This window comes from Camelus dromedarius, chromosome 1 (assembly GCF_036321535.1).
Source record: "Camelus dromedarius isolate mCamDro1 chromosome 1, mCamDro1.pat, whole genome shotgun sequence".
NCBI lineage: Eukaryota > Metazoa > Chordata > Mammalia > Artiodactyla > Camelidae > Camelus > Camelus dromedarius.
This window is the reverse complement of record NC_087436.1, coordinates 49,485,564-49,557,652: the sequence shown is the minus strand read 5'-3', so window position 1 is coordinate 49,557,652 and position 72,089 is coordinate 49,485,564. Positions and strand designations below refer to the sequence as shown.

General features: G+C 38.7%; 1 long non-coding RNA gene across 1 annotated transcript; it reads left to right on the top strand.

The window, feature by feature from the left end:
- Positions 1–27,302: 27,302 nt before the first annotated feature.
- On the top strand, positions 27,303–51,573 carry LOC105089571 (uncharacterized). Its single transcript, XR_837191.3, has 3 exons — positions 27,303–27,485; positions 43,442–43,580; positions 50,540–51,573. It is a non-coding gene; the product is annotated as an uncharacterized LOC105089571 (long non-coding RNA).
- The last annotated feature ends 20,516 nt before the right edge of the window (positions 51,574–72,089 follow it).

The following is a 72,089-nucleotide window of genomic DNA, read 5'->3' as shown; positions in this document are numbered from 1 at the left end:
AATTCAACCCCTTCTCTCTCCCTCCTCCCTCTATGAACACTTCCAAACCCTTCAGCTAGCTTTTATACTGCCAATGCAAAACAACTTTTCTGACTGCATTTTAAATTATTTTAACCAGCTTGAGTGATAGACACCCTCCTCGGTGCAGAAAATGCAAAATTTCAATCTAAAAACTTCAGAATTCAGAACATCAACATCTTCTGCAAAATGATCTCAAAGTCCCAAACGTAATGAGCAATATCTGTAATAACGTCAGGGCAAATATCCAGTAAAACAATCACATGGCATTAACCAAGCAACTCTTTTAGATTATCTGCTTTCTAAGAATTTATTAAATGGAAAATTTTTAATAATTTTTGTTCTCAGAGTATGAGGTTTGCTTTTAAAAAGGCGGCTTCAAGGAAGGGTTTCATTTCTATATTGGTGACTTAAAACACTAGGATGTTTAGGAAGACATCATATAGAGTCTGCCTTGAATTAAAGCAATTCAGGCAATAGAGCTCATACAGGAACTATAATTCATGGGAAATATTTTTTTAAATATGTGATCAATGAAACATTGAAACCTGCATTTGCTATCACATTAACTTTAAGTCTTTAGAACTGTTCACTCAGCACCTACATTGATTATTTTGAGCCATTAGCTAAGCTCACGTTCCATATTCTATCCAAATTAGGCAGAATAGCACAAATTGAAAGAAAGAATATTTTAATTATATTTTAAGATTAAAATGCCAAGAAAGTTCTTCCCATTTCCCAGTTTTGCTAAGTAATAAATGCCACTGGTTAACATTTCAAAATTCTATATAAAATGACTTTTGCTTTCTTGGAAACACCAACCGAGTACCTCTGAAACCTTCTTGACGAGTTCTCTAAAAGCAATTAGTGACTTTTTTCTTCATTGGAATGAGAGGTTTTACAGCAAGTTTTCAAGGCTCCTGCTCCCACCCTCTTTCTAATGCTTTAAATCCAAATGGCAAGTAGCCAGATGGCACAGAGTGTTCAGTGCAGAAAACAGGAGTCTCTTAACATCTCGAAACCAGCTCTACCACTTCTGCTTCTGGCACCAAGGAATAAAAAGGAAGAGAAAGAGGAAATGGGAGGAAATCTCTGTGACCTTGGGTTAGGAAAAGATTTCTTAGGTATTACATCAAAAGCAAGATCCACAAAATAACAAATTGATAAATTGGACTTCATTGAAATTAAAAACATGTTCTTTTAAAAACAGTACTAAGAGAGTGAAAAGGAAAGTCACAGACTAGGAAAAAATATTTGTGTATTATACGTATGATAAAGAACTTGTTTAAAGAATGCATAAAGATCTTTCAAAACTCAGGAAAAAAATCTTAGTAAGAGGGGAAAAAATTTCAATAGACACTTGCACAAAGAAGTCATGCAGACTGCAAATAAACAGATGAAAAGATATTCAACATCATTTATCAATAAAGGGATGCAAATTAAAGCCAAAATGAGATACCACTGCACATCCATCAGAATGAATAAAATTTAAAAACTTGTATCAAATGTCTATAACACTGTAGGACAACTGGAAACCTCATGCACTGCTGAGGAAAACGTGAAATGGTACAACCAGTTTGGAAAACAATGTGACAGTTTCTTAAATTAACATGCACCTACCACATGATTCAGCCATTCCACTCCCAGATTTTTACCTAAGAGAAATGAAAGTATCTGTCTGTGAGTGTTCAGACAGCTGTGTTTGTAATTACCAAAAAATCGGAAACAATCCAAATACCATCAACGTATGAATGGATCAACAAACGGTTCTTTACCCATTATGAGAGAATATTACTCTGCAATATAAAAGAATGAACTATTGACACATGACAACGTAGATGAATCTCAAAGTAAGTGTAATGAGAGAAAGAAATTAAACAGAAACAAAAAAAGCACATAATATATGATTCTATTTATATGAAATTCTAGAGAATGCAAAGTAATCTGTAGTAACAAAAAGCAGATCAGTGGTTGCCCAGGGAAGAGGGAAAGGGGTGGGATGGAGCAGGAGGAAGAAATTACAAAGGAACACAAGAGAGCTCTTGGAGAGAAAGACAAATATCATACATTATCACTTACATGTGGAATTTAAAAATAATGACACAGATGAACTTATTTACAAAACAGAAACAGACTCACAGACATAGAAAACTTATGGTTGCCAAAGGGGAAGAGAGGAAGAGGGACAAATTAAGAGTTTGGGATTAGCAGATACAAACTACTATATATAAAATAGATAACCAACAAGGTCATACTGTATAGCACAGGGGACTATATTTAATAGCTTGTAATAACCTATAATGAAAAAGAACATATACGTATGTATAATTGAATCACTATTCTGTACATCAGAAACTAATACAACATTGTAAATCAACTAAACTTCAATTTTAAAAAAATGCTCTTGGAGGTGATAAGTTAACTATCTTAATTGCAGTGAGATTTTTGTGCATGTAAACATATATACAAATTTATCAATTGTATGCTTTATATACATGCAGTTCAATTTATGTAATTTATACCTCAATAAAGCTGTATGTTAAAAAAACAAAAGGAAAGAAAAGAAAGAAAAACATTCTCCAGAGACAATGTTTGGATATCACATAGTTGGGAGTAAACCAAGTTGTCTGCTCTTGGCGAACACTGAACTTCCCTCCCCCATTCATGGCATCTGCAAATTTAACAACTATCAAATAAAGTGTGCAGTCTTCATGGATAATATACTTATACACACAAAAGGCATCCAAACAATTAGCCACTTTCCCAGAATAACTATCAATGTCTGATGAGTACAAAGCAGACAGATTTGATCTACAATGTTTCCCTCCTCCGTGATGGTGGGCGGGTAAAACATGTTTATACATTGGGACATGCTCATTTCCCAGGCTTCACTGAAGGGCTAGATGCACGTCTTTTCTTTTTACCCCAGACTTTTGCACCACTGGGGATCTGTTGCCTTGCAGCCTGCGGGCTCTGTCCCTGGAGCAGATGGAGCAATTCTTTCCTCCTTCTAGTTAGATTTGATACTCACTGATAAACATTTCCTCCTTGCTGAGTATTCTTGTTCACATGTGTTCACTTGGCATTGTACCTGCTCATAAGATGTTCTAGCAACACAGGTGCCAAGTCATAATGGTTCTGCTCTGGGAGCCTAGAGTCTTCGGGGTACTATTTAATTCTGTCCTTTGAACCTTCCTGATGATGATGTGATAAAGCTTTAGACATTTTTTTTGCAATATATTGCTGACATTCTCAGATTCATTCAGCTTAAGATACTTTTATAAAAAGATAGCATTTTGACATCCTTGGTGTGTAGTGAAGACTAGCTCTTTCTCACTTCTGTTTCTTCCCTAAGGAAGATGCCAATGGCTTTATTAAAAAGGAAGGGGCTGTTTGCCAGTTGGAACGGCCTCATATGCCCTGTGAAGCTGCCCAACGTAGCTGGTGGGCCAAAGAACCCAGTCGCCATCCTGGAATCTGGTTCCCGCCAGAGCTCACATGAACTGAGACTCAGCAGAAAAAAGCCAACAAGTCTATGGTATATGTAGCTATTTTCTTGGCACAAGTGCAATTCAGTTTATACCAGCTAGTGTTGCCTGTTTGCCTGTGTGGAGTATTTACCTCATATACAAATAAGAAGTTCCTATGACCCTTGGTAGACATCGTAATAGTTTGGACTGAAAACTGACCCAGAGCAGAATTCTGCCAGTTCTACTGTGATTAACTCATTGCACTGGCAAAGAAAAGGCAGCTCTGGCTGAGCCTTTAGGTTTAGGCTGAGAAGCAGCCTACCAAGCGCTCTACTACTATGATCCAGTCAATGTACAGTGAACCCAGAGGTTTTTGGATACCTTTAAACCACTTCCAACATACATGGAATGGGAAGACAGCATCGGTACAAGCACTGACTCTTCCCAGTATGTCATCTGTGGAGTTTTGGATTCTTCTTTTGTGGTCTAGAGTCCCTTGAAAGGTGGAAAATACATCACTAACCCAGGTTTCCAGCATCCTTTGGGTTTTCAGCATAGACACATAATCCAAGGAACGTAATGCCAACGATGAGCAACCCCCCCCCCCATGATTCCTACCATCCAAGGGATTTGGACAGAACTGACATCTTCAGAAATGCTGTGAGTAAAGTGCTACTCAATGAATGGGCTTTGTCTTCCTGTATTTCTTCCCGTTCCAGTGCTGACAGTATGAGTTTGTTAAAAATCTCTCTTCAGCCTGAGGGTAAAAGGACTCTTAGAAACTTCCCAGACCAACTGAACATGTCTCCAACTTAAACTTTAGACACACATCTACATCTTAACAATTTCAAAAGCTGCCCAGTTAGCATTTACTTAAATTACTGCTGATATTGAAAATAAATTGAAATGTTACATTATTTGGTTACTCTTTGTCTCCTGTAATTTTTTAAATTAAATATTTGCCACAGTAAAAGTTGCCAAGTATCTTAATTATTCAGTGCATGTGCTGAAAAGGCTTCAATTACTATGTGAATACTCTTTGAGGTGCAGGATTAAAATTTCACTTATTCCATTTATTAAGGAATAGGGAATGTTTTCTTGCTGACAGGGAAAGGAAAGCAATATTTGAAAGTGAAAACCAAGCAAAATTGTATGCATTTCAGAGTACATTTCTCCAAGCAGCTCACACTGAGTAGCGAAGTCACATAGTTAGAGTCACTTTCCTTCTTATTCATGCATTTCCTGATATACAAAAACATCTGTTTAGTTAGTCAGAAAGTACACATTGTCACAGTCCAAGCCATTGTGACTGTTCATAACAGGAAGTGGGGACTGATATGGATTATCAGTTGGAGTGTGGGACACAGGTGCTTCTGCAATTTGGTTATTAAATATTTTTAACATCATTCCAAGTTATAAGCTGCAATTGGGAGTAAGTTAGTAGTAATTTTATTTTTATTTTTTTTACCACAGTTTTGTATTGTGTACAGCTAATTTAGTGAATGCACTGGCCCAGGCTAAAATGCATGAAGGGAGGAAAGAGCAGGAATCTTCCCTTGAAAACAGGGAAGCAGAACTTGATGAGGACATAAGCTGTTTCTCTGCTGTCTCAGTCCATGCAGGCTGCTATAACAAAATACCATAGTCTGGGTAACTTATAAACCATAAATTTATTTCTCACCGTTCTGGAGGCTGAGAAGTCTAAGGTTAAGGTGCCAGTGGATCTGGTATTTGGTGAGATGTCTGCCCCACTTCCTGGCTCACAGATGGCCATCTTTTTCACTGTGCCCTCACATGGTGGAAGAGGGGAGGGAGTTCTCTGGGGTCTCTTTTACAAGAGCACTAATCCCATTCATGAGAGCTCCACCTTCATTACCTAGGAACCTCCCAATGGCACCACCTCCTAATACCATTACATTTTGACATTTGAACTTTGAAGAGACACAAACTTTCAGACCATAACACCTGTGGTCATAACTTTACCTCTTGTTTCTTAATTTTTAGCTTCTGTCATCTTTTGAGACCTATAGGCCCTCACTGCGTGCCTGCATTACAATATGAAAGAGTCACAATCTAGGGGGAAGGATATATATAGCTCAGTGGCAGAGTACATGCTTAGCATGCATGGGGTCTGGGGTTCAATCCCCATTACCTCCATTAAAATAAGTAAATACATTTTTTTTAAAAGAGTCACAATCTAGGCTGGTAATAACAACAACCATGAATTGAACACCTGTTACGGGCCAAATACCGTGACAGCATTTTCCCATAAGTAAGTCCATACAACCCATAGTCCTCACAACAATCCTGCAAGATGAGTGTTATTACCTCCATTCTACGTGCAAGGAACCTAAGATTCAGAGAGGGTAAATTATTGACCAACAGACATACAGCATTAGGCAGCAGAGCTTCAAACACAGGATTGTCTGCTTCCAAAGTCAATTTTTCTCCTACTGTGTTTTATATCGTTTCTTCTAGCAAAATTATAAAGACTGTCAAGCGTTCCCTGAGAGTCAGTGTGTCTCCTCCATTCCTGCCACTTCTTACTTTAATAAAACAAGCAGCCTTTTCCCACCATTGACTTTAAATCCCAGTTATTTTAATATGGTTATGTTTGCTAGTACAATAATAATTACAACAACAACCCCCACATACGACTAATCAAGATGTGTTTTCGTTTCTTACGAGAGAAATAGCTCTGGAATTGAGAACAACATAGACTGGGAGGGCCCACATATAACTGGAAAAGGAGATTTAGATGAAGATAAAGGTGACAATTTCAAAAATTATTAACACTAGGAAGGAAACATTTCTCAGGTCATCCAAGAGTTAGCCTACTTAAAAGTGATAAGATAGATTCCTTAGTAAGTCAGACAAAAGAAACTCTGGATTTTGGACAGGAAGTGATGTACAGAGGTTTAGATACCCACGGAAGTCAGTAAAGACTTGTAGCTGGATTCTGCATCTAACTTCTCCACCTATTGTTTCAGATTAATTTATAGCTAATATCATAAGGTCATTTTTGTCATACCCCAAAGTGTTATTTTTCAAATCTGAGTAATGTATTCTTCCCTTTTAAAAAGGGAAACAATAATCGTGGAGGCTCGTTTTTCATATTACTTAAATGTAAATTTCTTATGCTTGAAAAAAATAAAATTAATAACACAATAAATCTACGCAGTAGATACAGTCAAAGCTATGGATATAATCAAATGAAGTTATAAAGTTAATTTAATATGATAAATGATGCCACTTTACTGAAACCAAAGGATTGGCATTATAAATGGTAGACGATACACCCTCAGATCTGGTTCACATGTTAACTATTTACGTATGTTGAATTCAGTAATATTAATGCAGATAAATGCCTTTTTAACTTAAATACGCAACATATAATGGAATTACTAGTGTTAAGTTTTTTTTAATACTTCAAGATAATCAGAACTTACATTTAATCAAAGCTACAACAATCTATTTTCACATGCCAATGTAAATAACTCTATAAAAATGACTACAGATCTTCCTCAACTTACAGTGGGGTTATATCCCAATAAACCCATTGGAAGCTGAAAATGTCTTAAGTCAAAAATGCATTAAATAGACCTGACCTACAAAACATCATAGCTTAGCCTAATCTACCTCAAACATGCAAAAACACATCAGCCTACAGTTAGGCAAAATCATCTAACACAAAGCCTATTTCACAGTGAAGTGTGAATAGTGTTGAAATTTATTGAATTCTGTACTGAAAATGAAAACCAAAATGGTTGTGTGGGGACAGGATGGTTGCAGGTGTGTCAGCTGATACTCTCCTGGCCGCGCGGCTGACTCGGAGCTGCGGCTCAGTGCCCTGCCCAGCATCACAAGAGAGGATCCTACCGAGTCTCACCTGCTAGCTCAGGAAAAGATCAAAATTCAAAATTTGAAGGACAGCTTCTACTAAATGTATATCACTTTCACACCATCATAAAGTCAAAAAATCGTTAAGTCGAACTGCTTTAAGTTGTGGACAGTCTGCAATTTAACTGAAGATAAAACGAGTATTACGGAATATGAATTATGATTAGTCTGGCAATAAAGATAAAAATACCAGTGGCTTGAATTTTTATAGATTTCCTAATATTTTCAGCATTAAAGAAGTCTAGGAATAGGCAGCCCACGACTAAGGTAGGAAAGCCATGATGTCATTCCAAATCCAGGCTCCTGTATTTCTGCTCCTCAATCGTGTCTTCCATTTTTAAGGTCAGCCTATTGTCCATGGAGCTCAAGCTGGAATTCCAATCATCACAACCTCACTGAAGGCAAAAGAGAGAGCAAATGCAAAGGGGAAAAAAAAAAAAAAAGATTCCTCCCCACTGAGTCAGTCCCTTTTAAACAGTCTTGCCATAACTTCAACACAGTATGTATTTCCACTTAACGTTTCACTCACCTAAGCTTAATCATATGGCCATACCGAGTAGCAAAGGAAGAAGAGAAATAAAGATTTGTTCGTTTTGGTTTCCAGGCAGCAGTGCGCCTGGGTGTGTTACTAGGGTAAAAGAAGAATATGGATATTGGAGTAGGCAACCTTAATCTTTGCTGCATGTTGTATCTATAAAGTCTGCATTTAAAAAATCTAATGCAGTTCTTAACATAATCAGGAACACTTACATTCACTGCCAATAAACTACTGCTATTTGGTATACACAAAGATGACATCCTCTGGGTCTATGTGAAATAGTAGGGGGGGAAAAAGTATATATATATATATATGTCTCTGCTGCCAGTTCATGACACAGAGCTCCTAAAACCCTTCTAATTTCCTAAGTGATAAGAGCACTAAGGGTATCTTTTGTTCTAGTATTTGGTTTGTTATCCTGGTTCCTGACACAGAGCTCCTAAATCCCTTGGTATTTCCTGGGTTATAGGAATGTCTTTCATTGTAATGAGGCTACTCTTGGTGGACTTGTGGACAACTTCAGGATGGGGATTGGTCACCAGAAAGAATAAACCATAATTAGAAGCTGGAAACTTTCAGCCTTTGGGAAGGGGGAGGGGCTGGAGATTGAGTTAATGATTGATCATGCCTACATGATGAAGTCTCCATAAAAATTGCTTAAGTATGGGGTTTGGTGAGCTTCTGGGTTGGGGAATACATCACATGCTAGGGTGGCACACCCCAGCTCCATGGGGACAGGAGCTCCTGTGATCATGATTCTCTCAGACCTCACCCTATGTGTCTTTCATCTGTCTGCTTATCTGTCACCTTTACTTAATAAGCTGGAAAACATAAGTAAGGGCTTCCCTGAGTTCTGTGAGCCATTCTAGCAAATTATAGGACCTAAAGAGGGGGTCATGGGAACCCCAATTCATAGTCATTTGGTCAGAAACACCAAGGACAACCTGGGACTTGCCATTGGTGTCTGAAGTTGGAGAAGTCTTGTGGGACTGAGCCCTTAACATGTGGGGTTGATGCTAACTTGAGGAAGAGAGGGAAGGGGCTGAATCGAATTGTATGTCACCGAGCTGGTATCACAGAATTACTTGGTGTGGGGACATCACACATCTGGTTTCAGAAGTGTTGTGTTTGTGAATAAAGGAGATACACAGAAGTATTTTTCCTACAAGGTTGTATGTCTATTTACAATACAAAAACGGTAAGATCTCTATGGTGCAGGTGATTTGTGTTCTATTTGCTTAAACTCTTCCAGGCAAAGTGATGACTTGCTTCTACCATCATTTTTCTCTTCTAAAACTCCATCAAAATCTCTGTTCATACAACACAATGACAGTTTTCAATGTCTAATATAGCCTCCAGCAACCTAAGGAATCAAAATTTTCTCTTTTTTATAGAGGAAGAATCTGAGGTTTAGAGAAATTAGACAGCTTGCCTGAGGTCGTGTAACTAACCCCAGGGCTGGACCCGACTGCAGGTGCTGTGCCTCCTCCGGTCTCCTCACGACAATCCAGTTATCTGAGCAAAGCTCCCTTGGCAGAGAATCCCTTCTTCATACCTAGGGATCTACTTAACACCTTGCATGGCTATGAAAACTTAGTGACTTTAAAGAATGAACCTTTTTCTCGGCACTGCAATTTCAAGGCATCCCATGGTACCAGGTAGAGTGAGCGCCACTCTTAACACTTACAGTGATGGAGGGTCACATTGTTGATGGTGAATATATAACGAGTTTTAGAAATTATTATAGAAAAATGTCTTATCACTGTGGTTAAGAACATTAATTCTAGATCCACACCACGTGGTTTTGAATCATAGTTCCAAACTTACTGGCTATGTAATCTTCACCAGGTTAACCAACCTGTGCCCCATTTACCTCATCTGCAAAATGTAGGTAATAATAGTAACTATACTGCAAGGTTGCTGGAGGATAAATGAGTTAATACATAACACTTGAAATAGTTCCTGACACAGAAATCTATAGTGCTGCTATCATTAGTAGTAGCTGTATTATTAGTACTAATATTATTATTATAGTCATTCTACAGAGGCAGCAAAAGGAAACAATTTTCCGTAAGTGGGAATACTCTAATGTGAGGGTCACAAAGAATAAGTAATTTAGAGAATCATAGAAAATGGAAATGTACCTGAGAATCATGTAGACCCTAAATCAAATAAGGTCTCAGATCCATCAGTTATTTTGGATAGAGACTTGTCTTAGCTGGCAACAGAGAAAATGAAATTGGTCTTTTTTTAAATTCAGCTATGGTTCAGTTTAGCAAAATAATTGATTTTTTTTTTTTACTCAAACTTCCAGGTTCCAGATTTCATGAGAAATCACAACTGCCTGCAAGAGGAAAAGAAGGGAATAAACTTTCAGTTTGTGTGGGGGAAGGCAGAGGAGCCCCCACACATTTGGGAAAGGAAGGAACTATTAATGCAGAGGCACATGGGCAAGAAAAATAAACAGAGGGACTTGACCATCGTTAGCCCCAAGTGGGATTTTCTTGAGCATCTTCCTACTTCTGACTGGCCTTCTGTTATCCTCTTGTATGTGCTCTTCCCTGTACCTCCCGATTCACTTGAAATTTCTTTTTTCAATCTGATGTCATATGTGCCAATCTTATAATAGTCCATAAAGAAATAATAAGTTCAACAAATGAGTTTAGAATGTATCCCCCTTCTCTGCATGATAAGCAGTAAAGGATAGTTCCAGTCTTCACTGAATAAAACAAAGTACAATAATCATGCAAAAATAATTACTGAAAGAAATAATATACTTTTGAGTCGTAGTATAAAAAAGTGTCTTCTTTCCTGTTTTCACACAGATACATGCAGGCATAAGACTTCCTGGGAGGGGATCTTAGAGTTCACCTCCTCCCCTTTTCCAAAGGGAGAAAAAAAAAAAACAATTAAAAAGAATCTTTGGAACCAAAAGCAAGAAACTGCAGAGAAACAAAAGCAGTTATGCATGAGGATCCCTAGCATGGTTTGACTTACTTGGTAAAACTTTAAGACTGGCATGTATGCATGACTGACACCTGCAAAACTTACTTTAAAACTTGTTCTTTATGTAGTTAAACTGATAATTCCTATTAAGTTCATAGGAAGCTGCAACTCCTTTTCTTCCTCAAACCCAGCACATCAAACATGCCAACAGGTGGATGTGAGTCCTTGTGCAAGGTAACTGGCAGGGTTCAACAAAGGATTCTGCCTTTTGCCGTGAAGTGTATGCATTACTAAAAGGAGTCATGAGCTATCAGGCAGGATAACACCAGATGTAAAGCCTGGAAAGAGAAAGAATGGTGGGGACAAAGCAACGTGATATAATTGCTGCAGGTCCCAAACCCTTGGGCCCTCCAAGCCTGCACAACAGACTCTCTGCACCCTCCCTGACTGAGAAGCCCTGACCTCCTCTGGACCTTGGCACACACATGGATGCCAGGGACCGCATTTGGTGTAGTTAATGCAATTATCCAAACTCCACCTCACCGTCTCTCTCGTTTCTGTCTGACCATTTTCTAGCACAGCAGCACCCCCACTAGAGGGCAGGAAAGGGCACAAAGAACCAATAGAACTCCATTAACCAAGTTCATAAAGTTCTGACAGTGAAGGATAAAAATTAAGAACTTCTTTTGTCTACAGGGCCTGTGGTCCTAATTAACATACATAATGGAGAACGAACCCCACTTGAGTCCCAGAGTCACTTAAAAAAATTCAAAATTCTAATTTTGTGACTGACTCAAGCTTCTCCCAGCAGTTATTTTATTTGGTAAATTTGCTCTTTTTCCTGGACTCATCATAATACCCTTGAGTATGCTCTCCTATATATGAATGCAAGACCACTCACATTGTGTGACAAACTGAAATTTTTTGTTTTGTTTTTTGGGGGTGGTGGGGGTAATTTGATTTATTTATTTATTTATTTATTTTAATGAAGGTACTAGGGATTGAACCGAGGACCTCTTGCATGCCAAGCATGCAATCTACCACTGAGCTATACCCTCCCCCTCCTTATTGAATTCACTATATCTCTCATCCATTCAAGGAAAAAGGGGACAGTATTTTAAAAAATTTTTTGAATACTTTTTCATAAACAAGTCCTAAGATTTAAAAGAGTGAACAAAGTTTTGCTGCAAATAATATACTGACCTCAGCTCAGCACAGTATGTAGCCTATGACTGACTATCCAGGTATGACAGGAATAAAAACAAAAAAGCTAAAATTGCAGTTTTTATTTTTTGGCTCTCAAAGCTCTTGTTCTACTGCTCTCCACTCCTCACAATGATACTATTCAAATTATAAAACTGCATATTTTAGAACTTACTCCAAGTTAATCTAAGTATGAAATATTTGTGCAGCTTTGATAGGTTGAAAACAAATGGTGTCCTTAATTCCGGGGTTGCATTTTTTTTATATTTATACTATGTGAGCTCTTAGGGAATATAAATTCACTGCCCTTTCTCTGTAATATGCAAGTGCTGTTTCTATTCTGGGGATTTCTCATGAGTTAACAGCCATATTGTCACATATGGTTGCCTTTCCACCTAGTAGTACTGAGGGTTAAGTTCCTACTGATTTCTGTGACTGGGGTTTGGGATTTGAGTTTTTGTGGGTTTTTGGTTTTTTTTAAGGTCAAGTGTATTTTATCTGAGAGGTCAAGGTGTGGCAGTGCAGCTGTGGTCAGGGCATCCCCAGCAGGAAAAAGGTATGTAACAACACGCTGCGTCCACAGAACCAAGCCCGAAGAGAAACTACAATTAGCTTTTGCTGCTTTTCTGCAGAATCTGTATTTGCATTTTAAATTACATTTTGGTGTACTCATTTTCATCTTACTTTTGGCTTTTAAAGCTGGAACAGAGTCTCCTGACAAAAACACTGCCTAAGATTGGCATTTATTAGGGGGGGAAAAAAAACACATCCACACGATATTTTTTTTTTCTAAAATATTCCTTTGAGATTAGTTACTTCAGAAAGTCATGTTGACAGGCAGATGGAGAGAAAGATGCAAGATGGTTTCCGAGATTCTAGGAATCTCAAAGCTTGAATTTCCATTTCAATATTTCAATTCCTTGCTAGTCAGTGAGTTTCTCTAGCTCACTATATTAAAATGTGTACGATAGTAATATACATTATACCTGCTCTCCTGATACATGCTGACAATTACATAGTTTATCACACCAACAATTTTATTGAAATCAAATCAAACTTCTTGTCTCTTAAATACTTGCAGAGATGTCCTTTCCACAAATTTGTGAAGCTGTGTTCCCTTTCCCCTTGGTTAGCCTAAATACTACTGATTAGAAATACCTTTCTCCTTAAGCGATCACTGGGTGTCAAATGTAAAACAAAACAGACACTCACATGAATTGGATCGTGGGCTCATTCTCACTTCCTTGAAGGGAGCCAATGCCTCCGCATTAAATGATTAACACATTTGATATTCTTGTAGACTCTGTGGTCAATGACTTTACAGACAGGTAAACCAAAAAGAGTATCTTACTTTTGATTTTATTACTAAGGGACAGATACTGAAAAACTGAAGACTGAGCCAGGTGCCAAGCAGAGCAGGGTGTGGGGGAGATAGAGAAATAGTACAACCAAACTGTCAGTTTTCTAAAGGAGACATTAACAGGGAAATGTGCAGTGCAGTCGACTCAAGTGAACTTCAAGGTACTGATATTGTGGGGTATTTCTAATTCTCTGCAGTTCTAGAGAATTCTGATTTCCTATGTCTTATCGTTTGATGTCTGAGTACATCCTAGTCTCTTTTTCTAGCATTCAGTGGTTTCTTGCAGTAGTTTCTTGTGGTGCAATAATAACAAAACCCTTTAGGTTTGAAGCACGTTTACATGCATTCATTAAGAAATATGTATTGAATATCAAAGGCATTAGGGGCGCATTTGTGAAAAACACAGATAAAACCCTTGGTCTCACAAGTTTATATGTGAGTTAGCTAAAGAATTAGTAAGTAGGAAATCAACAAATGAACAAAATCATTCCAGACAGCTCCAAGCGTTACGACAAAGAAGGAACTGTGATAAACTAGGATGCTGTCGGAGAGATGTGGCAAATTGAAAGTGAGTGATCTGAAGACCTAACTGCACTCTGACACTTGAGCTCCATGACAAGGAGATAATGATGAAAAGGTCGGGGGTCAGAGTTTGAGCAGAGGGTACAGCAAGTGCCAAGGTGCCAGCATAGAAAAAGCCTGACATTCAGAGAAACTGGTGAGGCTGCGGGACAGTAAGGAAGAGGAAAATGGCAGGAGATAAACTCAGAAAGAAAGGCAGGAACCACCTTTTTTGAACTTTGAAGCTACTGGGCTATTTCTGTGAAATTGTCCCCAAAATGTAGTGGGTTAAAACAAAGATCACATTTTGCTCACAATTTGGAGACCAGGAAGACGGGAAAGTTTCTTCCTGGCAATTTGTCTCTGATACGTGCGGTACTCGCTGGGGCAGCTGAAACTGGAGACCCTCTCTTCGCAGGGGATTTCTTCATTCAACATCTGGTGCCTCAGTACTCCCTTGCCTCTCTCTATGACATCTCACATTCTCGGCCTCTGCAAAGGGCTTGTTATTCTCACAAGTTGGCATCACGGCTCTCTCATGGCAGGCAGACTTCGTACATGAAGACTGGCTTCTTCCAGAGCCAGCCCTGACTCATGCATCAGCATTCCTGATGACCACTCTTGAAGTCTCAGAACATGACTTCTACCATTTTCTGTTGCTCAAACAAAGCTGTGAGGCCAGCCTAGATTCAAAGGGAGGAGCATCAAGGAATTCGTGCCATCCTGAGTCTGCCACAGAGGCCATGGTAAGTCTTCTGCAGTTAATGCTGAGTAGAACGGGAAGCTACTGGAGGCTTTAAATACGGAAATGACACGATTTTATTTTTAGTTTGAAAAGATCATTTTGGCTGCCAGACAGAGAATGCATTGAATGGGGGTGGGGGGACAAGAGAGAAAGCAGAGAGATTAGTTAGAAGCCATCACAGTTGTCTGGATGGTCTATGATGGAATGGTAGCAATGGAGCAGGAAAGGGGTGAGAAATATGGAGGCCACTGTGAGGGACCTGCAGTTGGATAGGTCTGAGGGAGAAGAAAAGAATCAGGAAGGCTGAAGAGTTTATTGGGGAACCAGCTTGACAGTGGTACTATTTACTAAGGAGGAAAGGGGTAAAATGATGTCCATGTCTCATATGATTGTCCAGTAGATCTCTGGGGGAGCTGCATGGATGCCTGTTTTCCCCAATCTTTTGTCAGATGAGAACAATGGGCTTCCTAGAGAAAAGGAAAGAAAAAGGAGGAGGGAAGGAAGAGAGGGAAGGAGAGAAGGAAATAAAGGGACTTTCCTGAAACAATTACCAGCATAATGAGAATGGGTCTAGAATTAGCTATGGTATCTAGTCAACACAGCTTCCCATTCTACAACATAGTTAACTGTCAATCATTAGTACAACAAGGAGAGTTTTAAATTATTATTTATTCTCATTTTAAACCTACTCGAAGGCTATTTCTTTCTGGGTAGAAGAGAAACAGTGAAGAGGAACACAAGCAGAAGTCTTGTTCTTAGCAATTACAAAATTTAAAGTAAGAGGGCAATCTTTTTGAGGCTCACTACACTTAGGTTGAATTGATTTTGATTTTATGTCTGTTAAATATCACCTGCTACATATAATTTTTTAAGTTGAATTGAGAATCAAAGTGAATAGAGAAAAACTGTGACCCAGTGGGAAGGTTCTGGAGGTTCTTCTCCTTATTTCTGCCTTTGACACTAAACAACTATATGAAAATTTCTTAAAGTCTGTGCTTCAATTTCCTTGTCACCAAAGTATTATTATTTTTAATAGCCTTGTCATGGACATATAACGAGGAAAATGTTGGGGAAAAAGTTTTTATGTACTTAAAAAATACTTTATTATTATTACTGTGAATTCTTCCCAAAACAAAATTAATTTAAAATTTTAATTCTCTATTACTCAATTTTTAAATATCTAATATATTGTGACTCTTTGTAAGTAGAGTCCTTTTACTGCCCCTTCTCTAAGCCACGTTAATCAGCGTGCAGTACATAACAGAATTTTGCCAAATCAGTCATCATGTATGAAAACCCACGACGTGGTTAAGAAAAGAGGCGTTCTGTGAGCATTTTAGTCACTAAGACTGTCAAGGACCTTCATTACAACAGCATAACTATTAGTCAAATTTTGATAGCCGCTGATAATTACTTTTCTCTCCCAACCCCTTGCTTTTTATTGACTTGTTTGCCACACTCAGTGCCTCCTATTTGGTGAGAGCCTGGGGCACTGTGCTAATACACAGACACACACAAAGCCCAAGATGTGTTTTCACTCTTAGCAATGTTCCTTTACCCACATGCGAATGTTGATTGGGCTTGTTTCCGTTCTGAGGGAGAACAAGAGTACAGGAGTGCTATCTGAATAATCATTTGGTGATGCGGTCTGAATTTCATATTCCTTAGCAGAAACAAGTCAGAAACATCAAAAGTGTTTGGATTTTTTTTTCTTTTTTTTTTTTTTTCCAATAGTCTCCTGTTGGATCTCAAAATTGTGCTGTATATAGATGACGATGGAAGTAGCTCTAAATATGAAAAGGCCAGATCGTTTCTCTCCTACTTGTTCTGGGAAACTGATCTAACTGATTTGGAAATGCTTAGGTAATGGCAGGTTTAGAGAACTCTGCTGAATGTCTAAATAAGGTTTCTGATTATTCAAAGATTTAATGAATGTTTCTGAGAAACTGCAGCCAAAAGACCTTTGGATTTCAGTGTGAGCAAAATTCAGTCAGACATTCCACTAGTGTCATCCTTCTTAAAATTCAAATTAAATAACCAACGTTCCAAAGCATAAAATTCCAAATACATTCTTTCCCTTCAAAACACTTCTCTCTCCTTCAGATGTCACTAATTCTGTTACAGGCATGAGCATTCTCATCTCCCTCTGCATTTGAAACCTCAGGTCCTCCCCCTTGCCCTGTAAGTCAGCCCTCACACGGACAATTCCACTGGTCTCCCAACCTCCCTGGGCCTATGATCATTTCTTTCATGCCCACTAAATCATCCCACAAGGTCTCTTTGCATGTTACAATTCTGAAATAAAACTTGGTTGTTACATTATGCTAAATACCTTTTCAGTGTTCACCTGTTGACAACAAAATAAACACAGTACAGAGTCAACCTGGGTCTCCAGGTTGGGACCATCTGTTATGTGGGGTCCTGGGCAATTTTTTTATTTTTCAGCAGAGCCTCTGTCTATATAAACAATTTGATTAAAAATGTCCTAGGAATCCATAGGCCCATGTGAAGTATAGTGATTTATGGATGAAGATTTAAAATCATAGGTAGAGAAGAGGGACTTACGTACTTGTTTATTATCCACTCAGGGCAGGTAAAGACTCTTCGGAGCATCCCAGCTGTCTCTTCCTGTTCCGGTCCTGGTAACCATCTTGTCAGTGTCTTTTGGTGGGGACACCACCTCATTTGTGCTAACAGGATTAATTCTCCATTTCTTAATTTTACTCCTGACATTCCAGAGATTGTTGCGAGTTCATGATCTATTTTGAGTTCAGAGATAATGTTTTTTGTATTTTTCTGAGAAAAAGGGGTAGCAGCACTATTAAGACTCATGATGCCAAGGCTCCCTGGGATCTGTCTGTACTGACAGCATACGGGTCTTCTTGCTCCTGTGGTTTCCTCATACTCATACAACGCTGGTCACACCACTAACAGGGGCAGTCATCCAGCTGCCCATGAACACTGGTTTCCAATGACTGTCTCAGAGGCTGTTCCTGTGCTTCAGGATGGTGGCCACAGTGCACCAAACCTGCAGGAAAATATTAATGACAACTCATTTTCTGGGCATGTTAAACTTACTGTTTGGAATTTTATCACATTAATGTAGAATAACACATCTTTCACCCGTTTTTTAAATTGCTCAGGTTCTGTTACTGCATTCCTAGAGGATGCTCTGCTTCAGTGCTGACCACACACACCACTACCACCGAGGAAAACGGGAGAGGGGCCTGTGGACAAAGGGAAAAACCTGTCTCTTTCATGGAAGGAATATCCATCCCTGGCCTAGCACGGCTTATGACCAGCCGGAGAGAGCATGGTGTCACCTCATCAACTGGAGGCAAGGATATGAATCAGAAAAGCTTAACAGCCATGCTGGATACGCACATTCTGATAAAGGCAATGTTAGATCTCCTCCCTGCAATTAGGATGAATTAATCCCCATATGAAATCCCCAAACAAAATACTTTGTTAAAGGCCTGTGGATCATTTAAATAAACAAAATATAAAGGATAAGATGGAATTTGATCTTTCACATTTTTAACATTTTTTTAATGTAGTACAGTCAGTTTGCAATTTCTGGTGTACAGTATGATGTGATCTTTCACTCTTGATTTTATATTTTCACCAAAAACTACCTCACCCTCTGTTATTTTTCCAAAGAGACGCTGCTACTAACATGGTAGTAATGAATTATAGTGAAACTATTTTTATTCATCTATCTGGAGTATGTACAATCTGACTTCTGTAGACTCATTTTCTTCCCACAACTAAACAGACTTCCACTTAAATGAAAACCCAGCAGTGATCTGGTTTCACCTTCCAGAATGAGTGAGTCATTAATGATTATGAAGGCAGCTGCTGAAGTTCTGGGTCAAGCTGACCTGTTTAACTGTCTGTAAATCTATTATGATAATCTTATCTTCCAGGGACTGCATGTAGTATGGTTACGGAAGGTGTCTGGAGAGATGTCAGATGGAGCCTGAGTTTCAAGGAAGCTGGTTGTTTTCCCTCAGTTCTTAACACCCATCCTGAACTATGTGAAGAGGAATACTGTATATTTAAATGCATCTGTTGTACAACTGCTGAGTTCAGAGTACTCGAGCGAGGGCTGGGTAATCACGCAGATGGTGTGATTCATGACCAAAACCACTTGCTGTTAGATGCCACATTCACAGAGAACATGTAAATACTTGGCGCCGCCGTGAGAGTTTTCGGAGGTGTTATATTCATTTAGAGAGTTACAGCTTTGGTGGTGACAGCTTCTCATTTTGGGCTAACAGGATTAATTCTTCCCTTATTTTTACCCTTGACATTCCAAAAATTGCCATAGTTTCCTGATCTAACTTGAGTTGGGAAGGAGTTGTGTTCTCTTATTTTCCTTATTTCCCCCTTATTTAGAGAGGATTAGTGTACCAACAAGAATGCGCTGCAGAGGCACTGGGTGATCAGGAGAACACTGGCCTTAAGTATCACAGTGGAGTTTTCAGGCCAGTATTTGTCTTCCTTCCCACATTTCAATAAATACCACTAGCAGACAATGGTATTGTTTTTTTATTTTCTTTTACCCCCAACTTACTATAAACAGCATCACGTTTTTAAATGTCTATTTTCCATAAACTTTAACTTGCCCATCCACTTATTTTTAAGCACATTATTGATTGAGGGCTTGCTGAGTGTAAAATGTAACTGTTCTCCACGTTCTTCTCTAAGATCTGTGCCTCCTTTTCAAAGTAAGAAAGTTGGGGAGGGGATACAGATGAGAAGGTCTAGAAAAGACAAGTGGTGAGGCACATCCAAGGAATGGGGAGAAGAAGAAAAGGACAACAGTAAGTGCATCGTTGTCTGGGAGGACTGACTGCCAGTCAGGGTAAGGTGATGGGATGGAGCTCACGTTCAGGACACTCTTCACAGAAAGCATGCATCTGAGCATGCAGTTAAGTGGCCGTGGCCCTCCTACAGATACAAGGATGGCTGTTTAAAGGAGTAACACAGGGCTGTGACACCAGTGGAAGATTACAATGACAGAGTAGCAGGAGTCCACAGTCCAGACAAGCACATATACAATAAACATAATCCACCATCAACATGAAAATAACCAAAGAGTAGTAGAAACACTAGTGTAATGGAAACATAAAAGAGAAAGTTAACAGTTCAATGAATTGGTTGCTTCAGGTTTGGTGGTGGTAACAGCATTGACGCTGGGTCTTCCAGAACGAGGAGAGGTGTGATGCCAAAAAGGAAAGAACGGCAAGAGAGGAGAGCACGAAGTATCAAATATCCTTCCTCCTCATTCTGTAGCATGTAGAATAGGGGCCGCTATATAATAGCTACTCAATTTTTATTAAATGAGAGAGAGACACATTTGCTATTCAACTAACGGTGACTTAAAACAATAAAAACACCTAGGTAACTCTTACAAGGAGGCTTGAGGCAGGCAGCCCAACACCTGTGCAGTAGCTCAGCGGTATCCTCAAGGCTCAGACCCCTCTTCCCTGCCCCTGTATCCCACACTCAGCATGGCAGTCTGCTCCTTCAAAGCCCCAAAATGGCTGTCACAACTCATCTTGGTGTTCCCACTGCAGCAGGAAAACCTAAGGGACATGTGGCACTAACTTGGTCTGTCTCTTTGATCAGAAAAGCAAAAGGTTTCCCAAAAGCCCCTTCCCACCTTGTCCAGCAGGCGTCCATACTTCTAACTGACCAGAACTGGGTCACGTGGCTGGGAAATTAGAGAGTACTCTTAAGGTTGACTGTAATCAATTATGAGTCATTGCTTAGAGTTGAACCTGTGGTGGTGCCAAACAGACTTGGGGTTCTGTTAGCAAAGAAGGAAAGGCCAAAGGATATCAGTCGAACCATAGTCCTAAGAACTGTGGACCAGTTGGTGAAACCCACTTAATTTCACAGTCGTACATCAAGTACTTCCCCTCCCACAGGGAAGGCTCACGCTCTACCTCTCGCCTAATCACTGAAACGCATGCTGGTCTCTCTGCTCCTGGACCCTTGACTTCATCTGTGCACTTCACAGGCAGGAACTCGAAGTACCACACAGCTCTGCCTCCCAGCACACTATTAGTAACTACTGTTCCCTGTGGTTCTTTTGGGGTTTCTTTTATCCTCTGGAGCAAGGAGTCCATGAGCCAAAGATGGCCTGCTGCTGATTTTGGTAAAGTTTCATTAGGATACAGACATGCTTGTTTATCTACGGGTCATCTACAGCTCATTTCCACTTGTTGGGACAGAAAGCATGTGACCTTTACTGCCAAAAATATTTTATTATCTGGCCCTTAATAGAGAAAAGTTTTCTCAACCCCTGGTCTACACGTCTGTAAATTTCTCAACAGTAAAGTTACACCCTGCCTTTCTCTTATATCTACATGAGCACAATGCCGGAGAGACAGGGCCGTCTTCTACAAACACCTTCTGACTGCTGGAAATGAAACTCAAAGGATTGATAGTTAAGAAATTCTGGCATAGTGACACATAGTTGATGCTTCATTAATTTTTAGAGTCAATCCAGGAACTAAGTAAATCACTTCTTTTGTCCTTTTTAGTAAATGACTATTTAAAGCAAAATGCCTTAATACCTATACCTAAAGTGTGGGGTCTGGATCCAGACCACCTATAGTAAAATGCTGTGTGTCCTAGCCAATAAACTTAATGTCTCTGTGTCTCAGTTTCCTCCTGCATAAGACAGAAATAACAGGATTTAATGACCTGTAAAGTGCTCAGAACAACTCCTGACACATAGTAAGCACTCAAAAACTATTAGCTATTAGTAATGCTGTGTGAGAGAGTCCTTCTAAACATAAGGTATTACTTTTTCCTTCTTTGTGGAGTATCTTTGAACCCATTCTGTAAAAAGACACGACTGCATCAGGAGCAATTTCCTCCTCTTCCTGGTGACACTAACCCAAGTCTGAACCAAAAGGAGATCTGAGGTAGATGGTGCAGAGACATCCGAGGAAGTCATTGCCGGTAGCACGGTCAGAGCATCAACCAGCACACACTGAGTGGGGAACCAAAAAGTGATTGAACTCTGCTCCTGCTGGTGAGAGGCGTCAGCACCACGGACGTGAGGTGAATGGCAGAAGAGCGCTTTCATTGAACTGTCAGCTAATGAAGTGGTGAGAAATTAGCAGGCTCTGTGATTTACACGCTAATTCTCCCTAATGCCACCTGGGGGCTGCCCGCAGGCAGAGGCGCAGGGGGGATGAAAATGGTGTCGTGCGGCCAGCAGCCCGCCTGCACTGCTATTCTCTCTTTGCCAAGCAACACAGCCGCCCTGCTTGCTCCCACTCACTATGCAGCAAGCACTTGGCAGACTTCCCTCAGAGCATGGGCAAGCCTCAGCTCTAAGTGCAAGAGGAAGACAATGCAAGGAATTTTAAAAGGCTTCCACCTTTTTGCACTTTCTGGAGGCGCTCTCTCTAAAAATTGACTCAGCGGGTGACCCTCTGTCTTTTCTGAATCCCTGCCACCTCCCTCTCACCCAAGAACAAGTCATTGGAAATGGTCACTGTAATCAGTGCTCTCTGTGAAACGAAACTCAGAAATAAGCTTGGTGAGACAGAGCATCCAGGAGCTGTTATCACTGCATTCATCATCATCATTTAAAAGAGCTATTTTGGTAAATCTTCGGCCTGTATCTCTCTAACTGAAATGCGGCTCTGCCCGACAGCCTGCTCCCTGGACTCTGCTTTTATGAAAGTAACAGTTCTTCCCACAAAAACACATGCCGGGGAAATCAGGAAAGGACCGTCTTCGTCTGCTGGCATCTTTCAGGCAAAAGGCCAAGTCAGCGCTGAGGAAAGAGTGTATGATTGTGTATAGAACTGCCTCCCATATTATAATCATATATTTCCTTGGACATCCTCTGAACTGTCGAATGCAGAACACTGAATTTCAGCTCCCCCTGGTAAGCAAGGGCTGCTTTGAAGACCATTAGGAAGGGGAAGAATGTTACAGTCTTCTCCATTTCTCTAGGGTCACAGTATAATTGTGTAGGGGGAGGAACGGGGCCCTGGAGACGACGTGACAGTCACTTCTCATTACCTCCCACTTGGTTCATTGCGTCTGTAGACAGCGATTGCCCATGTGTGGATACTTCCATTACACAGAAAGATGCAATGTGCTGTAGACCTCGAACGGCTTTCAAAGGGGGAGAAAGCTGTTTATTCCAGGCCCAAACCGAGCCTGTTTCCAGGGACCAGGCCAGAGGAATGGAAAACAACACAAGGAATAGTTTAGTGGTGATCAATACAGGAGAGCCAGGCTCCACATGTGCTCATATCCAGTGATATTTACACATGTGCATCCCACTATACATGGCATCACACAAAAGATTAATCCACCAAATTTGACTTTAACAAGCTGACCCACTCATTCAGGTGTACTGTATACAGGCTGTTCTGTGTACCCTCCCTGCAGCTACCCTTTTCATCCTTTGCCTGTTTGCTCTTTCCATCTCCCCTTCTCTCACATTCACACACACACAAGACCATGTGTAAGAGTGAGTCCTGAGAACCATGAAATCCAGATACACTATTTTACGCGTTTTCTCAAGGGTGTAAAAAGCCCCAACTAGGTTACAAACTAAAGAAAGTTAACAAGAGAGAAAACAGAATTATTGAGAATTATAGATTGTTTGAACCAAAAATGAATCTTAGATATTATCCATAACAGAAATGCCCGGACTTTTTCTTTAAAGAAAAACCTCTCCCCTAAGAGTTCATAAGAGATGCCGTGATGGTGTAAAGCTGGATGCTACATACCATATTCTACTACGGGTAATTCACAACAATGTCAGCTTATTAAAGGTTCTGAGAATTCCTGTTGCCAAAAAGAGTCTATTTAACTTAGCTTTACCCTAATTTATTAATTCGAGGAGCACTTTTTTAAAACTGAAATGCTATCAACATCCTGTGGAACAATTATACTATAGGAGGGGAAATCCTGTTCTACTTAGTTCCATCATTTTCTATAGATTTCTGTATACTAGTAATTTTCAAAATTTAGCATGCATTGGAATCACTGGAGGATGTAATCCTTAGCGATTATTCAGTAAACTGGGTAAGTTCAGGAACCCGAACACGAGTACCAAGCAATTGTAATTCAGAGGGCCTCATGCCACACTTTGGGAAGTACCAATTCACACATGTGCTTTCTGTCAGGATTTACTAGGATCAAACTACACATTGTTAATTAAACAAAAGCTTGAAAGTTAATAGGTTTGGCTGTGAAAGCTGTAAGAGTTTTCTGAATATGAAAATGAATGTTAGCCTCTAAATTTACCATGACGGATGGGACATTCGCCACTACACTGGACTTTTACAAATGCTGTGCCGTTTTCACTCTTGACTCATCCACTAGTTTGCCTCACTATCCAGTTGTATTAATTTATCCATTCAGCAGTTGTTTACAAAGCATCCTCTGCATTTTGGCACTGGGTGAAACACTAGGGATATCTGTGAACCAGACAAAAATCCTTGCCCTTGTTGGCTAACATCCTAGCAAGAGGGAGACAGAGGACACAACATCAATGTGACAAATAAGTAAATGACATAGTAAATCAGAGTTAGCAGGTGGTGTTATGAAAGAACTAGAGCTGGTTAAGGGGGATCAGAAGTGTGGGTGGGCCAGGGGCTGGGGAAAGGGCTGCAGTTTTTAAAAGGGCAGTGGGAATGACAATGAAAAGTGACATTTGGGCAGAGCCTTGAAGTAAAGGAGGCTTTTACGTATGTACTCAAGAGTGAGAGTCCAGGCCTAAGGAACCACCAGTGCAAAGTGAGCTGTGCAAAGTGAGCTGTCTCCATGGAGAAGGAGAAACAGAAGGGTGTGGAGAGGAGACAATGGGGAAGGGAGAGCGGGAAGTACTTCCGAGGGGCAGCAAGGACTAGATCGCCTAGGTCCTAGGTCCGGACGGGGACTTGTCTTGAGGAAAATGAGAAGCCACTGCACAATGCATTTTGAGCAGAGAAATGAGATTATCTGACTTCCATTTTTAAAGGCTCTGAATGTGTTTGACAGCATTTATTCACCACCGATTGGGTTTCCACTAATGTGCTGCACTCTGGATGCCCAGCATGCAAAGAGGAACTGCCAGTCCTCATCCTCAGAATCCTCAGTTTCTGGACTTCTGATAGAGCTTGTTACGGGTCATCACTTTGTGTATGTTTAAAATCTATTGTCCCTGCCCCTTGCACTACCAGGCCCCTGCCCAGTGTTTACCTGGTGATCTCAGCACCCACGTGGCACCTGCTGTGGGGCTGGAGCGGGGAGACCGCGGTCAGATTGGGCAGGAGGTTCAGGTGCCCGTCCTGCCCGGAACATACTGTGTGGCCTTTGGCAACACATGAATCCCCCTTTTCTTGGCTTTCCCATCTGTTTATACAATTTTCTGCAGAAGTATATTTGTGAGGCTTGATGGGATAACCAGCTCTGAGAGCTTTAGGGTGTAATGAAAAACTGACAATTTTAATTTTCCCTCAAATTATCATACTCTGAAATAAATAGAGTCGAGTAGCTTCTCTCGCTATTTGTTCTGGCAGCCCTGCCTCCGCTGAAGACAGTCTACAAGTTGGCAGGGCAGAGCGAGGAGAAACTTCTCTTAGTTCCTGGAGAGAAAACCTGCTAGTTTCAACAACTGAAATTCTGCGAGAGGGTTTTCTGGGGCAGAGCCAGTTGCAGCAACAGTCTCTTTTAGAGTATTAACTTGCTTGCCTCCTGCTAACTTCTTTCTGCTGAGGAAGGATGCAAAAAGTCACATTTAATTTCAGCCTCAAACATAATTGTCCATGATCAGATGTGGCTTGCTCGCCTCACTTGTCAGTCATCACTAGATAAAGAGATGAAACCTCCATTTGGAGAAAATGGAAAACAAATGACAGACTTCAAAGAAAGTCATTGGGTAAACCAGAGGGATGATTATCATGGCTGTGTTTGCCTTCAGGATACATGGACAGCCTTTAGAACAGCCACACCATTTTTACCAAATGTTTATGATGTAACCTCACCCAGATCAGGGAAATTCAGGGATTTGGCAGGCAACCGGGAACAGAGAAATGCAATACAATGCCATTTCAGACTGAAGTCTGCCTGGGAGCTAAGCTACTCCAGATGTTTCCCTTTTGTCCTCATTTAATGGTTCCTCTAAATACAATGCCTTACTATCAGCTACAGCAGCAAAATTTACAACATACTAATTAATGGCAAGATGCTTAGGTAAGCAATTCTGAGTATGTAATTATGTTTTTAGAACTTCTATTTTTTTTCCTCTTACCTTTCTCTGTCAGATTTCACTAGTGGAGTAAGGGAGTACTAGGAACACATATAATCTGAGGTGGCTGCAGCAATATAAATTTTACTTAAACAGTAAGGGACACGCTATACTACTTACCCTCAACCATATGAAAATACTGTTATACCGGTTATGAGCTCAAAACAATGACAAATTGTACCAGGACTGAGGATTACAACTCACAGAGAATAACTATGTTTGTAAAGCTGCCTCTCACCATAATTGACCAACTTATTTTTAAAAAATAAAAAGCAAAATTAGTCCTTTTCCTCATTCAGAGATTCCTGAACTTCAGATTACCAGCAAAACACGTTGCTGCACCTGCTCTGCCAATCCCCAGCCCTGGATCGGTCCGACCGTGAACTTTCTCCACTCCTGTTTCCAGGCAGCTGGGCGTGGAAGGAAAAATCCCATAACTCTGTTTATTGGCCCTGCAACAAACCCATGTTCTCCAGCATCGGCTGGGTCCCTAGTGCTACTGGCAGCCCTTTTATTTGTCCCCAAGTCAGCTCTGTTTCAGATTTCCCCTACAGCTGTTCTAACATATCAACATGCTCAAAGAATGCCTCCTGCTAACTAGATGCCCTTGTTCATGAATCACAGACAAAATAGAAGTCTTCTCTTTCCCCTCCACCTGCGGCCGGCCTGACACCCACGGGGGCACCCATCTTCTCCCTCCCTCCCTCCTAAATCAGACAAGAGTTCTCTCTCCTAATCCCCGAAGTTAACACTACTATAGGGTATTGGACACTATCTCCTCAGGCATCTTCTGGGACCTCATTACATTAGTCATTCCCCCTCACATTTTGGTGTCTTCAATCCATCACTCCCTGTTCTCTGGCTTCTACCCTTCAGCCTACAAATTTGCTCAACTTTTTCTTTATTACTATGCATGCACTTATATGCATGCACATGCACGCACACACCCACACACAATTCTTTCATCATTTCAGCCTCTCACTCATGCTGCAAATTGTCTTGTATAGCAATTATCTGTTTACATGACAGTTTTCAACTGGTCCAGTGGTTTTTAATTGTTGCTGTGTCAGATCCCTTCGAGAATCTGATTAAAGCAATGGGCCTTTTCCCTGGCCACACACACACACACACTCACACCTTCTATGTACAATTCCAGCTTGTTCACTGACCCCCAGAGGAGACATTGCTGCTGCTCCTCAGTACTTCCAGTTCTCCTCCTCTGCCAGGCACACTGGAGAATTACCCTTTCTTGCTGACTCAAGATTAGTGTCTCTGGCCAATGAAATGAGAGTGGAAGTGATGTGTGTGGAAGCTTTAAGAGCCTGTACTTGATGTGCAGTGCTTTCTCTTTTCACTTTGCCACCGTAACCACTGCCTTCCAGATAGTGACTGCTCCGTCAGCTTGAGTCTTGGGGTGAGGAGGATGCAGACCAGAGGACCTCGCCAGCCTGCAATGGACGTACAGAGTGAGTGAGAAATCAATCTAGTTGTTTAGAGCAGCTGAGGTTGGGGATGGTCAGTTACTGCAGCATAACCTAGGCTGTCCTATTTGATAACAGGGAACTCTCCATTAGACACAAAATAGCCTTAAGTCAGAAAGATCCATTCCAGGGGAGTTTAAGCTTTGCTCCTTCCTGTTCCTAATCAATAAGCTCCTCTCATCTCCTAATGCTAGACTTTCATTTCTGTCCACCTAGAAGGCTCTTTCCCTGGTTCTTCCCACGACTTCTCATCCTTCAGACATCAGTGTATGTGCTACCTCCTCAGGGAGGTCCTCATTTGGCCTATTTCCTCTCCCTCCTGCTCTCAGTTACTATCATTCACATCACCCGTGTGTGTCTTTCATGGAGCGCATCACAGCACATAACGATCTGATTTATTTTCTGTCCCTCAAGTTCTGAATTCACAGTATCTGTATTCTTGCTATCAACAGCAATTCATAAATAACTAATGTCATGCTACTTTAACCCTATGTGAACTTAAGAAAAGGGAATACATTCCAAAATGGACTGCTTTCATTTGTTTAATATGATAAAAATAGAACCATGAATGTTCTACACAAGTCACACATTACACTTTTCTAAACTATGTTAATAGAAGAAAAAGCTCTAACTAAAAATGTTGAGTAGACATCCAAATGTTTGGCTGTGCATCAAGAACAAACCACTGAACCTTGGTATTCACCCAGTCCCCCTTAAGAGGTCAGCTTGACATTTTGGGTTCATTTCAGATAGTTATGGCCAACAGCACTAACAACCTTTGGTCCCAACCCAGTTAAACAGTAGTACTTGTGATTCACTGACATACTTTTTGTTGTATTTGTTTTTCTCTTTTGCTCTGTATATGTGTGACAAATGGTCTTATTTCACAATGACAGTAAGAATTAGTCCTTAAAATCCGGAAAGTACTGAGTGGCTAGCCCTTTGTTATGCATCCAGGGATATAGGTGTAATACCTTGCCACAAAGTAAGTAATTAAGGGGGGAGGGTATTGTTCAAGGGGTAGAGTGCATGGCTTAGCATACCCAAGGTCCTGGGTTCAATCCCCATTACTTCCTCCAAACATAAATAAGTAAACCTAATTATTCCCCCCTAAAAATTTTAAAAATTAAAAAAAAAAGTGAGTAATTAATTCATACTTGTTCAATGAAGGAATGTATAAAATTAGTACTATAAAATCACCAAATAGTTACTTCGTTTGCCTTTACTCTGTATAACTAATACCACAAAAGACAACTTATTCTAATTTTGAAAACCAAAGTTTTAGCCTTATTATTTTACCTGCATACAAAATATATTTGTTCAAAAACTTCAGAAATGCTTAGCTTAAAATCAGTAATTTTCCTACTCTCACTGTTTTTATAAGATGTGTTAAACAGCCCTGACATTTGACAAGAGATTCAGAAGTTGTGATGCTATCTTTCCAGCATATAATAGATTCTGAAAAATAGCCACTAGAAATGGAGACCTCTTCAGGTACTCAATTTCATAAACAGAAAGTTTGGGGATCTTCTGAATTAACTGTCAGAATAGGATACATTTTAGTCTGGATGAGAACAACCAAACAAAATGTTTTAATATTGCTAAAGAAGTACGCTTGGTTTGGAAACAAAAAATAAGCTTAATTTAGTTTTGTTTTTTTCATAAACTCCCATTTTGGGGTGGCAGAAGAGTCAGTGGCTTCTTTAGATCTCCTATGTGGCAGTGTGTATTGCAAAATAGTATCTCTTAAAACATGGAGCATATCTTGCTAACCTCTTACATAACATATGTCATTGGTGTGGAACAGCTACATTTTTCTACTTATATTTCACCAAAATCCACATGTGCAATTTAAAAACAACACACATTTTTCAGGATGGGGCTGGGTGTTTCTTCTCTCTTCTTAAATGTTTTCTCTCAATTAAGAAATGTTTAAATGGAGATTAGCTATCATCTGCCACCCTCTTTTAAGAGAATGTGGGTAATCAGATGGGACATGTCTTTAAAATGGGACATGCATCAAAAGTGTGTGTGCATGCATCTGCACACATACAAAGAGATATATTTTTAATTGTTTTGCATACAAGACAGGCCATTTCTCAATTCCTCATCACTACCACACAGCCTTCAAAAAAATTACAAATGCTTCTTTTCTGTTCTGCTGGGGCATTTCAACCAAAAACATAAGTTGCACAGAAATAGTTGCTATAGAAATGCAAAGGGGGTAAATAATATTCAATTATGCTATCAAAAACTGCAACTGAAGTAGGGCAGTACCAAGGTTTATATTTAATAATGCTGACTGTATTTTTTCTTGCCTTTATCTATACTCCAAATTGAATGTGCATTTGCTGAGTCCCAAACTGGAAGGCTCTTTACTGCTAAAAATAAAACATCTTAATGAAAATATTTTAGCAGGCATTCCAGATTAGGAAATCAGTACATGCCAAGAAAGGTTCCTTTGTACAAAAATAGTAAAATTTGATGAATAATGGATTCAAGTGATGCCAATTACTTTCCTTCATTTCATACAAAATTTCTTTATATGAAATGAAAGAAAGTGAGATTTCCTACACAAGATTTGCAGACACCTTGGCTCTCAAGAATAAAGGCTTCTTCAGGTTTCTACACATTTCTCATTTATTTTGCTAAGGAGCTTATTTTGAATAGTGCTCTATGACAGCATTTAGAGTTTTCCATTAAGTTTATTAAAGAAAAAAATATTAACTATCTCCTAAAAAATATTTGGCTCTATTTAGGAATTATACTTTAAACACCAAATTACTAACAAGGCATCTGGTAAAGGTGAAGGTGGCTGTTAAGCTCTTGTAGACTTTGATCTTGCTAATTAAGTTTTATAAGACTTCAGAGAGAAAAAAAGCTCTGTCAGTCAATTTACTTAGATATTGTAATTTTAGGAAGAAGTTATTTTAGCAATTTGATATACCCTGTGTTCTAAAACCAAAATAACCCTAATTTTTAAGAACATGACACTGATAACAGTCATTCACATTATAAAATTTAACTTCTGGTTGACAATATAATCAATATAACCAGCTTAAGAGAAAGAAGGGAGAAGGAGGTGAGGGGAGAAATTCTCTCTCAGAAAGTATCATAAAAAAATTAGTAATTTCTCTACATCTTTCTCTCTGAAAAATACATATTGGTCCTTATGGTTTCTATGAACTCATTTTTTTCTGCTCTGGCAACACTTTAATCAAAATTATATCTGAATTAGCATCTTAGTAATGCGCACTTTTCCGATTCAGTTTGGAGTGGAGGAGTGTGGGTTGAGGTACTGGATAGGCAAGAGAACAAATCCAAGCTCCAATATTTACTGCAGACCTTGGTCAAGATCCAACACCTTCAGTCTGTATTTTCATGCATAAGATCATAAGACACTTAGCCTAAAATGGTCTGAATTTTATATCAATGCTCCATTGAAATTATCTTCATGAAGATCACCAAAACAATCTTAATTTTAAAATGTAATAAATATTTAGCTCTTATCTTATTTGACCTCTTTGCACTCTTTGACCCTTAACAATTTCATAACTCTTCAGAGAAACTAAAGAAGGCAGTGCGATCTACCCTTTCTTGCCATTTTTCTTCCTTCCTCATGGTTCACTCTCACTCTCGTTTTGCAGACGATTCTCTCTACTGTTAAATGACCTCTGTGCTCTTCTCCCACTGAATTATCCTCATGACAAATTCTACCCACCACTGCTGCTTCCCACTCGCCTCATCTCCAGACCTCTGTCCCAAGCTCTTAGCCCCCAGATCGCTTACTGCCTATCCGACAACTTCACTGCATTGTTCTGTGAGTATCATCCAAACCCCCACCCACCTCAACCCAAGATAGAAAGCTAGAATTCATCCCAGACCCTTTTCTCTCCCTTGTTATGCTCTCACATCCCCTCAGTCTACAAAAGCTTACTGATTCTTCTTTAAACTATATTATTTCTTCTTATTCACCCTGCCACTACCTTGGTGCAATGCTTTATGTTAGATCAGTGGCATAGCCTCTGCATTATTCATAGTAGTCTAAATGTTGTAATAAAGAACAGTTGTAAGAAGTAATTTTTTTCTTGCTCATGTCACAATCCCGTGCAAATTTTGGGGTGAGATCTACTCCATGCAGGTACCCAGGCTTTTTCCATCAAGTAGCCACACTCCCTCCCTGTGGCTCAGAGTCCTGGCAGAACTTATGAAGTCCCCTACCCTGGAGGGAGGCTGAGTTGATTAAACTTTAATTCTGCTCTCTGAGAATCATCTCCTTGACCCTTTCCTTGTTGGCCCTTAGCTCTTAGGAGTTCTTACTGTCTTGTCTATTTCTTCCCTTTGGATGCAGCTTGAAATGAGTGTTACCAAAAGTTTGAAAGCCAAAAAAGTGATTTACAGCTCAAACAATTTTTCAGTCTGATATTTTGCATTTTTTGACAATACAAATTCTTTAAAATCTTGGTAGGCTTCCATGGTGTTTGCTTCCATCTGTAATTCTCAGGTCTTTCTCTCCTCTTCCCTCTCCCCCCTCTCTCCTTAACTGCAGCTACTCTGATTACAGTTTCTTATTGGAAGGCCACACCCTTGGTCTGATCTTTGCCATAGAACTAAATCATGTTTCCAGCTGAGAAGTTTTACTGGCCCTTTGTGGCTCCATTTGGGATAAGGAAGCAATTGGCTTTCCAACCGTTTTTCACTCCAAGTTTTCAGATTCCCTCTACCATTTCCTATTCAGCTTGAAAACTGGCCAGTTCCTTCTGCGCTCCTATCTTTCTTGACACACCTTAACAAAGGAAGCCACTAACAGCTACCACACTAACACTCTGGTCCTTTAAAACTCATCCCCTCCAGCAGCAGTTTTCCAGAGTGGTCTGCACAACCCTGGACATCCCAAAGACTCTTTCAGTGAGTCTACAAGGTCAAAAACACTTTCATAATACTACTGAGAGGTTGTTTTCCTTTTTCACTGTGTTGATGCTCACACTGATGCTACAAAAGCAATGATGAGGAAAGCTATTGATGCTCTGGCACAAATATGTCATCAAACTGTTATCGATGTGTTGTTTGTATTGTATCATTGTTTAAGCATTGTATCATATCTTTTCCTATGTACTTACAGTTAATTTTTTAAACAGCTAGTTTCACTTAAAAATGCCTTTGATGAAAGAGTAAAAAGTATTCACTTTATTAAATCTCAATCCTGGAGAACAAGTCTTGAATATTCTGTGAGGCCAAAAGCAAAGAACACAAACAGCACTTCTGCTGCATACCTAAATCCAATGGTTGTCTTGAGGAACAGCAGTATGCGATTGTTTGAGTTGCAAACTGAACTCGTCTCTTTTTCGAGGAACGCCATTTTTACTTGAAAGAACAAGTGATAAACAAAATATGGTTATTCAGACGAGGGTATTTGGCAGTCATTTTCTTGAAAATAAATGAAGTGAGCCTGTCACTTGAAGGCAAACAACCTGACAGTATTTGTTGCCAATGATAAAACTTCAGCTTTCAAGTAAAAATTAGAATTTTGGAAAACTTGTCCCTACCACCCTGAGCTTGACAGCTTCTGAATCCTTAAAGACTTTTCTGAAGACATCAGTAGTGATATTAACAAATGTGATTTTTAAAAATATTATATAATGAAGTGTGCCAATGGCATAACTCAACGAAACAATATTTTCTAAGTAACCAATGTAAGATATCACAAAATCATGCACAGGCAAATGATCCCTTTAAAGTACAACTAAACCAGTGAATTTTAATGCAATAGTATGTGAAAAGTTCATTGATATGGTTTCAGATTCCAGCTTGCAGTCATCTTTTAAGAAATTATCACCTGTTGAATTACTAGGTAGTATCCAAGAATAGCCACAATTATCTGAAAAGTCTATTAAAACACTCTTTCAAAAGGAGGTTGGTCTTCTAACATGAAATACCTCTACATTTGTGTAAGATCAGATTTTCTTTATATACTTCAATGAAAACAACTTATCAAAACAGAGTGAATGAACAAATGAGAATCTAGCTAATCTTCTATTAAGCTAAATAGTACAGAGTTTTGCAAAAATAGGAAACAATGCCATTTTTCATTAAATTTTTTGAAAGTAGTTATAAAAATATGTTGTGTATGTTAACATAATGAATTTATGATTACTTTCAATTGATTAATATTTTTTGACTTCAGTCTTAATTTTAATATGGTAATTCATGCTAGATATAACCCAAAAGCAAAAGTTTTCGTGAGCCTCAATAGTTTTTAAATTGGGTAAAGGAGCCCCAGGAAGAAAACATTTGAGAATCTCTGTCCCAGAGAAGGGATCAGCAAACTATGGCTCACAGGTAAAATCCAGCTGCTGGCCTATTCTGAGAATAAAGTTTTATTGGCACTCACCCGCACCCATGTGCTTATACACCGTCGTGGCTGCTTGCATGCTATAATGGCAGAACTGAATACTTGTAACACAGAGAGTACTATTCCCCAAATTTTACTATTTAGCCCTTTACAGAAAAACACGGCTGATCTCTGTTCTAGAGCTTTGGTTCTCAAGCCTCGCTACATGTCAGAATCACTCGGAAAAGTGTTCAAGTAATACCAATGCCCCTTTCCCTCCCCCAGCACACACACACAGAACAATTCAATCAGAATCTCTGAGAGGTCCAAATGTGGATAGTTTTTTAAATCCTCCAAGTGACTCTAATATGTAGGCAAAGTTAAAATTTGCTGTCCTTTGTATGCATATATACTACAGCTTCCTTATCCAGTCATCAGTCAGTGGACATCTAGGTTGCTTCCATGTCTTGGCTATTGTAAATAATGCTGCTATGAACATTGGGGTGCATGTATCTTTTCAAATTAGAGTTCCCTCCAGATATATGCCCAGGAGTGGGATTGGTGGATCATATGATAACTCTATTTTCAGTTTTTTTTTTTTTTATGGAATCTCCATACTGTTTTCCATAGTGGCTGCACCAAACCACATTCTCACCAACAGTGTAAGATGGTTTCCTTTTCTCCTCACCCTCTTCAGCCTTTATCATTTGTGGACTTTTTAATGAAATACTAATCAGCTATAAAAAATGAAATAATGGCATTTGCAGCAACGTGGATGGACCTAGAGATTATCATACTAAATCTAGTAAGTCAGACAAAGACAAATATATCATATGATATCACTTATATGTGGAATCTAAAAAAAATGGACAAATGATCTTATTTACAAAACAGGAACAGGCTCAATAAACACAGAGAACAAACCTATGGTTACCAAAGGGGAAGCGGGGAGGTTGGTGAGAGATGAATTCGGAGTTTGGGATTAGCAGATAAAAACTTTTATATATAAAACAGATAAACAAGTTCCTACTGTATAGCACATGGAACTATATTCAATATCTTTTAATAACCTATGATGAAAAAGAACATATACATGTGTAACTTAATCCCTATGCTGTACACTAGAAACTAACAACATTGTATATCAACTATACTTCAATAAAAAAATTAAAAGGACAACCTGAAGAAAAAAAAGAATGACTGTCCTAAAGCTGTAAGATTTTTAGGCATACATCTTGCCTTGCAAGTTATTCCAGTCATCAGCTTATCCAAGGTTTTTCCCCTTCAGAACCTCTAATACTAGAGTCTTTGCTGCCCAAGCACTAAGTCAGTGTCACATTTATTGTTGCTGTTACAGCAACACCCCACTGCTAGGTACAAATTTCAGTATTAGTCAGGATAAGCTTCTGTTGCAAACAGTTCTCATGTCAGAGGCTAACACAACAAAGATTTATTTATCATGCAAATCATGGTGCACTGTGCTTTGGTGGGGGGTCTCTGCTCCACAAAGGAATCCAGCTGCTTCTAGCTAGAGACCCTCCCATCCCTCTAGGCCTCAGAACACGGCTAGATCCCTCTTCATCCAGTCAACAGATGAGAGAAAAGAATGACCATGAAGGACTGAGTAAGAGGTGGTCTATGAGTCAGGCCTGGAGAAGGTATACGTAACTCCCATTGGCCCGAACTTAGTCATATTGATCACAACTAAGTGCAAAGAAGGTGCAAATGGTAGCCTACCTTTCTACCAAAGAGGAGAAGTAAAATGGTTTAGTGAACCAGCTTTATCCCTGTCACAAACTCCTTCCTAACTAGTCTCCTATATGGCATCCTATGAACTACCGTCAGGCCCCTTGTGGCAGACGGAGCAACAGCCTTCCAGAGAGGTTCACATCCTATTCTTCAGAACCTGTGAATATGTTACCTTAGCAAAAGGGACTTTTGCAACTGTGATTAAGGTTAAGGACCTTGATGTGGGGAGATTATCTTGGATTCTCCAAGTGGGCTCAATATTACATGAGCCCTTTAAAATGGAGAACGTTTCTGGACTACAGACAGAGAGATGTGAAGATGGATGAAGGGTCCAAGAGATGCAATATGGTTGAAGGAAGATGGAGGAAGGGAGCTGTGAGCCAAGAATGCCTTCCAAGTTACTCCTCCAGAAGCTGGAGAGAGCAAGGAAAGGGACTCTCCCCCAGAGCCTCCAGAAAGGAAGGCAGCCCTGCCAACACCTTGATTTTAGCCCAGTGAGGTCTGCATCAGACTTCTGACCCAAAGACCATAAAATAATAAGTTTGTGCAGTTTTTAGCCACTAAATTTGTGGTAATTTGTTACAGTAGCAACGGAAAATAAACACATCATCTTCTGTCCTGCTCTTACTGCCGTCAGTGATGGTCCCAAAATGTAAATCTTAATGGTTGCTCCTTTTTCTCAAAAGTCCTTAATGCCTCCACACTCATTCACTTAATAAATACACTTTACACAACTGCAGTGTGTTGGGCATTCTCTAGGTCAGCAGGAGGGCTGCGCAGGCTGAGGCAGAAGGGTTCCTGCTCCTAGGAAGCCTGGTGTCACAGGGACTGCAGAGCACAGCCTAAACCACAACATGCCGTTCACTGCCTGCAGAGTCTAACTCTGAGCAACCTGCATGTCATCATCCCCCGCCACTTCTCTCCGCCAGAAAAAATCAAAAAATAGAAGCCTAAGAGTCCCAAAATAATGTAGTTATCAAACTTCTAAGACTCTATACTACTTCATGGCCTGTTTTAGGAACATCGTTGACCATGGTATGAAACTGTTCTGCCCTTCCCAATCTTTGTCCATCTGGAAAACTCTCACTTCTCCTTCAAGGTGATCCAGATAATAAGGTCGCTCCTTCTAGACTCTCTCCTCTACTTTTACCTCAGAGTTCATACATCTGATTTAGTAGTTATTCCACTGAATTGCAACTGCCTCTTTCCTGTCCTCATTATGGCTTTTAACAAATTCAAAGAGAAGTTGCTAGTGAATTTACTTCTAAATAAAGGCTGACAGGTCTCATTCATTCATTCACTCTCTCAAAATAAGTTCTTCAAAACATGTACTTCACCAGAACTTAATTCTGCAGGAAGATCAACAGCACCACAAAAACCTCAAAATAGGAAAAACAGACCAGCTTCTAAACTCCTTCTGCAGTATCTTTTCCAGCATAGATCTCCTATTCTTTTCAAAGAGCATACTTCCTAGTGAAACACAATATGGAGAGCAACTCTGGGAAGCCTGCATAATGACAATCAAACTGAATGTGGCTACTACAAAACTAGGATTCTGCATCTTCCTCCATTAGTAAATTTCTGTGATTTACTAGACATGTGACGGTGTACAGTGCCCATAACTGCAACACATGTCAACTCATACCTGCCACACATAACGCACAGTGGATTAAGTGTATATGAATCATTTCATTTGGATGGATTTATTTCATCTGCCTACAAAAACTGGAGGAAAAAGATCAGTCTTTTTATAAGCATTTCAAACATAGAATGTTAATACTGTGAAACTATTTTGTCATAATTTACTGTTAAGTTTTTTTTCTTGAAAAAGAGAGACACTGGTCTGTTTCATGCATGACACATTTTCCTGGTACAGCCACGCACCCATGCAAGATTCACATTCTATTTAATTAAGTAGACAAGAATCTTCCCCATCAATTATTAAATTACCCTGCATCCATATAGTTTATGTTCACCACAGCAAACAATATATTTTACTCAGTAATATGTCTGTAATATAAAATTGTGATCTGCTAAATAATTTACTGTTTACAGAGAATATTTTGATAAATTATTGTCACATTGCAGAGCCATCCTGCAGAGGAAAATTTTAATACATTTTCAATCATTTCTTGAACAACTACTTTGCACCTACCGTGTAAAAAGTGTAGAGAAAGTTAAGAAGTACCTGTAGAATAATTACCAGTTGGTGCATAGAGTAAAATATATTCTGACCACAGGCATATAATTTTCAACATACAAATCCTAGCTGTCAGGACATGAAGTTTTCCTGAACATTTCCACTTTTCTTTTATTAAGCACTCTCATCTAGCAGCCAGCAGACATTGGATTCCTACTGGCCCTGTGCTTTAGTTATCCTGCACACTGCATATTAATAGTAATTAGCTATTGTCCACATCCCCACCTCCCAACACATTAGCAGTTTTCCAGTGGGCATTGATTCTGTGCTACAGGGTCTAACCTGCTAACCACAGTGGTACAGAGTAACCAGGGAATTATCCCCCTCGGAGGACGGGAGTTCTTTCTACTTCTAAGCCTATGATCATTAAAACCAACCAATACATTGTTAGACTTAACAAATCACAAGGGCTGTTGGAACCTGCAAATTGCAATGGTGGAGTCACAATTACCCAGCAATTAGGTTTACAGCTGTACTCACCCTTTCAATAATCAAGTCTACAAATGCACCCACGCTTCTTTTTGCTGAACTTGATCTGGAAGGTTTCTAAAGCTTTCATTTTTATGCAGGTTTCTAAAACCAAGGAAGCAACAGCATTCGAATGAAGTAATAATGACAAACCTTATGAAGCAAAAAGAACAATAATTTATTCACCTAACATAAACCTAATTTGAAAAAAAATAGGGTATTGCTAAGTTCTATTTCCAAACAGAATATGCTCTAAGCCATTATAAAACTTTGGCTGCCAGAAGAGTGTCTCGTTTAGTAACAATGAACACGGAAACCTAATGTTTTAGGAATGATTTCAGCTATAGGTAACAAATAGTCTAGAGTAGCCAGTTTTGGGGGTTTGTTTTTGCTTTTTTTAATTGAGGAGTATTTTTTTTTCCCAAAGTGAGAAATCCAGAGACACCAGTGTTGGACTAGTTCAGCAGATTAATGATGCCAAAGACCCTGTGATTTCCTTGACCTTTCCCTCACAACTACAAAAAGGCTGCTAGAGCTTCAACAATTATATCCTCTTTCCACCAGGAAGAAGAAAGATGGGACAGTGAGAAGGGGTGGTGCCAACATCTGAAAGTAAACATGTAACCAGGGAACACCCAGAACATGTTTCTCTTTGGCCAGAATTTTGTCCTAGAGTCACTGCTGGCCTAAAGGTGGTAAGAGAGAAGGGAGAGGCAAAGAGAAAGAAAGAAAAAAAAAAAAGCACCTTCTGACATCCAGAAACTGTCCTAACACTCATAGCTGCACCTTAATATTGTTAAGAACTTAGTGTAGCATTCACAATATGCCTTGGTATTCTGTTGACCATAAAGAAGCTTCTAAATCACCATCAGCCACCATGATGAAGTAAAAAAAAAAATAAGACAGCTCCATGATATTCTCATTGTGAAAATCCCAAAAATTCCAAGCATCTCCATACCCTGACTAATTTGGGGACCTGCTGCTCCTTTCCCAACTATAGCTTTAGCCTCACTTTATTTTGTCCACCATATACATAAGATTTTTAAAATATCTGATCATAGGTCATCCTCAGTTCCTGACAGCATGCAATCCAGAAGAAAGCCACTTTTTTTAACACCTATATTGTGGTATGATTCCTGTACAGCAAACTACATATATTTCAGATGTACAATTTGATGAATTTTGATAGATGTATACACCAATAAAAACCATCAACACAATTAAGATAGCTAATATTTCCATCACTCCCCAAAAGGTGCAAATTTCAAATCCCAATTTGTCCCTTCCCACCCCCTTTATGCCCTGGTAACTGTAAATTTATTCTTTATGTTTGTGAGTCTGTTTCTGTTTTATAGATTAAAAAAAAAAGGGGGATACAAATGAACTTAAGATTCCACGTATAAGCAATAATATGGTATTTTTCTTTCTCTTTCTGGCTTACTTCACTTAGAATGATGATCCATCTCCAGGTCCATCCATCTTGCTGCAATGGCATTATATCATTCCTTTCTACGGTTAAGTAGTATTATATATACCACATCTTCTTCATCCAGTCATCTGTCTGATGGACATTTGGGCAAAGCCACTTTTTAAAACCCTCCCCAAAAGTCACCTAACATGGGTCCCAATCCTATGATAATCCTTTCAAACACCTTCTACTAAAATGCCCCACATTTCTCCTGGTGTGCGGGTTTCTTCCTTGTATCCAGTAATAAATTCAGCTTGTTCATTTACAGGGTGTGTTCCTGATGGTCTTTGGCTGGAAGGCACTGGAGATTCATTTAACTAAATACTTGCTACAACTCTGTTCCATTCTAGTCTAATCAAGATGACACACCTTAACAGGTCATGCTTCAAAGTGTGCAACCAGAAAAGGACCTAGGGCATATAATAAAGAATCAGAGGACAAGGGCTCCTGTCTGCTCTGTCCAATTAACTAGTTAAGTGACCCGAGGTAAGTCATTGAAGGATAGGAAAGGAACTGACCTCACAACAGTCTAAGTGAACCAGTTAACATTAACCATGTTTGAGACAGCAAAACTGAATCTTCAAAATTCTAAGTATATTTTCCTTCTCTTTATGTTTCATAAGTGGCAAAATCAGAATTTGAATCCAGGCATCTAATTCTAAAGTCTGAAAGTTCTCCATTATGCCAAGTTTTCATTTCTTCCTCTGTAAACTAACCAGGTCATAGGATTAGAATTTCATTTATTTATGTTCTCATGTTGAATTCTTTCACTATTAGATGACAACAGTATTGGGTTGTATTTCTTTTTCTTTTCTTTTTTTTTTAATAGATATGCTGGGGATTGAACCCAAGACCCTGTGCATGTTAAGCACACACTCTACCACTGAGCTATTCCCACCCTCCCAAGCCCACTACCCCACCTACCCTTGGGATTAGAATTTTAAAGGTCACCATGCCAGGACTCTGAATGACGAGTCACAGTATCCACATTTACTCTTTTTTAATCCCACCCGATCTGTAGATGAAAGTGCAGGAACATTGTGAAGTGGGGTATGTTTATGGAGGTCTCAAATTTGACCAAGCCTTTTTATAAACAGCATCAATCATGAATCTGAGTCACCATTCGAACTTCCAAGTCAAATTAATGTTCAGTTTCTTGTAATTTAAAACATGACTACTTCACTTAAGAAATTGTGTGATGTCCGGTACAAAGTGGTGCTAAATGAAGTCTTGACAATATATGTAGAGAAGCAAGTAAGCATATTCCTTTTTTCTATTCAGCATTGACCATTAACACTTTAACATTTGCATATTCAAGTGGGAAAGCTTTACAAGCTAGAAATAGACAAATATTAGGAAATATAATCACACAAAGTAATTAAATAAGGGCAAATGTAAAATCATGTGCATTTTAGTCTTACCAATTTAGGAAAGTTTTTTGAGAAATACTCAGCAGTGTTGAGGACCTAGGGAAATGTGCACTGTAGGTCTAGAAGAAGGAAGGTTATTTTGTAACTTTCTTCTGGAGGGCAATATGTAATTTATACCAAACACTTCTAATATTTTTGCATATTGCCTTTGACCCATAATTTCCTTCTAAACAAAACCACAGACGTGTGTAAAGAATTAGCCACAAAAATGTTTGTAGAAATACTACTTATAATTGATGAATCTTAGTAAAAAGCTAAAAGGTTAATGATAGATTGGTTAAATAAATTGTGATTTATTCACACAGTGGAAGTCTGTGGATATTAAAAAAGGAAATGAAAAAAACATTAATATGGGCAAATGTTTAAAATACATTGCTAGGTTGAAAATGTAAATTTTTCAATGTGCAATACAAATTTTTCAATATGTGATTGTGTTTTTGCTTTAAACATATGTATATATAGGTATTGTTATGGATGGAGTATGTGCGTGCACACCACAAAATTCACTTGTTGAAATCTAACCCCCAAGGTGAAGGTATCTGGGAGGTAATTAGATCATGAGGGTGGGGTCTTCATGAACGGGATTAATGCCGCTATAAGAGGCCAGAGACTTGGTTTCCTCTCTTTCCACCATGTAAACATTAGCAACAAGTCAGTCTGTAACCGGGAGGAAAGAGGGCCCACACCAGAACCCAGCCATGCTGGCATCCTGGTCTCCAATTTCCAGCCTCCAAAACTGTGAAAAATAAGCTTCTGTTGTTTATAAGCCACCTGATTAATGGCACTTTGTCAAAGTGGCCCAAACTAAGGTATAAATACATTTTTAAAGACTCAAATATATCCAGTAATTATTTTTGACTGATGGGTAGTTTTCTTTTTATTTATCTACACTTTCTAGGTTTTCTATCAGGAACATCTATATTTTTATGCTAATTTAAAATGTATTGTAAAAAGCTCACACTGACGAAAGAATACATTTTTTAGAAAAATGAAACCTCAGCATTTTCAAAGCATTCCACTGAAATGTTCACTTTGTGATACACCAATTTTTAAAAGTATTATATTTATGTAGTAATCCTTTTAGAGCAACCTAAATTCTATTAACCCAATTTTTCTTTCAAAATAATATCATTATTCCTTAAAAAATAAATGAAACAAAAGAAATTAAAAACTAAAATAAAATATCTTAAGTCAAGTTTGGAAACAAATACTAATACGTAAGCCAATAAAAATACCCCACTCAGTATTTCAACTGCTAAATTCAACTATTAAACAACAACAAAAAAAAAACTAGATAAAAGACAAGCCCTCCCTACGCCATGAAGTAGCGCACAGATGCCAAGTCAAGGGCCATCTCTGCTCTGAGAACCACAAATACCCTTTCCTTAAGAGATTTGTTTTTCAAATAATTGTTTCAAATTCTCCGCTTTCACACTTGGAAGTCCAGCTCAAACAGAATACTATATGTACAAACAAACTTCAAATATTAAAAAGCAAAATTATTAAACTAAGTGTTATTTATCTTGTAAAACTCTCCATTGTGGTATTATTTATATGGATTTCTAAGAATTATAAAAGCAATTTGTTTACTTAGAATACTTGCTTTTAACATGTTGCATTTCTATTTTATTTTTTAAAGCCAATGCAATGTTGCAGACCAACAATTGTGCAGTGATATTTGGAGAGAGATGGTATCACAGGGGGAGCTTGTTTCAGTTCTTCTTTTTCCTTTGGGCATTTTTTTTTAAACAGGAAGAACTTATAAATATCATCAAAAAAGTGTGTGCCTTATTTAACTAATACCTTAATGGTATAAATTTAAATCCTGCTGAAATGAGAAGTTGCAGAATTAATTTGCCCATTAACACAGCGACCTTGTATTGGCTGTCTATTGTTATTTAGGTCCTTAATACACATTAGTGTATTCCATCCTCACAACCACCCTGCAAAGCTGATATGATTATTCCCCACCTTACAGATGAAGAAATTCAACAGTTTATTCTTTCAGACTCATGATTTTGAGAAATCTTTAATGATTTGGGAAATATCCACAACATAAAGTTTTGCATATGACCAATGAGTTTGAATATATAATTGGTATCATCTTTTCCTCAGCTTGGGATACAATGTGACTCTGCAGTAAAATTTCAAAGGACACTTCCAAGTCTCCCAGCCCATTTTTTAATTCTTCTCCCTGGAATGTCCCTTTTTTCCCACGGTGCTTACTCTGCCCGAAGATCAAACTTACTTACTCTCGTCTTGCCCCTAGATCTAAAACAGATTGTTTCTTCTTAGGTTGGAGGTCCCTCTAATGGCTCTCTCGATGTTGGTTGTTCCAGAATCCGCTTTATGTTGTTGTTCTGTCTTCAATGATGGAGACTTTGTAGCCATGCCTGAAGCCTCCTGCATGGACCATACACTGGATGTCCCTGGGGTAAGGACACTACTCACTACTACGGCTAGTGGTAGAGCCAAGGTCACCCATAGAATTTCTTTCCCAGAAATTACAACTCAGACTTTCCCCCAAGAAAAGGAGTTCTTAACTATGAGGGAGGATACCCTATGTCAAATCTGGCTTGAACTCCCAAAGCTGCAACTCTCTGGGTTCTCACACATACATACACACTCACAGACTTCTTGAGTCAAGCTCCTTGTAGACCCAGAACCAACATTCCCTTGATACACTTCCTGATCCACTAGCTTAACTTAGCCACACCTGCTGATGCATTCTTTATCACATATCAACATTTCTTTGCACTTTATTGTCATCTGAACTTGGTTAGCATCTCCCCCAATTCATCCTACAGGTTTTAATACTAAAAAGGAAAAGCATCTTGAGGTTGAAGTTTCCTCCTCGGAAGTTCCTCTGTTTCTATGTAACCTCAAAAGGCTACCCAATAGTCTATGATCTGTGTACCAAGAGATATGCCAGGGAGGGTCACCTGATTGCCTCTGTCTTGGATGTCTGAACCCAAGACTCTTGTATAAAGATGAATTGTTACAAAGTTTTTATATATTTTTTTCACAAATGTGCATAGAAAAATGGACTAAAAATAAAGTTACATTTGAGTAGTGGTCAGAGCCATGACAACTGCACACAGCATAACTCCAAGAGGAGCCAGTCACATGAACCGCACTGGAAGAACACAAACACACAGTCTGCACTGCTGTCACCTCACCCAGTGACTCTCATGGTTGTTATCCCTCAGCAGGATGGACATAGATGACTTTTATTTGCTTAGATAGTCAGAATGCCATACTTATGATTCCATGTTTTACTTTTCTACTCAAACACCAGAATATTTTCATCCTTCTAACTCTTGGGAACAAATACTATGGAGTCGCCAAAGGAGGATGAGTCACCTGAGGAAATCAGATGTACTTTGAAGGCTAGATGGATTTCCCAGGGTTAGAAAGATGGACATGGTTGTAGGCCATACTGGGCGGAGAGCAGATCAATCTGATCCCAGAACTTCTGGGGACTAGATTCCCTTCAAAGAAAATTGAGATGAGAGAGTCACTGGGCACTAAGAACTGTAAGCCTTGTACTCCAAGGAGAGGCGACCTGGATTGAAACTGACAGTCATATATCTCATAAGACCAAACTAGGGGCAACGGCAGCAAGAGCAAGGCTCTCCTGCAATGTCTAAGAACGATGGCTATCTTAAGAGAGATCATCAGCTTTCAGAGCCACAAGAGTACAGCAGGAAATAATGGCAGCAAGGAAACCGCGGGTGGATTCAACACCAGGGCTCTTCCATCTCAGGTCTGGAAGTGCAATGGACTCCTAGGAGAGAGGGAACTCCTAGGAGAGAAGGAACCCCAAGGGTGGCATTAACTAGGTCAGCATACAGACACTTGATCTTCTTTTCATTTAATCTGGAGAAATAAGAGGCATGTAACTATGCACAGCCATCCCTTCTTTAAGCCTTTCTTATAAGTTACCTGCAATGGGCATGCATTATAATTTTTAAAATTATTAATATAACAAATTACATTAATCAGATATTAACTTATACATGTCAGTTTAGTAGTTAAAGGATATACTACTGTTTTAAGGAAAAAGAAACACATTAATGCATTCAGGCCACAAGATGTTGTATAGAAAATTTCACTTCAACGTGCTAGAGGAGATGAGAGGTTCTGGAAAGTCCAGAGAAAAGAGGCAAAAACCCCCAAAACAAAGACTGCTCGAGGATATATTGGCCCTGACAATGCTACACATCCCCTCATCCCCTACAGGAAAGGCTTGGGCAGAGAGAATGTAAGTAGTTCCTGCTTATTAAATGACTGGTCCTGTTTAAAGTACTTTTGAAGATTTCTTCCTGAGAACATGTACAATAATGACAATAACAACCACCACCACCTCCCTCCTCGGGTCACTTTGGGGATACATCTCGTTTCTGTTTGTGTCAAAGAGTGATTCTCTTTTTTTTTTCATGAAGGAAGAAAAGTGCTTCAACTTCATTTTATATCCTTTTATCTAAGTTGGTCACATCAAAATCCAGTTGAGACCCATATGGGTTTTAAATTTCTCTTTACTTTTACTCCTTGCAGGGAAGACATATTTTACTCCACTCAAAAAATTTATTTTCAAAGACACTGATTACTTTTATGTGAAATAATCACTGAGAAATTTAAACGGATACATACACACAGAGTTTGCACTTAGACTGTCTCAAATAGTACCTTCGATTTTACTCTGACTTCCTTAAAATCATCTAATGATTTATCTTAACTCCTTTTATATGGAAGACATTCTGATAACAAAACATATAAATTACTCCAGAGAAGGAAAACATGTTATTACTATGATTAAAGAAAAATTTATTTCTGGAACAAAGCATGATTAAAATTTACCACTATTGCTTTAATTCTGTTTGGCTAAAACCTTCTGTTTATAAACTAACACACTAGGGAGAAACAGTCTAACCTTTACTCTCACAATGTGTATTTGTTCAGGCCTGTGGTAAACTGCTAGTATGCTGCTGAATCCCAGTGGCTAAATAAATATATAAATAAATACAACAGAAACAAAACACTTCTAGACAGCTAGACAAAATCAGAATTGCCTGAAGGACTCTCATTCCTTTTTTGTGTTTCAACTCTTCTACCTCAACTACCATCCGCTCCTGTCACGGTGGTGGAAAACAATAGCGCTGTAATTTAAAGTCAAAAATTAATGCATTGCTACAGACTTCAGTGCAAAGCATTAAAACTAGTCAGACAACTTTCAGCGATGGAAACCCACAACTAAGAAAAATTAAACTTCCTATAATTTTATAAATTACAGCAGAAATACCTGTAATTACCCAAGTAAATGATGACCAAAAAATTTGCCCTTAAGGGGCTGGATTACATTTGAAGGGAAGCTGCCTTGTTTTCTACGCTCAGGAAAGAAGGCGTGTTGACACACAGGAGAATAACAGCTAATGCATTTTGGATAGCACTGAGAAAAAGGTTTTTAAAGAAACCCGAGAAACAGGACATGGCTGTTTTCTATAAGGAGATTCAAGCCCAGCAAAACAAGAAGCCACCTGTGATTGCCAAACTACCCCCCCCAACACACACACACACACACACACACACACACACACACACACACACACACTCTTTTCAACTAGCTCCTCAAACACAACATTCGCAGGCAGATAGTTATCTAGAATGAACAGATCTAGTGTTTGTTTTCCTTTTTGGATCTGGCAGCTGCTGTATATCAACTCTGCCGCCCCTCAGATAGGAAAGACTTCTACGGGCTCGGGAAGCTAGAGCAGGCCTGCCTTAGATGCCCAGCAGGGCCTCCGAATGTTAACTCCATCACACACACACACACACACACACACACACACACACACACACACAAATTCAGTCCTGCTAAATTAGACACAGAAGACAGTAGAGATGGCATGCATCATTCCTGTCACCAATCATCTAAAATAAACAGGCTCATTTATATAGAGCATTGCTATTCGGAGATCTTCAAAGGCGGACAAGCTTAAACCATAAGGCAGAACCTGTCATGTCAAGCAACTTAAGAATCCCACATGGATGTTATTCTCACCCCAAATGTACAGTTCACATTCACTGTCCTAGGTGGAAGGTTCATCAGTGTCCCCTAGCACATTATAAAATCCTAGTATGAGCCTCTTCCACCTGTAATTGTAAGCAAAGTACCTCTCCTTCTTTGCCTTACATGACACATGGACTTCAGAGAGCCGTTTCTCTGTAACACATCATTCCTAAGAAGGCTCTTCCCACCCTGCTTCCAGTAAAGTAATCATTGATTCTTTTGCAGGGTTCTAACATTTACCTACTTGAATACAACGGTGATTTGAAAATTCTTGCTATGTCTGTTATATAGTTCTCGTGGGCCAACACCCTTCATAAGCAATCCAGCACTCTTCAAAATAGAGGCAGCTTATTTAGGCTTGCTAAAAATACTGTGCTATCTTTTTAGTGGGAAGTCTCATCAAATGAGTTACTCTCTGGGTAGACCCATTAAAACCAGTCACAAGAGAAAGAACACACGTAAACGTTCTTTCACAGACTAAATATTCCTAATTGCCTAGGTTACATGATCCAAGTTAGTTGAAAACTTCCTGAAACTACAGATGCCAAACAATGCTGCACCTACAAGAATGTACTAATAGAAAGTACATTGAGTCAAAAGAGGGAAGACCTGACCGCTATTTGTAACTTACAGCTATGAGCCACTCGATGTTCAGTTTTCTGTTTTGTCAAATATTTTATAATTCTAGGGGTTGAAACTGTTCCTAAAAATGTCTACCCAGAGCAGAGATGCAGGCTATCTGGGAAGGAAGGAAGGAAGGAAGGAAGGAAGGAAGGAAGGAAGGAAGGAAGGAAGGAGAGAGGGAGGAAGGAACCATCCTCTTGCATCCTGATCCATAACACCAAAGGAACAGCCCAAGATCTTATCCTCCGTGTGGACCTCTAACAACCCAGCTACAACCATCATTACAGTTGACCCTTGAATGATGAGGGCTTGCACTGTGCAGGTCCACATACAGGCAGATATTTTAAAAAATACTACATACTACACAGTCCATGATTTGTTGAATTCGAGGATGCAGAACCATGGATAAGGAGGGACAACTGTAAATTTTATGTGGATTAACCCCCGTGTTGTTCAACAGTCAACTGTCTTTACAGAAACACACTTGTGTTTATAATTTTTTTTATTGAAGTATACTCAACTTACCATGTTGTGTTAATTTGTGGTGTAAAGAATAGCGATTCATTTATACATATATATAAATATTCCTTCTCATATCCTTTTTCATTATAAGCCATTACAAGGTATGCTTATGCTATACAGTAGGACCTTGTTGTTTATCTATTTTATATGTAGTAGTTCATATCTGCAAATCCTGAACTCCCAATTTATTCCTCCCCACCCTTTTCCCCCACTGGTACCCATAAGTTTGTTTTCTGTCTGTGAGTCTGTCCCTGTTTTGTTAATAAGTTCACTTGTGTCCTTTGTGTGTGTGTGTTTACAACTTTAAATAATCCACTGAAAACTGAGTTTGCACACCACAGAAACAAAAGGTAAAAAGAAAAACTATAATGGTAAAGAAAAATCTCAGTGTAAGAAATAAAGTTATCATCCGTGCAACTTAGATATGCAGAGGTTTTGAGGTAACCTACAGAATTCACCTAGAGCCAAAATCCTTACAGGTAGACCCTTGTGTGATTGCTCCAAAAATGTACCTTCTGGACCCGTGCTGCATCAGCTAGCCCTCAACTATTAAAATCCGCCATTTCCAGTGAATATAGCAGAACAACAGTCCATGAAATGGTAGCATAACCTATGTGAGAATGACAATACAAGAAGCCTGATAAAATGCTTTTAGATGGCCTTTTAGATCAGTTAAAAATCACCAGATTTTTTTAAATTACAATGGCACCAGTACTTCTATCTCTGTTTATCTGTCATTGCTTCAAGCCTTGGTTCTTGTTGATTAAATCTGTCTTAGCAACAGTTATAATTTTGCTCCGAGATATGAGATGGCAATAGGGACTCTACTTCCTGGTTAACACGCCTTAATGAATCACCACATTTTCATATTTTCCCACAGGAAGAGAACATGGTATGGTAGAAGCAAGTTAAGACATAGTGATCTCCTCTTTCCAGAAAAAGTCTCTGAATCTCCTCTTTGTATATTCCTATATCTTTTCATTTGTAAATAAAGAAACCACTATGGATTTTAGCTTTTAGGAAATTATGCTAATACTGATCCCATTTCTTACAGAGATCTAGAGCTTATTATAAACTCATTAAAATCAACAACAAAAAGGGAAATAAACTTTCAAAAGGTCAACCATTTGGCTAATTTACATAATCACTGAAAATTAGGACCAAACAATACTGAAAAAGATAGAAGAAACGTCACCACCAAATCTGTAAGTCCCATATCATACAGATACTAAACACATGCACATGGTAGGAAAACGGCTGCTTAAACTCTCCAAAAGATTTTCTCTGTAACATTTTCCTTAATAGAAATCTTTTTCCAAAATACTGTAAGTCATGATATTTTAGACCTCCTACTACCTGCCAGATTAGGTCAAAGATTATTAGTATTTTTAACAGTAAGTTAAATACATTTTAAAAGAAAGCTATTTAAATGAACACTTTAAGCATAACACGGTGACACACTGACACACAGTCAGGCAGATTCTGTGTATACAGATGGTATTCCAAAAACATCCCATTGTTATTTTCACGTCACATTTAGACATGAGGCACTGAGTATGTATGTGTTGACTGACTATCCACAAATTCTCTTAAAGGCAGTCAGTCCACGAGTTGGAGGGAAACAGCCTGCCTGTCACTTGGAACTGCCAGGTTGCAGGGAAAACTTACATCTCTCCCTCAAATCTTCACGGAATTCTGAAGGCATTTAGGATAAACCTGGCTTCCTTTCTTATATTTTCCTGCTTATTTTGCTGAATAGGTTGCAAAAGTCTCCCTCCGTAAGACCTATATTTGTCAAGTTATTTTTTCTAAGATGTAAAACTGGAATACCAAGAAAATTTTCATAATCACAATGCAACCTAAAACCCTAGAAGTATTCCAATGGTTTATGACAATCAAGCACCAAATCCATTAATTGGAGACTCATATCGAATACCACATCTTTGTTGATAAAGCCTCAACTCCTAAACCCACCTGAAAGGCCTCCAACATTTTGCCACCACCTTCATTTTCCTCCACCTCTGTGGAATACTGTAAGTGTTCACTGCAGTACCAGCAACTAATCTGCCCTGTCTCTACTCTCAGAACTTCATTCTATGTGCTCATCTCCAGGGGGTAAATTGTGGTCATTCAAAGACAATATTCATCATGTTGTTTCCACCCTCCTTTGCAACTAGGAGCCACCATATTTCCTAATGAAATGGACAGACATGGCCAGAACCTCCTCCTCCACGTGGGTATGATGCCTGGAGTTGCAGTAGCCATATTAAAACCATGGGGCCTCAAGCCGAGGAGGAGAAATCCAGTAAATGAAGGAAGACAAGATGGAAAGCTAGAGTGAGCCTATGTTCTCAACAGCATTGTGAGCAATGTAAACAATGTCAGTAATCACCCATCTTCTTGCTATGTGACAAAAAAATAAAACCCTATTTATTTAAGCCACTTGTACTTATATTTTCTGGTACTTGCAGCCAGAAGCAGCCTATCTGGTAGCTTCTGCCTCATGCCTGCAGTGTAGCCCCACTGGATAATTTATCATTACCCCAAACATCACACGCTTTCCTACCATCCTATCTTTTCTCCACTTAGCTTTGCATATGGCAAGTGTTAATAAACACTATAAAATGAATGATGTGAACTGGTTGATGAAATTTTAAGTAAAATAAATGGTCCACGACTCGATCAATCCATCAAAAATTATTCACTGGCTCACTATGATATGCATGGCATGATGCTACAGTTAATTTAAATTTTGAGCTTTCATTTAATCAGAATCATTCTATCCTTTCCAAATGACAACTTCTTGTACTTTGTTTTTATAAAGAAACAAAAGGCCTCAATACCAGTTTGATACACAGGATGTTTTTTTAGAGGACAGGAACCAGCTCTCCTGCTGTGTTTTATAGAGAGTCTAGCTCACTGCTGGCACTCAGTGAATATTAAATTATAATGATACTGCTATGGATATCATTCAGGTTCTCCGACACTGTTACAACTTTTAGTCTGTTTTTGAAGTATGTGAGATCCTATAATAAAAATGTTTTATGGAAGTGAATGCACATTACATACAGTTTGTCAGTCAGCTTAGCCAGGTCACATTGGGAATGTGTTGGGCTCAAATAAAGATATATTTTAAAGTCTATGTTGGTGTGATTCAACTTCAGAAGTATAAAGTTTCTAATTTATTATAATAAATTACTCCTCAAAAACATTTGTTATCAGACTGCAATTATTCTCAGTTCTAGGGGGAAAACATCATTCTTTCCTACAGAAAAGCCAAAGTAGGGCAAAAGAGTTTTCAAATTATAAAAAGTAAGCTTAAGTCCTACCTCTACTTAAAAGCTTCCCTGGGAGATACTGTTTTAATCAGTTTTTGAAACTATTTGCATTTAGAGTAAGCATATATTTATTAAAGAAAAAGTTCAAACTCATTCTTATAGCTCTCACTTTACAGGGTATAGTCAGAAGTCCTGAGATGGTCCAGATGGCATTTGTCATATCTCAAAACTTCCAAAGATGTCTTTTGGCTTCACAGAATTTTGCTTGAACTTTTCTTAGCTTGTCAACCTAAGGAATCATTGAAGCACAAGATTTCCCATCGCCTTTTCACTTGTCTGTTCATCCACTCTATTCCTGAAACTATACCAAACATTTTGCTTGCATAACTCTTCGCATAATCAGCTTCATCTCAGGATAGGAGAACACCCTTGAAAAACTCTTTTTAAAAAGTGTGGGGACATTCTTTAGGATGAAAGAGTCTTCATTTAAAAGTGCTATTATTTCACTCCTGGTAATTTACCCCAGAGAAATGAAATTTCTAGTTTTAGTATACACAAAAACTTGTATTCTAATGTTCCTAACAGCTTTATGTCTTAATAGCCAAAACTGGCAGCAACCCAGACCTCCTTCAACAAGCAAATGGTTAAACAAACTGCAGAACTTCCATACCATGAACTACTACTCAAAACCAAACAAAAAAACAGTATCCATATACACAACCTAAATGAATCTCCAGAAAATTATGTTGAGTGAAAAAAGCCAATCCTCAACAGTTACAAGCTGTCTGATTTCATTTGTGTAACATTCTTGTAATGACAAAAGTATAGAAATGCAGAGCAGATTAGTGGTTGCCACCGTTTAGGGTGGGGAAAGGGCAGAGGGGAAGTGGGTATGGCTATAAAAGGGCAACAGGAGAAATCCTTGCGGTGATAGAGTCCTTCTGCTATCTTGAGTACATTAATAGCAATATCCAAGTTGTGATATTCTACTATAGCTTTGCAAGATTTCCAACTGGAGGAAATTGGGTAAAGCAACCGCTCTATATTATTCTTACAACTGCATATCAATCTACAATTGCCTCAAAATAAAAGTTTAATTTTTGCTCAGAATCTATGCCATCTCCTTATAATAACTCCCTGATGTTTCTGGGGATCACTTCTCCCCTACTTTCAGTCCATGTGGTTCAGATGGTCTAACTTATAAGTAGACATGTAACTGAGACCTGATCAATAAGCCTAGTCCATCTCTTTAACCCTACTGATTGATTCAGGAATGGTCACATGGTTCAAATTGGTACAGTGATACTCAGCTGAACTGCAGAGGAAGAAAAGCTCTCTTTACTAAGGTTGCTTAGTTTTGTCGGATGAAAAACTTGAACAAACAGAGCCCACCACATTGAGCCAATCAGAGGGAGCTAGTGCAGAGGAACAAAATTTGTGCCCTTGAATCCAACATTCCTGAAGCTAGTCTACCCTCTGGACTTCCTAGTTATGTGAACTAATTAATATCTTTTGCTCAAGTTTTTTTTTTTTTTAAGTTTAATTGAAAAGACCTTCAGTGAATATTGGAATCACATTCAGCATATAACACAAGTATTTCCATAAGCAATGTAGTTAAGTTTGAAAAACAACGTAACAAAAACATTTTATTATTCCACTAGCAAGAATTCTGTCTTTCACTATTGTCTCTTAAGTTTAATGCCAGTTTTCCTCCTCTTCCTACCTTGGTCTCCCACTAATTTTATTGTACAACCAAAGTATTTCTTGTGTATGCTGTATTTTTGTATTTTGACTATTTTTCTGTTGGGGTATACACTCTTAGTAATTTGTAAGAGATTTTTTGTTTATTAAGGATAGTAGACCTCCAGATGTCATGTATGTGGAAAATCTTTTTTCCTGCTGGCCTTTGGTCTTTCAATCTCATGTGCAGTATTTATTCCATTCATAACATTTAGCTTTCTATAGTTAAATTAATCAATCTGTTTTTTATTGTCTCTGGCTTTCATATCATACTTCAAAATCATACTTCTCCGCCCAGATATTTTCTTTAAAATCTGCCCATATTTTCTTCTGTTACTTTTATAGTTTTTAAACAAGTATAAATAATGTAAAGTGTACTGTAGAAATGACATTTTGCCCCAAATGATTACATATGGGACATTTTATTCATGAATGCATATTTTCCTTACTGATTCATGATTCTAACTTCCTCAAATGCTAAATCCCTATGTATATTTGGATCTGAGGATGGACATTTTATTTCTTACCATCTACTTCTCACATTGTTTTAATTTTAGCATTTTTATGATACATTTTAATATCTGTTTAGGAAATGTTCCTTCTTAGTGTTTTTGTTTTTCAGACTTTTTATTTATACCTGCATGCTTATTCTTCAAAGTGAATTTAGAATCATTTTATCAAGTTTCTCACCAACCTCCCCACAATAATTAGGGATTTTATTTAATAATACACCGTGTACAGAGTAAATTTAAACCAAATTGACCTCCTTACAAAAATTAAGCCTGTTTTTTCTAACGTATGTCTCTCCATTTATTCAAATCTTTTGTCATGTTTCCCAATCCTTTTGTTATGCTATTATGTAGAATGCTATAATTCATCCAGTTCCCGCATATTTCTTAAAAAACTATTCTAGATATTAGATGCATTTGTTTGTAAATGTAAATGGAATATTTTCCCTTTGTTTTCTTTATAAGAATGTGCAATATCAAAAAGCTACTGATTTTACATATCTTGTGACATGTACCATAATGAATATCCTTATTTTCTTAAAATATTCATGTCTGCAAGATATATCATTTCCTTAACATTTTCAAAGAAGATCAATTGTTTAAAATAATTTAGGAAATAATTGGGTTATTAGCATAATTTAAAATTTTTTAAATGTCTCCTGGTTTAAAACACACACATACATACACACACACACTCCTACCCCTATCTATACATACAAATCCTCTAGATTGGAACATGCTTTCTTTTAGAATTTACATATTAGCCAAACCAAGGAATTCAGTAGCTTTATAAAGCACCCACTGTTCAGAGCTCTTCCTCTGTTCCACCACTTTGTTCCTCCAATAAGACCATGAACATTTCTTAGAGCAATTTCTCCAAGAAACCACTCTTTTTTAGTGATTCTCGAAGATCAAATATTGCAATTTAAGTCAGGAAAAGGAAAACATTTCATCTGATGCTTCTGTCACATTTTCTTTTACCAGGTTCACAACATATGATTAACAATGCACATAAACTTGGCTCTGTGATTTTGTGTGTAGATAATGATTGAAATCCATTAAGCTATCCTTTTATGGATGATGATCTGTCAGCTGAACATCCAGCAGTTTCTTTTTATAGAACTATGATTTGATCTGCAGTGTCCTGGAACATGTTTTTCAAGCTATTTGGCTTCAAGCTTATGCTAATTACCAGGCATTATCTCACAACTTCTGTGGCACACAGAAACATTAAAATCGCCTCCCCTAGAAGTTTTCTTTGAAGATGAACCAATGGAATTTCTAAAGCATTCACTGCAGGTACTACTCAAATGATAGACTTAAAAAAAAAAAAACTTTGTTACAGTAGTAAGTTTTATTTTCCTTATGTCTTATCTCTCTACACCACTTAAGAATTCCTTGAGAGAGGTAAGGAGAAATTAATGTTCTTGAGCTCCTACTAAGTGCCAGTCTGGTCTGTTTTAAATATGTTTTCTCATGATAAATATTGGTTCTTATTGACTGTTATATTTCCTAAGACACTCACTCCAGCATCTACTAATAGAAGCTCATTACTTACATGACTGAACAATCATCATAGTATTTCTTTCTTAAATAATTTCCATCTAAGTGAAACAATAGTTTCCTTATTGCCATTAAGGTTACTTTAAGTTGCCAGTATTAACAATAAAAGTTCATTGCTAATCCCAAAATTAAGGGATTTGGAGGGGTTTTTTAAATTTCAAAGAGTCAATAGGTTTTTGTTAGTGTTATATTTTTCTCAAAGAAACACACTGAGCTACAGTAAAACCCTGCTGAAAAAACACAGAAAATTCATTTGTCCCAAAACAAATTTCTTCTGTACAGCACAGAGAACTATATTCAATATCTTGTAATAACCTATAATGAAAAGGAATATGAAAACAAATATACATACGTCTGAAACATTATGCTGTACACCAGAAATGGACACGTTGTAACTGACTATACTTCAATTTTAAAAACAAATGTTAAAAAAAAGTCATTTGTCCTTTGTAACAGCTCTTTTGATCAATTATTTAATAACATTAGTTAACTTCCTCTATTTTTTTCTCACTGATTCTGCTAATGAGACATAGATTAGTTTGTATCTGAATCCCAGAAGTGTAGATCAAACTCCTTCATGTGTACATGAAATGAGATTAATAATAACCATTTATTGAGTGATTATTATGCGTCAGGTACTAAGCTAAGTGTTCTACATATGTAATTTCATTTAATTATCATGACAACTCATGAGGTTGATGCTATTATTATCCTCATTTTAATGATGAGAAAACTAAGGATTAGAGGAGTAAAGTCAGACAGAATGCAAAGCCAGAACTCTTGTCTATTTATATACGCAATGAAGAATCTAAGAACTGAGTACCCAACAGCAGCATGAGCAAATGCATCTACCTACTTAGAGAACTCGAGTAGAAATCGGGGGATGTCTTCGGGAGAGCTAGGATACTGAGAATGAGCTCTCATTGAAAATATTCAAAAACATTATCTCATGGAACCCCACACCCATCCTAATAAATCATCATTGCTCCCATTTACAGATGGGAATGGCAAAAAGTCACATAACTAGGAAATGGCAGAGACAGACCCACAACCCAATCTTGTGGATCCAAGTCCAACACTCCCCACCATTTAACTCACATTCATTGACACAGTGGCAGAGATGGCAAAATCTGTCCCTCATGGTGTCACCCCCATAGCATCCTACAGTCCACATCACCCTCAGTGCAGACACTGTGACTAACTTCAACATGGGGCAATCAAAGTAACTGCTGACCTCTGTCTTTAGGTAAAAGAAATCATCTCTTATTAACTTATTTCCTTTTATATCCTGGTTTTCGCATCTTGAATATCAACAAAATGCTAAACCAGTTAAAATTCTGTAAATAATTTTTTTTAACTTTGGTTTTATTGTTTAGTTTTTTTGTTGTTGTTGTTTTGGGGGGAGGTAATTAGGTTTATATATTTTGTTGTTATTTTTAATGGAGGTACTGGGGATTGAACCCAGGAACTCACATGTGCTAAGCAGGCACTCTATCAATTGAGCTATACCCTACCCCCCCATAAATAATTCTTAATCCATTTCATGTTCTATACAGTTTGACCTACATTTCATAAAATTAATTAGCTGCTTGAAAATTATGTACACATACAAGTTGTTTCATCTTAACTATTCTGTACAATCCCAACATGCCACTCACAATGGACCATTTAAAAAACTCCAATCGCTTTGCAAGCTCTCCTACATACTCTACAAGGTTTTGTTGTTCCAGGAGAGAATTACTGAAGGCAGAGATCCTCACTCCCCTCCAGGCCTCAGCTTCCCATGCAGTTAGATTGAGGACAGAAACTGACGGGCTGTTGAACTACATGTTCATTAAATCATTAAACGTCACAATAAGGTAGGTAGTCTGTGTTTTCTTAGATTCTGTACATGGGTATTTGGTACCCACTGGTCACAGGGCTAATTATAATTTTCTTATTTTCTGTATTTTTGAATCTTTAGCATTTGCGGGCCTCTCAGATCCAGGGAGAGATGCCCCTCCCAGACCTAGCCAATTCTTAAAGATAACAAAAGGCTCAGCCAGGAGCACATCTCTCATATATAAACTAGCCAATCCCAAGTCTACAGCCCCAGACACTTCTTCACATCTAACTCTCATACACCAAGTGCATTTCCCCTGCACTGAATCACCCCAGGGCCAGGTAGCAGGCAACAAGAAACTACCCCTTCAGTCTGAAGCCCACAGGAATTATTCAGACTTGCCAATCGTAAACTGTTTACCCTGCGCTGCCTTATCTTTCCCAAGGAAATCCCAATAAAAGCTCTGGCCCAGATTTATCCTTCCCTCCTATCTTCTGCCACCTGACCAAGAGCTGGCTCATCCCCCATGGTCCTGTATCATACTCAATGAATCCCCTCTCTAGGCATAATAAACAAATCTCTTCCAAGCCTCCCTCCTTTGGCTGCACCAGCTTTACCATATCACATCCAATATGGGCATTCTTGAAGCACGGGATACCATTTCTAACCTCATTTTAGATAAGATGTAACTGAGGCACAGAGCATTTAAACAATTTCCTAAGATAACATGATGAGCCCAGATTCGAAGCCAGGCAGGCAGGCTCCAGATGGCAATAAACCAGGGCTTTGTCATCCTCTTTGCTCCCTCTCCCCATCCACTGTCCTGGGAATAGTCCCTGGCTTTGTGGCTTTTCTTTGCATTCAGCTGATGTGATATAAGGCCACTTGTGTATTTTTACAGTGCTCTCAAAAACAAGTACCATAGATTTAGTACTTGAATTGGCAGTCTGCTCTATCACAAATGCTAGCTTTATTTTAAATTTTACTCAGTTTTCTTCACTTTTAGTCTTTAAGATTTCTGGATATCCTTTTACTGAGTATTCTTTTCCAGGTCTAACACAAAACTAGTCTCCTTGTCTCTGATAGTTACAGAGGAAGGAAGATAGAGTCAGGGAGACTGTCCCCAAGGTATGTTCACAAACCCAGGTAGAGCAGCATTTGGGAGGATGAAAGCTGCTCTTTTTTCTAGGCTACCCTGTATTTAAGTCACCTCTACATCAAGGCATCAGTATTTCCACCACCACAGCTCCCAGAATTTGTGCTACCCCCAAGCAAGCTAATCCAGCATGATCGGATATAAAGACAGGTATTACAGTCCCAAGCTTTGGTAAAGAAGGCAGGGCAAAAGGGATTAGCAGTGTATGAGGTTAGTTCCCCCAGAGAAGCATATCTCCATATGATCTCAAGACCTGTAAGTAACCAACCCCTTGACCTCCATGAGTAAACCTTATATAAACTCATTCTCCCCAAGGATCCTTGAGGAAAAGACTTGAACAGTTCCATGGAATTCTTAGACAAGATTCATGTGTTTGCCCTAAGTCAAGACCAAGAGTGGGAGGAAAAGGTTTCAGGCTAATTGATACACAATTGTTCACCAATTTTGGCAGGTGTCAGTTCAGCTATAGTGTTAAGAAGAAAAGGTAAGACTTCTAATAAATACTTGCCATCACAAGTAGAAAGAGAAGAAGGCCTGTTAAGAAAAACTGTTGGTGCCCTAGCCTTGAGTTTCTGAGAAGGGGCTTCTAGAGTGAAACTCCCTCCCGCTTCCACACACGGGGCCTCTGTGTTTCCCAAACAAGGAGGAAATGCACAGATGACCGGGGAGATCAGAACATGGAGCTGCACAGGTGTGGCTCAGCTCTTCCCTCGTCTCTCTTCAGGCCTATGAAGAGAGGCTTTCACTATGAGAGGACAGTTAAGGCCCTGGTGAAAAATACCTGGGGGCTCCAGAGAAGAATAAACTAACAAAGCTCTTTAACAGGGCTTTGTATTCAGATCCGCATCCCTTCCAGACCACCAGCCCCAGTTATTCGTACTGGTTCCCCACTGGCCTTCTCCTCCAGGCCTTACACTTCATATGGTAAACACGCAGGGGTCAGGGCCCAAATCTCCTCCTTGGAGCACAGTCTCTCTCTGTGTCAGCTACTAGAGTTCAGCAGAAATGAGGCAGTGATTCTGGGTATGTCTGCCCTACATAATTCTAGTGGATCATCCCAAAGCTCACCCTTAGGGGAAAACAGTTGGAAACAATACATTTTCCACCATTAAGGGACCATCTAAGCTCCATACCCAAATTCAGCCTTCCTACTCCTCTGCTCCTGATCTATCTGGCTCTGCCCGTTTCTCAATTAGTTCTAAACTCAGAGGACTTATGGGGTAGAAGTAATGATCCTCCACCTCTTCATACTTCAAAAAGTTCCGTCAAAGGTAATCTAAAAAGCTGTGAAATGTTTAACACCTACCTTGTACTTAAAAAAAAAAAAGTCAAATCCAATTTTCTCTAGGTCTCCCCAAGTCCAAAGTTCACTTCCTGATAATATCCAACTTGTACTTCATTGCTGAACTCACAGAATCTCAGAACTGAAATTACAGGGACCACAAAGTATCTTACCCAAGGTCAGAGCTAAAACTGAGCCCAGTCTTCAAATTCCCAGCGGGGTTCTCTTTCCATGATTACTGTACTTCCTTCTGGCGCTTTTTTGGTGAGCTGACTCTATATGTGTTTCATTCCTTTGTTAATATGTAGAAGATGTTTTGTGATGGCAAGCAGACAATGTGATAACTACAAAGTGTCAGAATTTGAAGAAAAATTAGAGAAAACAAACACCTCTCTTTTCATTTTATTAATGAGACAACTAAGAGCCAGAGAGATGGAACAGTTCAGCCAGACTATTCTGTTCCTACATCTAAATTCAGTTCTCTTTCTTACTCAGAAATGCCCATTCTAAGCACTGCAAGCCAAAACCTGAGCATTACTTCTTTCTGGTTGGCCAGTAGCAGAGAAAACAGAAGATATTTAACCCCCTAAATAAAAGGACAGGCAGAACATAAGTGTCATGTAACTCTCGACAGAGACCATATTACTGATTGATTTAAATTAATTTCCTCCTAAAACCTACTACCTTTTTGGTAATGAGATTCCCATCTTAGCATAGACAAACATTTAGAATACCAACCCTGTTTCTTAGGTAGAAAACAATTCAGTGATGAATGCTGATGAAAACCATTAGTCGTGCAAAACCATATTAAGTTGTTTCAGTAACGAGACAGGGACTGCTTAATAAAGCATGTCTTCACAATAAATAACAACAATAATAAAGGGAAATTTACCACTTTTATACTCCAGTGGACATTTGTCACATATTCTAGAGTACTGGAAATTAAAATTGGAAATATTTAATTAAGTTAGTATATAAGTAAAAAGGTAGAAAATGTTTAAGGGAGGTCAATTTACCTTTTGGTCATAATTTTTAAAAACAGGTTCATTTCTAATGCAAATATATGAACAAGTGTCATATTTATTATGCATGCATTTATTGTCTCTGCTGAATAACAGTGTGAGTACTGAGACGCCTACAGAGTTGTTACACTTTGGGAAGGCTTTATTCAAAGACTGTGGTTTATTATTTTCACAGAAAATGCTGGGATTAATGGAGTACTGACCTGCCCAAGGTGGGCCACAGTGTGGGCATCCCAAGTGTGAGGGCCCCATCCTCAGAAGGACAGGCCCAAGGAGTTCACAATCCACACGCAGTGAGACCACTCAGAGGAGCACACGCCCACTCCCCGTGGATGAATCCCAGGTGGGACCAATCAGCGTGCTTGCTCTCTCTCTCAAGGGTGTGTCCCTACCCTGGACTAGAAGCCCCTTGGGAGCCGGGATGGCACGTTGCTCATCACTGTGTACCCAGCACAGCCTAGATGAAGTGGTCACGTCCCAGCCACAGTTCTGAGGCATCCTGTCTCTTCCCCTCTGACCTCGTCCTTCTGAGTAGCTTCCCTAATGACTCTTTCCCTTTCGACCTTCCCTGCTTCCTAAGTCCTCCAAACGTTGCTCTCAATACAAGCTTTCAAAGAGGAAGGACTGTACCTGTCTTGTTCTTTCTGGTCTCCAGAGAGCTCAACACTGGGGAAGCCCATAACATCATTGACTGTTGGTTTTGTGTCTACTGGAACACTTTTTGGGAGGGAGAATTTGAGATGGTTCCACCCATTCATTGTATTTTTTAATTTGTGTTTGTTTTTGGTAAGGGGAGGTAATTAGGTTTATTTATTTACTTATTCTCAGAGGAGGTACTGGGATTGAACCCAGGACCTCATGCATGCTAGCCATGCACTCTGCCACTTGAGCTATGCCCTCCCCCCTCATCCATCCATTTTATAACAATTCTAATTGATAAATCTTTCTTCAGGAAACTCAGATGTATAAGCATTTTATGGGTGGGGAAGAAAGTAGAATTCTGCTTCCTAAAAGCATATTTTCTCCGTGTCATTTTTTTTTATTGAAGTATAGTCAGTTTACAGTGTGTTAATTTCTGATGCACAGCATAATGTTTCAGTCATACATATACATAAAGACATCACATATTCCTTTTCGTATTCTTTTTCATAATAAGTTACTACAAGATATTGAATATAGTTCCCTGTGCTATACAGAAGAAACTTGTTGTTTATATTTATAGTAGTTAATATTTGCAAATCTCACCTCACCATCTTTCTTCCCTTTGGAGCTACACATGAATGACTATAACCCTTGTCCTTGATAGATACCCAGTTAATTGAAGATAAGTAACATGTCTCCAACTCAAAATAGTTCAGACTAAAAATGGTCAATTCCTCCCATCGCCCCTGACACTAAATTCTACCTAGCTCCCCCTCATCATACTTCTCTTCTCCTTTAATATATATATCCATAGGTATTAAATAACTGAAATTGCTAAATGAGAAAAATGAGGAAACTATCAATTTGTCAGCCCTTTGAGGAGATCCTTAGAAGAAATCAGCGTTGTTGAATAAAGTCCTATCAGACTATTCTAATCTTCTCTGACCACGTGAAAGATCAGGTAATATTAGTGATGCGCATTCCTTTAAATTCTGATCGGGGGCATGCTTATCTATATATCAGAAGGTAAAATGTACTTATCAAACAATTATGGGGATGTAAGCCTGATTGGAAAGCTGCCCCAACAGTAAGGTTGATTCTTTCTAAACTGAGGGACACACACCATGATCCACATACTCCAGTCATGCAGGAGTTAGAACTGGGCCTAGAGAAATTGCATGATTTTATCCATGTGAGTCTTGCATATGCATTTTCTGAACTATATCTGATTGCACACTCCCTTTTGCACACTTAACACTTTACATGCAAGAATGAGAAAAGTAGATAAAAGGATTCATCTTATCTAGACAGAGGTCCCAAGGTAAAAATGTATGATATCTTTCCAAGCCCTCAGAGTGTGTTTTTTAAAGGGCACAAAAAGTTCAGTTAAAGGTCTGTAATATCAAGTTCTTTTGTTTTACCCACATTGACATTAACAGGTAACTCAAAAGTCAAAAGCTTCAATTTCTAAAACCAAAGCAACATTCTTAGCTACCAAGAGTTTACTTTGTAATTCTCTATCCATAGACCTATTGTCCCTAAGGTGGCAAGTTATTGCTGTTGGTCAGAAATATCCCTGCCTTCCATGGTGCTGTTTTTTCACAGCAGGGGCAGGGGGAGAGGGGAGGGGGAAATACAGAGTTGCATAAGCAAAGCTCTTGGTTTTGTAGCTCTAGAAAGGCTTCATAGATGCGGAAAGCACTCATTGTCATCAACTCTACAAGGATTATGTTCACCAAAACCACCTTGGCAAAGAGATACCACACCATGAACATTCAATTAGAAATTATTCACCCCAGCACTATGCCCCACCTCATTTACATTCTACACAGAAAATGTTTCCATTGGTTCTATGAGTTTGAAGGAAATGGGAGAACAAACTTGGACTCAAAATAAGAACAAGCTATCACAAATGAAACAAGATGTGTAAAAGAGGTGAGTAACATGTCAACTGCACAGAGTATATAAAGGTGAAGTACTATTACTAATCATTCAGATTGGCTGAAAATGGAAAGTTCTGCCTGAAAAGTTCTGCCTGTCCTGTCACTAAATGAGATCAAACAGTTCCTTTAAGGGTGGTGGGGCAGAGGGAATCCCCAGACCGGATGTTTTGATGAAATTTCAAAAGGCCCTTCCAACACCAAAAAAGTGATGACACTGGAACCTAAATTACTACTCCAGACCTACAAACTTTTTTTTTTCAAATTGTGGATGCATATGTTTGACTTATTCTATGTTCTAAATTAACTCCAAAAAGTCATTTCTAATGAGAACTTGAAAGCAGATTTATTTTCTTTAAACAATTACAAAGTTATTTATAAATGGAATGAAGAGTACCTTTAAAAAAAAAATCCATGTGGTATAAGGAAAAGTACATAAGCTTTGTAATGAGGGAGGCCTGCACTCCTTAGTTATACAGCCTTGGGCAGGATGCTTAGCTTCTCAAAATCTCAGTTCATCATCTGCTAAACAAGGATCACAATCGCATGGATTTGTTGGGGGGACTACATGGGTTAATGTGCCAAGCTTCGAAGGTTCAGTGGCTGCCCAATAAACGGTATTCACTGTTATTGCCGCTGTTCTTATAGAGATAAATTAAAGGTCTTGTGATGTTGATTTATTTTTATATTCAGGAAACATTGAACACCTTGAAAACAATAATTCTAATCCTGGACTTAGGATAAGATTATTTTTCTTCCAGAGCATTTTTCATTAAAAATTTTCCTTAGAAATGGAGGACATGATACAGGAGGGTAAAACTGTTTTCAGTTAGAATGTTAGACAGCATTACTTAATCTTGAAATGAACCCTTTTGAGTCATGGTCCTGAGAAAATGATGTGTGGTCTGAGCATCAAAGCAAGAACAGGCTGTGGTAAAGAGGACTGTTAGGAACGATCATTCTTAGAGCTTTTAAAATGTTTAGGTTCCTGAAAAGAAAGATTTATCATAAATGATCTCATGTCAGGATTAAAAATATAGGAAAAAATTAATAGTGACACATTAAAATCTCATCACCTAATTCTAACCTATCAAATGCACAAGCAGAATGACCACCCACAGTATCTTTTTGTTAAATGCTAAGTTTTCCCTGAGAAAATGGAGACCTGAAAACTTTTCCCATCACACACTCCAACTGTATAAAATCAATGTTTTTCAGCTCCCTGGAAAACACAGTACACAAAGTAAAGTCTGTCAGCACCGTCTGGAGATGGAACAATCAGAAATATGATGTTGTGAGCTAGCACTGGAAGAACTGGGAGAAGGGGGAGTTTTAGACAGTAAAATATAAAGTTCGTGCAAGGCAGAATAAACTGCCGGATTTCTTCAGATCTCATCTTGAAATGTCCCACTGGTTGTTTTCAGACTTTCTCAAAGTCACTCCGTGGATGGCTTTTATTCATTAGCTAAGGTTCATGTCCTTGCTTTGCTAAACAAGCAGCTGGCCTTCCCTTTTCAAAACACGTTTTTCCCCACTTCTAGTCCCGACTCCTCCAAACACTCACCACTTCCTATTCAAACCAGGAACCGATATAACTAGTTCCTTTTCTCCCCTCAGTGTTCAGAATGCTGTAAGCAGTTGGATGAAACCTAACCATCTGTCTCTCCATGAAACTTGAAACAGTTGCTACATTTGCTGCCCGTGTGTCTGGCAGTGGGTCAGTGGAAGGTTGGGGGAAATACTGGGAAACACCCTAATAAAACTTAAGAGAAAGGCGTTCTTCACTATCACTGAGCTGGGAGGGAAGGAGAGGTGTTCTGGTTCTGCCCTTCACGTTGCTGATGAGTGAACTGAGGAGGATGCCACCACCCAGCTTGTTAAAAGCAGAGCCAAAAATAAAACCTGACACCCAACCCCTGGTTCAGTTTTTGCTAACACACACACAGGCACACACACCTTGATTTCACTTGAATTTCTTCCTCCGGTTTGATAAAGAGTGAAACCACTAAAAATTGTTGTGAAAAAACTGGTTTCACAGTTGACAGATTTAATTCCAAGGGAAAGGGAAGGATGCATCCAAGGCACAAGATTACTGGACTGACACCCAGTCAGGCACATCCAAGAGGGGCGGGGGAGTGTAAGAGATCCCTGAGGGAGAAAGGACAGGGAAAAAAAATAAACAAACATCCTATGACTTAACCATGGGAAAAGTCTCTGTTTACGGAGTGGGAAGAGGATGAATAACATTAATTGGCACTTTGGGCTTCTTCCCCCAAGTCCTCTAGGACTGGTTTTTCAAGCACAAAGGGCCCAGACAAGCTACAACAGCCCATGGCAAGTTCTCTTGCTCCCACATCTGAAACTCACACCCTTCTCGCCCCAGACTAGCTCCTGCTCCCCGGTTCGCATTTGGAGAGTGCAGACCAGGGTAGGATGTCAGAAGAAAAGGAAGAAGTTAGAGGGAGCATCAGGAGACAGAAGGGACAGAATTGTAGATACAGATACATAGACATCTAGACAGATAGATATATAGATAGAGAGAGACTAGAGAGCTGGCGTTTCTCCCTCTGCACTTGTCCAACTTGTAGAGGGAGCTGCCTGGATGGACGGCGGTTGAGAGGAATCTGCATGCTCACCTGGGTCTACCCCTCTAATATTGATCCTAGCTTTCTTTTCCCCCTTTAATATTCAAAAGCACAGCCCACAACTGGAGCTGCCACAACAGTACCCACACTCACCACCCAGCAACATCTTGCACTCACACATTACCAGTGTTCTTGGTCAAAACCAGTGGATTTGTTTTCTCCCTTCATCCTCCTCCATCTCTGTGGCAGATTTGGCATGGCTGACTTAATGGAGAATTTTGAAGTTTAATGAGGACTGAAAGGATGGATAGAATCTGTCCCACATTATTCCAGGTGGTGAAAATAACATAAAACTATTCCTTTTATGGATGTCAACTGTTCATGCATCACCTTCACAGTTTTTCCATACTTAGTATTTTATTTAAATTGATACCTTAGAAAACATTAATATTTATCTTAGTCTCAGTCTAAGTAATAAAAACCTGTCAAATCATGAATTTTCAGTGGAGATATATTTTTCTACTTTACATCCAATTCAAATAGATACTAAACATTTTGGAAGTTTATTCATAGAACACCAAAAACAGCTCAAGGGTCATCAATGGGAAACACTGAATTAATCAAATTAAAGCATGCTGTGGAGCATACGACAGACTTGCTGGAATAAAAGAACAAATGGTATTAAATAATGTTAGCTGCAAAAGCTTGGGCCAAATTATGCAGACCATGACATGAAAGAGAAAAAAAAAAAGAACAGGATGCAATGAAAGGTGAGGAATGAAATTAAAACAATGCTTAAAAGAAATTCATCTGCTAGGCATAAACAGGATACACTGGAGGTTAGAGTAGGCCAATGATCTGTGAAAAGTAAGAGTCACACCAGATAGTGAGAGCCTGAACTAACCTGACAGACTCGAGATAGGGGGTAAGGATAGAAGAGCTTTCCTGTAGTAGAAAAAATAGACAAAAACCAACAGACAGAGGAAGAGAAAGCTGAAGGAGGAGGCAAAGTCAAAGATGACCACAAGTTTTCACGAGTGACTGCCAATGCTGTTGGCAGAGAACATGGGGAGTTTGAGAGAAGACATTCTAACGAAAATATCCAATAAGTGTTCAGTGATACAGTTCAAGAGCTGGAAGAGAGGATGGGGCTACAATGATCTGGGAGTCATCAGCAGAGATTTCACAGACAAATTCATGGAATGGACATGCGCCCCAAAATAAAGAGCAAAGTACAGTTCCATCCAGGATTCCAGGCTGAATGAGCTGAGGAGGAGGTCATTTATCAACAACAGCACAAATCTATTCTCGATCAGGCTTCTCAGCCTTGGCAGGACATTAGAAAGATTGGGGACCCTGAAAGGTTACCACAGTCTGGGACCCATCCCAGACCAATTCAATGTGGCCACTGGGACCATGGCATTAATATCATTACCAAATTAAGGTTTTGAGAAATCTGGACAATTCTAGACATATAAAAAACTTTAAGCCAGACCTCTTAATCCTGTACTATGAGAAGCAACCCAATTTTCTAGCATTTTCTACATAGAAATGAGAAATAAAATGAAGTATATGAATATATCAATAGTGGCTTTATCTGTGTAAGACTTTTGGTATCTTTCTTCTGAAATTTCCATTTTTTTTTTCATTTTGTTCAACATTTTAGTTGTTTCCACTGGAAGAGTCTTTCAGGGCATCTAGTCTGGAGAATCATTTTTAATAAGAAAAAGAGGGATTTATCTGTAAGTTTTCTCTTTCTCAATTGTGAATGCTTTTAAAATTTCAGGGCCTAGTAAGAGATTCTTTTTCATATTTCTTTGTTTTCTTTACACCTATTTGGATGTTGTCCACACCTAATGCTTTCAAAGATATTCTTAACTTAGGGAATCCTGGTTTAAAATCAAATGTAAAAGAAACCAACAAAAAAGTTTAAACAATTTTCCAAATTTTTTAAGTTTTTTTTTTTTCTTTTTCTGATCACTTCACATTGGATAGGAAAGGAATAAACTTCTAAGAGAAGCAGCTCATCCCAAATTTTGCTGTGCCCATCAAGGGGAATAACTGTGCTTCTGTTCCACCAGTTGCCCTGAGGGATGATATCGAATGGGCAGAGGCAATCTAAGGAAATTATCATATGTGCAGATAAGGCTATGATATTGGAAAATTAACCCATTCACCCACCTTTCAGAACACCTTATCCCAGATACAAGAGAATGATTTTAACTAATACTCATAAAATCATGTTAAGTATTTAACATTTGTTTTTCACTAGATAACATTTACAAAGGGCTTACTATGTAATAAGATAAAGAAACTGAGTCCAAGAAAAGTTAAGTATCCTAAGATCACATAACTTGTTCTAAAGAAGAAACAAACAGCTCACTATTCAATTCTAAATTAACTGGGAAACAACTCACACACACACACAAATTAATATAGAAATGTAAAACCTAGAATATCAGAAACAAAAAAATTTGGGGGCAGGGACAAGATTTTTATATCAAGAATTTGTTTTCTTCTTCACATCCTTCTAAATGCACCATGTGTCCCTAGCCTCTCCCCTATTATTATCTGCATAACAAGTTGTGTGCATGTACCACATTAAGAGCCTTAGAAACATTTGACAGCAGGGATTAGGTCCCCTGGTAACCTCCCTCTTTTGCAGGCTAACCAGCCCCATTTATTGACCTGCTCTTCACAGTGACCTCTTCCTCCTCCTGGTTACTCTCCCCCAAACTCCTGAGGATATCTACATCTTTTTCTGAACTCTGTGCTCTGCAGAAGTAAACATATTTAAAATGAAGTTCAATCAAAACTGACACGGAATGAAAGTCGCCTGCTTCATTTTTGGTACTTTCTGTCTTGTTGCTTATTTCCTACTGGAATTATTCCTATCAAGTCCCATTCCATCTTCACTGCTGACGCTCTAGGAATAACCTCAAATCTTGCCCACAGGTGCTGAGGGCCAACCCACATAGTTCACGCTTATGCTTATTTATTTTTCCTTTTTACAAGGTGTTAGATAGCTTTGAAGTTCTTTTTAACTCACCATCAGAGTGGCCTAGACATGGCAAGGGAAAATCATGTGGAACAAAACTCTATCCAAAATTCACTGAAGAAAATTTAGTAACAGTCGTCAGACACTTAAGCCTTGGTGTTCATCCTATATGAAGTTTTCAGAAAGTTTCTATGATTAATACCAGAGAAATACTTTCAAATGATTCTTTTCTCTCCATAGAGGATTTCTAAAATCATCATGGGGTACCCCTATAAAATTTACAAAACCAAGTCATATTTTCTAGAAGTGTGTCCTTTATTATAAATGTTAGTTTTCATTTGATTGGGGGAGGGTAACTGGTATTTTTATCATCTCATCAGAAGACAAAATTCACACTGCATTTTACATGGAGACAGGCATCTGGCAGGGTAAAGAAACATGGAAGTTTCTTCAAGCAAGAGCCAAGGCTCCATGATCTCAAACTGAATGAGTGGGCAGAAGGAAGCCTGTGAGATTGTGATGGCACAGGGTTGCTTAATGAAGAGAATGGGGATGATCAAAGTTGAAATAGAGGCTAAGAGTAAAGAAAAGATAGAGTAAGAAGGAAGGGAAGTAGCAAATTGAGGTGAGAAAAATAATAGTTGTCAAAAGGATAAAGTTATAGCATCAAAAGTTAAGAAGGGATCGGAAGTAGGAAGAATAAAGGATGATTTACAAAAGAGGTGGAATAATTCACAAAAAAATCACTGTGAATAGAACAATCAAGGGTACAGTAGCTAAGAATCCCCGTTTCCTAGGAGAAGACTTTAATACACAGATATTTCCTCATGTTTAATATTGGCTTAGTATGAAGTTAAGAAATGCTTTACTTTCAGAAATCCTGGCTAAGTGAGCCGAAGAGGTCATTGATCAAGAAGGAGGCAGGACTTCTCAACCTTGGCAGCACATTAGAACCATCTGGAGAACTTTAAAAATTGTTTAATTTTTTTATTTGATTTCTTTTATAGCTGATTTTTTTTAACTCTAAGTAGAATTTTTTAAAAAGGAGAACAGTAATGCTTTCTTTTCACTTTAAAGCTATACTCAACAGACTCATTACTAGACTTGTGGAAAATTACCTCTAGTTTTATTGAATTTTTCTGGAGTGTTTGAACTTTAAGACAGCTTCCTTCCCTTGCAACTTCCTTATAATTTTCACTTTGAATTTTTTATGGAGTCACGGTGAAATGCTTCTTCAGTATTTCTATACTGAATCAACACTGATTCCCTATTCAAATGATGTCCCCCTGGAGAAAGACACTAATTTCAAGATCTATACATTTAAACAAAGTCTTAAATTCAAGTTTCCCATCATTATCAACAGATTGTGGAAAAAATAAAAATACTAGTTAAAATACTGAAATGAAACTACTGGCTTCTTGGAAAAGCATAATTTTCAGAGAAAAATAAGATGCTTTGCATGAAAATAGCCCTACAAAAATATAAATTTTCAGGAAAATTATATCATTGTTGCCACATGGTTAATGATCTAAAATTCATATTAAGTACTTCTTTCTGTACCACTTAAATTTAAATATCAAAATTTTCTACTTGCAATTCTAAGATACAGATAAAATAGTTTTTAGAATAGTCCTACTTTTAAGAGAAACCAGAACTATTTTCTTACATGAAAAATGTATTTTTATACTTTTGAGACATTCCCTCCATATATCAAACTGAAGGAATTTCTGATTAGTTGATACTGTTAACCTAGAGGTTAAAAATAAGTACATGACAACATTGTAGTATAGCAAAAAGGGGAACTGCTATAGAATTGGGCTACAAAAATAGCCAAAATTTTCAGCCTAATGAATAAATGTGAAACATGTAATTGTTTTCTGAATCACTAAGCTTTGCCATCCAACTGTCCAACCCTTCACTTTACTTAGACTGGTAGCTGGTTTCTCCCAGTGATCTTTCATAAGAGGGCAGGTTTGATTAAGTCAGTTGAGTGTCTTCTTTTACCCATCAAGGCTGAGCTCCCTGTTCTCACGGGAACTCTATCACGACACATCTCTCAGCTTTCAATCATGTTTCTCTATCTGACCTGAGTATTCTTTACTTCTCTACACCTGTCCTTTAAGTATCACATCTTCCGTAAGACCTTTCCAGCTATCAAAGCTCACCGTTCCACTCTCAATCTTAGCAGAATCACAAAACCACAGACAGTGTGAAAGGAAAGTGGAAAAGAGGCTCTGCTGGTATGTTAGAAACACTCGTCCTTTTATGTTCATCATGGCAATCAGCTATCACCACAACATGTTGTCTGGTCACTAGCTCCCCTGTTAAGGAGGATAAGGGAACTCGTATTTATTGTGTGTTTACCATGTACAAGTCCTTCCCACAAGTCTTACTTCATCCACACACCCGTCCACTGGATGTCATTCCTTAAAAGACATCTTTATATTACGGTTTACTGAGTACCCCAGCTACAGGAAAGAAAGGGTCAGCATAGCCTAAATCATCGCCATTGGCAAACTCTCAAAATTCAACTGCTCACTGTAAAATCATACTAAATAGCAATCAGTTTACCTAGGAATGCAGATTATGACATAAGCATGTCTTGACAGCATGATACCTGGAATCGGGCTTCCCCAGTCATCCCATTGAGATTTGTTTTTCTACGTCAAAAGTCAATTTAAAAACATCTGCTTTAAAATCCTTCCAGACCAAAATAATATCCATCCTACTCTAGACTGGAGCCTATCAAAAATCTAAGAGAACTAACAGCTACAGGACAGCTGATGCATGTGTGAACCATTCATCTAATTCATGTCCTTGAATCTTACACCCTAGAAAACAGTATACTCAATCCTTAGAGCTTCTAACATTAAATTTACACTTTATTGTTTGGTCCTCAACTTTTTATCTGGCCATTATGTCTTCTCCTTAGCCTACCACATTCCCTCTGGCTCCAAAAACTGTCTGGGGGCCAGAGTCCATTTTTTTTTTCTCTCTCATACCTGAGTCTTGGCACTTGTCAAAGAACAATGTTCTACCTGGAACATTCAGCATCACCACTTTTACAGTAGGCTAAAACCTACAGTTTCTTCAAAATTGGCTCCATTTATCCCCACCAGTTTCAGGGATGATCTGACAGACATGTATGTGGGTAACACAGAGGAAGCCCACCTGCTCTATCAGTCTCTTT